General features: G+C 45.9%; 2 protein-coding genes across 3 annotated transcripts; both read right to left on the bottom strand.

Annotated features, from left to right (window-relative positions):
- Window positions 1-30,457: 30,457 nt before the first annotated feature.
- Window positions 30,458-32,122, bottom strand: LOC123180986 (galectin-3). The gene is made up of 2 exons (XM_044593188.1): window positions 31,125-32,122; window positions 30,458-30,834 (listed from the first exon to the last, which is right to left on the bottom strand). Exons 1-2 carry the CDS (start codon window positions 31,471-31,473, stop codon window positions 30,797-30,799), a joined length of 387 nt encoding a protein of 128 aa, XP_044449123.1. The 5' UTR covers window positions 31,474-32,122; the 3' UTR covers window positions 30,458-30,796.
- Window positions 32,123-32,246: 124 nt separating this feature from the next.
- On the bottom strand, window positions 32,247-43,088 carry LOC123180985 (pre-mRNA-processing factor 19). 2 transcript variants are annotated; one of them, XM_044593187.1, is made up of 18 exons: window positions 42,858-43,088; window positions 42,658-42,743; window positions 42,507-42,578; window positions 42,261-42,323; window positions 41,693-41,779; window positions 40,150-40,291; window positions 39,949-40,067; window positions 38,563-38,679; window positions 38,246-38,341; window positions 38,091-38,150; window positions 34,635-34,709; window positions 33,959-34,063; window positions 33,764-33,880; window positions 33,505-33,582; window positions 33,331-33,427; window positions 33,037-33,088; window positions 32,797-32,867; window positions 32,247-32,706 (listed from the first exon to the last, which is right to left on the bottom strand). In XM_044593187.1, exons 1-18 carry the CDS (start codon window positions 42,868-42,870, stop codon window positions 32,573-32,575), a joined length of 1,584 nt encoding a protein of 527 aa, XP_044449122.1. In that variant the 5' UTR covers window positions 42,871-43,088; the 3' UTR covers window positions 32,247-32,572. The 2 variants fall into 2 exon arrangements, with proteins under 2 accessions (XP_044449122.1, XP_044449121.1); XM_044593186.1 differs by having other exon boundaries at window positions 42,658-43,047.
- Between the last annotated feature and the right edge of the window lie 29,001 nt (window positions 43,089-72,089).

Genomic DNA, 72,089 nt, shown 5'->3' with positions numbered 1-72,089 from the left:
ATCCGACGACGAGGAGGAGATATTGGCTGCCGTGTTGGTCCATCACCACCTCAACAGCCAGCGGCCGTTGTTCCGTGGCTTCATTCCGGGCCACCTTCCGGCGTTGAATCGCAACTGAGAGAGCGGGTATTTCCTTCTCTGGAAGGACTACTTTGATACAACAAACCCGTTGTTCAAACATCACAAATTCCGCCGCCGGTTCCGTATGAGTAGACATGTTTTCAACCGTATTAGAGAGGGAGTGGTCGGCTATGATGACTACTTCGAGTGCAAAGAGGATGCCGTCGGCAAGATTAGTTTCTCCTCTTATCAGAAATGCACTGCCGCCATCTGAATGCTTGCATACAGAGTGCCCGGTGATCTCATTGACGAGTACATCCGTATGAGCGAGTCTACATGCCTAGAGTCCTTGTATAAGTTCTGCAAGGTTGTTATTGTTGTGTTTGGCCCTGAGTACTTGAGAGAGCCGACAGCTCAAGATACAGCCCGTTCGTTGGCGATGAATGCCACCAGGGGCTTTCTGGGGATGCTTGGCAGCATAGACTGCATGCACTGGGAGTGGAAGAACTGCCCTTCTGCTTGGCAAGGGCAGTATAAGGGATATGTCAGGGCTTGCACTGTCATACTAGGCGTCTCAAGATCTCTGGATCTGGCACTGTTTCTTTGGCATGGCTGGATCACACAATGATATCAACGTGCTTCAGCGCTCGCCGGTGTTTGCTAGGCTTGCAGAAGGCAACAGCCCACCGGTGAACTTTACTGTCAACGGCCACAACTACGACAAAGGGTACTATCTAGGTGATGGTATCTATCCTCAGTGGACCACTATTGTCAAGACAATACCCAATCCTGTCGGCGAGAAAAGGAAAAGATTTGCCCAAGAGCAAGAGAGTGCTAGAAAGGATGTCGAGCGTGCCTTTGGTGTTTTGCAATCTCGATGGGGCATCGTTCGGTATCCTGCTAATACCTGGAGCACGCAGAAACTATGGAAGGTGATGACTGCTTGTGTGATCATGCACAATATGATCGTAGAAGACGAGAGCCCGGAACGTCTGTACGATCAAGGCTTTCAGTTTCAGGGTGAGAATGTTGTGCCTGAGCATGGAGTAGCGGCAACATTTGAGCAGTTCACTCAATTTCATGAAGACATGCGTGATTGAGAAACTCACGTGCAACTGCAAAATGATTTGGTTGAGCATATGTGGGCTCATGTTGGCAACCAATAAATGTATCTTCTTTTATTCGTTTGTAAAACTATGTGAAACATTTTTATTTGTATTTGGCTTGTAAAACTATACTATTTATTTGGGCGGCCAGACTATTTGTCTTGTTAAACATTTTCATATGACAATATGTTGAATGCAAATCATGTAAAATTGGGCGGCCAGCCGGCCACGCCGGCACATATGGGTCGGCGCGTTGGGCGCGCTGCCGACCCATATCAAAAACAGGGCGGACGTCGGGCGGGCGGCTGACCCAAACGGACAAAAAGCGGACGAAATCGCCGTCCGTTTGGGTCGGCCCATTAGAGTTGCTCTAAGTAGATATTCTTTTCAAAATTCTTCGGATAATTCAATCGACTAGACAGAAATCAAAGTTCTTTGTTTCATCTGTCTTTTTTTTTAAGGATTGTTTCATCTATATTCAAACATAGGGGCTCAGTCTTTCGGAGGTGCTTATAGGGTAGGGTGTGCGTGTATGTGTTCATAGAAGTAAGTGTATGCGCGTGTATATGAGCGTTTGCATTTGTAATGTGTTCAAAAAAACATAGGGGCTCCAAGCTAAATGAAACACCAAAGACCGAAGCATCAAAGCTTGAAGATTGGTGAAACTACATGTCATATACGCAACAAAAAAGAAGAGTATGCGAGTACGGTGTTTCGGTGCCGAGGCTCATCTGCATTTGGTTAGAAAAAATCATAAAAAATACTAAAAAATTAAAAAAATTCCAAAAAAATAAGACGGTAGAAAATTTGATGCGTGAGGCCCGCTCCAAATTTCAAATCATTTGGACATCTGAAAAGCTCTCAGCAAAAAAGATAAATCGGGTCAAAATAGTTCATGAACAGTAAACCTTTTTAGTGACCCCCAATTTGTCCTTTTTTGTCGAGAGCTGCTCAGATATCCAAATCATATGAAAATTGAAGCGGACCTCACGCATCAAATTGTCTACGACACAAAAAAAATTGGAATTTGTTGAATTTTTCTACTAGTTTTTTTTAATTTTTTTATCAGCATGGGTGTAGATGAGCTCGGGTGCAGAAATGGATTTTCGATGCATTAGTCTATATATCTACTAACGACATCTCCAACGGGATCCCTAAAACAGACATGGTATTTGCCGCGGATCGATCTAGATTAGTATCTGGACATGGATACGGGAGCCGGCCATCCAACTATATATCTCATATGTCCACTAATATTAATTTAAATTAGCAGCCTTTCGCCAAATTGTGTATTTGAAGTAGAATGATTAGCACCTTCCGCCAATAAACTTTGGTCTTATTAGACCTTCCGCCAATAAACTTTGGTCCTAGTAGACCTTCCGCCATATTTAGTATCCATTCGTTATTGGCACTTTGGTTTTAGTAGTATTCCGTAAAATTGTGTAGTACAACAATTTTAAATTCCTTTACATTTCTTTATAGAGATTAATTAGTAGCCTTCCGCCATTTGGCACTTTGGTCTTAGTAGCCTTCCGATCAAATTGTGTAGCATGATTAGTAGCCTTTCCATAAAATACATGTTCAAATGGTCACTTGTTAAACAGCCTTCCGTCAAATACACGTGCTGATCATTCTTTTTTGCCAAACAATAACAGCCTTCCGCCAAATCCTGAGTGGACGGAGAGCAGAGGGGTACGTGGTGGTTTTTGAATGGCCAGCGGACGTCCGAACTTCCACAAAGCCTCACTAGTTTGTTTCTGATTTGCGGGAAGACGGGTACAAAACCTTGATGGATGGCAAAATGTATCCAAACAGCTTGGTTTGGACGAATGCGTGCAATTTGAGGGTCCTCTTTGACACTGGCGGAGCTTAGTGCAATCCTGCGGGGGCCACTGCCCCAGGTTTGGGTAAATTAGTGGGAAAAATTCAGTGGTCAACATAGATGAGAAGAAATAGTATGCTTGCCGCCCACCATTGATCCTTGTCAAGCTCCATCGCTGCACCTTGGAGATTTTCCTAATAAAGGAAGGTGATATTCTTAGCCCGTCATGCGTGTTTTGCAAAAAGGTCCTTCCCCTTTTTAGAATCTACCTGGAGTCCTAACAAACGCACCTCTGCCCACAATTTCTCTTGGTTGCACTGTTGCACGAACTATTGGACAGAAAGCTTAAGTTTGGGCCATGCAAAGAGGTGTTTGACTCGCTAATACGTCGCTAGTGTGACAAAGTGGCCTCCTAGAGCGCTAGCATGCGTAGCTTGCAGAATATGCTATTGGGCCAAACTGTTGCCGCCGACTCAGATTCTCCCTTTGGATCACCCCCTGATCCAGAGTATGCCCATATTTGAAGGAAATATGCCCTAGAGGCAATAATGTTGTTATTTTATATTTCCTTATTCATGATAAAGGTTTATTATTCATGCTAGAATTGTATTGATCAGAAACTTAAATACATGTGTGAATACATAAACAAGCACCGTGTCCCTAGTGAGCCTCTACTTGACTAGCTCGTTGATCAAAGATGGTTAAGTTTTCCTAACCATGGACATGAGTTGTCATTTGATAACGGGATCACATCATTAGGAGAATGATGTGATGGACAAAACCCATCCGTTAGCTTAGCATTATGATCGTTCAGTTTTATTGATATTGCTTTCTTCATGTCAAATACATATTCCTTCGACTATGAGATTATGCAACTCCCGGATACGGGAGGAATGCCTTATGTGCTATCAAACGTCACAGCGTAACTGGGTGATTATAAAGATGCTCTACAGGTGTCTCCAAAGGTGTTTGTTGAGTTGGCATAGATCGAGGTTAGGACTTGTCACTCCGAGTATCGGAGAGGTATCTCTGGGCCCTCTCGGTAATACACATCATAAGCTTGCAAGCAAACAACTAAGGAGTTAGTCACGAGGTGATGTATTACGGAACGAGTAAAGAGACTTGCCGGTAACGAGATTGAACTAGGTATGAAGATATCGATGATCGAATCTCGGGCAAGTAACATACCGATGGACAAAGGGAATTACGTATGTTGTCATAACGGTTCGACGGATAAAGATCTTCGTAGAATATGCATCCAGGTTCCGCTAATGGTTATTGACCGGAGAGGTGTCTCGGTCATGTCTACATAGTTCTCGAACCCGTAGGGTCCGCACGCTTAACGTTGGTTGACGATATAATAATATATGAGTTATGTGATTTGGTGACCGAATGATGTTCGGAGTCCCGGATGAGATCACAGACATGACGAGGAGTCTCGAAATAGTCGAGAGGTAAATATTGATATATAGGACGATGGTATTCGGACACAGGAAGTGTTCCGAAGGGTACCGGGTACATATCGGATCAACGGAAGGGGTTCCGGGCACCCCCGGCAAAAGATATGGGCCTTATGGGCCAAGAGGGGAAACGCACCAGCCACAAGGGGCTGGTGCGCCCCCCATATGGGCCGGCCAAGGTGGAGAAGGAAAGGGGAAGGAGGAAAGGAAAGAAAGGGAATAGGATTCCCCCTTCCCCTTCTTTCCTTCCCCCTCCGATATATATGGCAGGGGGCGCGGCTTGGGAGGAGCCCAAGTAGGATTCGGTCCTACTTGGGGCGCCTCCTGGCCTCTCCCCTCTTCCTCCCACCTATATATATGTGGGGGCGCCTAGCACAACCCAGACAATTGTTTAGCCATGTGTGGCGCCCCCCTTCACCGTTTACACCCCCCGATCATATTTTCGTAGTGCTTAGGCGAAGCCCTGCGAGGATCACTTCACCATCACCGTCACCACACCGTCGTGCTGGCGGAACTCGTCTACTACCTCGACGTCTTGCTGGATCAAGAAGGCGAGGGACGTCACCGAGTTGAACGTGTGCAGAACACGGAGGTGTCGTGCGTTCGTTACTTGATCGGTTGAAGTGCGAAGAAGTTCGACTACATCAACCCCGTTGTGAAAGGCTTCCGCTTACGGTCTACGAGGGTACGTAGACACACTCTCCCCCTCATTGCTATGCATCTCCATGGATAGATCATTGCGTGTGCGTAGAATTTTTTTTTGTTTTCCATGCAATGATTCCCAACAATATTTGATTGAGCCCATGACAGAGAGCTCCTCCCACAACTTCGGTGTTGCAGGATCATCATTACAACCCTCCAGTAACTACTCTTGCCATGATGAAATGGCGGCAGAAATTGCCAACACCGGTGATGGGTGTTTTCGCCGAGAGAGAGCATCAGCCGCCACATTCGTGATGCCCCGCTTGTATAGAATTGTATAGACCATGAGCTGCACGAAAGCCTTATGTTGAATTCCCGTACTGAGACGTTGCTCTATCAAGTGCAGCAATGCCCGTCAACCCGGACGCCATTTCTCAACCGCCATAAAGATAGCTATTGTAAGTGCACAACACATGATTCTTCGAGCACAAGGCCTTACTCAGGAACGCCAAAGGGTACCCATGTTGCATTAGAACTGCACCCACCCCATCTTTGCAAGAATTTGTCTCCAACACAAAGGGAAACAAAAAATTGGGTACCGCAAGCACAAGAGCATTGACCATTGTTTTCTTGAGTAGCTGGAAGGCTTTATCCGTCACTGGTGTCCACTAAAAGAGCACACCCTTCTTGAGTAGGTTAGTTAGAGGGTGACTGGTCATCCCATGATAATGGATAAATTTCTGGCAATACCCGGTTAGTCCCAGAAATCCATGGAGCTCCTTTAGAGATGTTGGCACCGACCATGCTTGCACAGCCTCCACCTTTGCAGGATCAGTTGAATCCCTGCCTGATCCAATCGCATGCCCCAGATATGTCAGCCAAGGTTGTGCAAAGGCACACTTGGAAATTTTTGCCACCAACTTATTATCCCGGAGAAGCTGAAGCACAACCTTCAGTTGTTGCAAGTGTTCCTCCAGCGGGGTACTATACACCAATATGACATAAATAAATACCAAAACACCTTTGCTCAATAGAACATCAAAAATTGTGTTCATCGCCCCTTGGAAGGTAGTTGGTCCTCTAGTTAGTCCCATGGGCATCACTAGGAATTCATACAGTCCTCGGTGCGTGCGAAATGCCATCTTGAATTCATCTCCTTCAACACTCAAATCTGGTGGTAACCAAAGAGCATATCCAACTTGGTAAACCATTGAGCAGTCGAGAGTTCGTCGAGCAACTCATCCACTATTGGCATGGGATGTTTGTTTTTTACCATGATTGCATTAAGCAATCGGTAATCCACACAAAAGCGCCAGGTACCATCCTTTTGGCGCATAAACAGAACGGTGAGGAATGGGCTGGAGCTGGGGCAAGTCGTGGCATTGCGAAGCATCTCCCAGATTTGGCGTTGAATTTCGTCCTTCTGATGAGGTGTGTACCGGTAAGGGCGTGCACTGACTTGCTGGGCCCCTGGAACAAGAGGAATGCAATGATTATTTGTGTGCCTCAGAGGAAGAGCTTTAGGCTTCTCGAACATATCGTCAAAGTCAGCTAGCAATGCCTGCACTTCCGGGGGAACGGGGGCAGACCGAATGATTGACTCCTCCGGCGCTATCAATTATGGTTCCAGAAGAGCAGGACCAACTTGCACTCCATGTTGTATTGCCCCTCGCTTCAAAAACCCCTTCAACTTGTGGATAGTTGTTGGTTCACATGGTATCAGGTTGACTTGGATTTTTGTCAATGTGATATGACGACACTGACGCGTGAAGCACATCCACCTCTCGCGCCAGTGCACCCACATGGGACTATGTTCCTCGAGTCAATCAACACCAAAAAAAAAAATCATAACACCCTAGCGTAATCACTTTGACATCATGAGTGATGTTGAATCCCTGTGTCCACCATGCCAATTGTGCCACGCAATGAGAACTATTAATGTTGTGCCACCAACCACCATATATTGCTTTCCTGGCATCTATTGGGTCAGCTCCTCCACAAGCACAACATCAACAAACAACCAAATTGCTCCAGAATAAATCGGGTTGAGTGTGTCATGCTTGTCGATAAGTCTGTGCAGATGCATGGTGCTACAACGCATCGGCACAGCCGCAGCTACTTCCTTGGTCGAAAGCACATTTACTCCCTTGGTGATTTTGGTAATTAATGTCAACATACATATTGTTGGACTAACACCTTTATCTAGTATATTTCAGATAAGTTCAACAGTGGCATGGCAATGACTAGTGAATGTGGACCCCTTCAAAATGCTAAGGGCAAGGATTGGCAAAGCAACAAGACTCTATATTTTTTGGTTAAGTGATCCAAGATCACATTGAGTCCATAGGAAGGCCAATACTATTAAAAGGGAATGAGGTTTTGATCATGACTCAATTGCTCAAGTGCTTAGTGATATTGCTCCAAAACCCTCAGATATTTCTCCACTTACATCCTATTCAAAACCCTAAATATCCATCTCAGTCCCACCGAAACATTCCCATCCGGACCCACCTAGATGATCCCATACACTGCCATATGCCAAACCCTAATACTTCGGTGCAACCGAAATGGATCTCGGTCTCACCGAGATGGCCTGACCAAGTTTCTGTAATGAAGTTGCTGCATTTCAGAATCACCAAGATGAACCGATCGGAATTTCCAAAACAAGGTCTTGCCCTAGCCATCGCACTTCGGTCCCACCGAGTTGGTATGATCGGTCTCACCAAAAAGCCTAACGATCAAGGCTTTTGCACTAGTCGGTCTCACCGAGATTTTCATGTCGGTGTCACCGAGTTGGGTCAAAGACTTGTAACGGTTGGATTTTTCGTGCTGCCTATTTATACCCCTCCACCACCACCTACTCTCCAAGAGAACCATCAGAACGAACCACAACTTCCACTACTCATTTTCTGAGAAGAGAATCACCTACTCATGTGTTGAGATCAAGAGATTCCAATCCAACCATTTGAACCTTGATTTCTAGCCTTCCCCAAGTTGCTTTCCATTCAATCCCCTCTCCTACCAAAGCCAAATCTGTGAGAGAGTGTTTGAGTGTTGGGGAGACTATCATTTGAAGCACAAGAGCAAGGAGTTCATCATCAACAACTCCATCTATTACCTTTTGGAGAGTGGTGTCTCCTAGATTGGTTAGGTCTCACTTGGGAGCCTCCAAGATTATGGAGTTGAACCAAGGAGTTTGTAAGGGCGAGGAGATCGCCTACTTCGTGAAGATCTACCCAAGTGAGGCAAGTCCTTCGTGGGCGTTGGCCATGATGGAATAAGCAAGGTTGCTTCTTTGTGGACCCTTCGTGGACTTGCGCAACCGTTACCCTCCGTGGGTTGAAGTCTCCATCAACCTGGACGTACGATAGCACCACCTATCGGAACCACGCCAAAAATTATCGTGTCTTCATTGCATCTGATCTTCCAACTGCACCCTTTACTTTCCGCACATTGCATGCTTTACTATTTCCGCTGCTCCATCTCTATATGTGCATGTGTAGAAAACCTTGGTGTTATCTTAAGTGGTGCCAAAATTTGTCTAAACTTCAAGAGAACTAAAAACTGCACCTTTGGTTAAGAGTCTATTCACCCCCCCCCCCCCTCTAGACCTATCTTCTTCAATCCTACATTGGTCATAAACATCACCTCTTCACCTGAGCTGGAACCAGTGAGATGTTGCGGATCAAGAGCTTCTTCGAGATGCATCACTTCCGGTAGTTCCTCCATAGGGTGAGTCAGGAATTTATCGGGACATTCATGACCTCGTGCCCATGGGTCACCACATGTGAAACAGATATTCTTGGACTTGCGATATGCATGCAGCGCCTCGAGTTTCTAGCAGCCCTATAAGGGGCCAAGGGCGCTGACAGCCCTGCCCGGCTTGCCCATCGCGCAAGAAAAGCACGGCAAGAAGCAAAGACAATGACACGCGTGTCCGAGTGGCCCGTCGTGCAAGATGCACGACGCACGCATCGCCTGTCGGGACCAAACGACGTCTCCGGCTAGCTCGTTGCGCACGGCGGACCGTCGGACGCCCAAAACCGCCTAATGACGGTGGACCTGAGCGCGCTGGGCAGTCCACCCGTCATGCACCTTCCAACCGGCTCGCCTGGATATGAGTCGTCTGGGCAGATCAGACGGATCACATCGCCCCTGAGAGGCTCCCGAGGCAAGCCACCCGAGGTCCGGTCGTCATCGTTCGAGCAAGCGGGTGAAGCCAGGCGACGTGCGCCACCCAATGACGGGTGGACCGTACGCGCGAAGCGGTCCACCCGTCATGGACAGTCCAGCCAAGTCGCTCGGGTCCGAACCGTCCAAGCAAATCGGACGGCCCGGAGAGGCTCCCGACACAAGCCACCGACCAACGGATGGCCAGAAGCGACTCTCGGACGCGAGGAGCCCAGGAAGACGGGTATAGGAGCGGTGTAATGTGGAATTTTGAAGGACCACTCCACGATTAACACTAGCCGCCGCCGTATCACATGACATATGTGGTAAGCAATCCAAACAATTAAAAAATATTAGCCACCACCCTCGCCATCCAATTCCCGCTCTAGCTTGTCAGGCTAAGGAAGGAGGTTTTCGTCTTTCATTATATGAGCAAGTTTTCTTAGGTTCGATTCGATGTCGTGGCGACGTTGTTCCGACAGTGACGATGATGTTGTATCCAGTAAAATTCCTCCAGCTTCAGTCCCATCTCGGTAACGCTTTGATCCAGCACTGAAGCTTGGGAGTTTGTATCCGTGTCGGCCTTCATGGACTCTGTGTTGGGACTCGTTCGTGGATGTGTCTTCATGGGCATAGACGACGACAGCATTATCTTCTTGGACAACCATTCATTTCGAGTCGTTGCATCTTGCTTGTAAGATCACCAGCAACAATGTTCTAGCGATGGGTACCTATCTGATGCCCCTGCCGATATGCTTGGCACAATTGTCAATTCACAGTCTACGCTGCGGTCTACCGTTGTTGCAATTTAACAAGGTTTGGTTGTGATTTGCCTAATATAAGAGTGTTTAGCTCCTCTTTAAGAAAAAAGGTTCAAGCCTGTCTCAATATGAATTGTTGTGCAAGCATATCTAACCATACAAATTCATATCTAAGTGAAAATTAATTGAGGTCTTTTTTAACTGAACCAGAGTACAAGTCAGGTTACATATAGGAGGGCCACTCCCAACAGAACAGAATACGTGCGCCGAGTCGTGCGCAGATCGTGGGGAGACATGGTGGACCAAGTCTCCTGTCTAACCCCCCCCCCCCCCCGCAGTGTCATCGGCGGGCTCGACGACGTTGAGACTAGCACGAATATCGACGAAGGCTGCTGTTGGTAGTCCCTTGGTGAAGATGTCAGCAAACTGTGCGCTGGTGGGAACATGAAGAACGCGGACATCACCTAAAGCTACCTTTTCTCTAACAAAGTGAATATCTATCTCTATGTGCTTTGTACGACGATGCTGTACAGGATTACAGGACATGTAAACAGCAGAGATATTATCACAGTACACGACATTAGCTTGATGAAGAGGCCGATGCAATTCTTGGAGAAGTTGACGAAGCCACACTGTTTCCGCAACAGCATGTGCAACGGAGCGGTACTCGGCTTCAGCAGATGACCTGGAAACAATGAGTTGTCTCTTTGACGACCATGAAACCAAGTTATCACCCAAGTATACACAATAGCCAGAAGTAGATCAACGAGTGTCTAGGCATCCAGCCCAGTCTGCATCAGACTACGCGGTAAGGGATGTTGGTGCTAAGGGGGAAATGGAAAGACCATGATCGAGAGTACCTTTAAGATAACGCAAGATATGTTTGACATGATTAAAGTGAGCAAGGCAAGGGTCATGCATATACAAACAGGCTTGTTGGACAGCGTATGTGATTTCTAGACGAGTGAGGGTCATGTATTGGAGAGCACCGGTGATGCTACGGTAGAGAGTGGGATCAAAAAATGGGTCACCTTCGGCGGAAAGCTTGGAACCAGGGGCTGTCGGTGTCAAAACCGGCGGATCTCGGGTAGGGGGTCCCGAACTGTGCGTCTAAGGTTGATGGTAACAGGAGACAAGGGACACGATGTTTACCCAGGTTTGGGCCCTCTCTATGGAGGTAATACCCTACTTCGTGCTTGATTGATCTTGATGGATATGAGTATTACAAGAGTTGATCTACCACGAGATCGTAATGGCTAAACCCTAGAAGTCTAACCTGTATGACTATGGTAATGAGTATCTCTTTCCGGACTAAGTCCTCTGGTTTATATAGGCACCCGGAGGATCTAGGGTTACACAAGGTCGGTTATAAAGAAAGGAATCTTTCATATCCGGTCGCCAAGCTTGCCTTCCACGCCAAGGAGAGTCCCATCCGGACACGGGTGCAGTCTTCGGTCTTCGTATCTTCATAGCCCATCAGTCCGGCCCATGGCTAACAAGCCGGACGCCCGAGGACCCCTTAGTCTAGGACTCCCTCAGTAGCCCCTGAACCTGGCTTCAATGACAAAGTATCCGGCACGTAGATCTGTCTTCAGCATTGCAAGGCGGGTTCCTCCTTCCGAACTGTACCCGAAATAGTCTTCGGATGTACCGATGTGTCCGGATCTGTAACACACACACCCCACACAACCGTAGAGAGAATATAATATTTCACGAATCCAATCCGCTGACAACTTTTTGTAACATGACATCATGTCTGTCCGGTCATTATTTCGAACCGTTTTCCGTCTGCCGCTCCACGTTTCGAGACGCAGTTGCCATTGGCACGTCTTGTCAAAGAAGAGATCGTGTCCCTTTATTGCGGGATTCTCATCAATACGGGCGTGGGTAACCCAACCGCGCCGTTTACACAGCCCTTGGGAAGCGAGTTTTAGGGCGAGCGGGGGGCGTTTGACATTCGCGGCCTTTATAAGGGGATAAGGATTCGTCCTCATTCACCCACGCCTTATCCTTCCTCTGCCCATCCCTTCTTGAGCTCCAGCGCCCAAGTTCTAGCTTCCCCCGCCCGAGAAAACACTCCAACCATGTCCGGATCCGGAGCTGGGGGCAAGTGGATGGCCTCCTCCATTAAGAAGAGAGATATCAAGGAGCTTCGAGAGGCCGGATACCTGGCCAAGGAGATCGTTCACCGACTCCCGGCCAAGGGACAGATCGTCCCCACCCCCGAGCCTCATGAGAGGGTGGTGTTCCTCGCGCATTTCGTCCGCGGGCTGGGATTCCCTCTCCACCCGTTTGTCCGCGGACTGATGTTTTACTACGGGCTAGACTTCCATGATCTAGCCCCCAACTTCATCCTCAACATCTCGGCATTTATAGTCGTGTGCGAGGCCTTTCTACGCATCCCACCTCACTTCGGCCTATGGCTGAAGACCTTCAATGTGAAGCCGAAGGTGGTGAGCGGCCAACAAGCAGAGTGCGGAGGTGCCATGGTGGGCAAGATGCCCAATGTCACCTGGCTCGAAGGCTCCTTTGTGGAGACGGTGAAGGGGTGGCAATCGGGGTGGTTCTACATCACCGAGCCGCGCGACACCAACTGGGCGGCGCCCCCCGAATTCCGATCCGGAGTTCCGATGCGGCTCACCTCCTGGCAAGAGAAGGGCCTAACCTGGGGTTCTTCGAACGAGCTGACTGGGCTCCAGACGTGCGTCCAGAACATGATAACCAAGAAGATCAAACTTGTCAACGTGATCCAGGTTATGCTCATTCGCCGGATCCTTCCGTGCCAACGCCGGACTTGCTACTTGTGGGAGTTCGATCCGGCCAAGCACCAGACGCTACTAGAGCTCTTCGGCACAACGCACGAAGACATCTGGAAAGTGCTCTTCAAGGCCGGCGAGACACCACCACCCACGATCGAGGATCACGGGCTTGGCTTAAAGCGCCAGGCGCATTCGGTAAGTTCTTTCATGCTTTCAAGGTATAACCTTTACTGGCATATTTTGAGGAAGGAGTTTAAGCCTTCCTATCAATTTTTAGGCCTGGACCGACATTGCGGGGTGGATTAATTGTCCGGCCCCGCTGCCCGAAGACGAAGAAACCCCACTCCTGACGAAGATGCTGTTTCCGGCGCCTTATGATGTGCCAGAGAAGAAGGCCAAGAAAACGGCCAAAGGGACCAGGAGTGGCCTTTGCCGAAAGGGTGCATCGGACATATCGTCCGAAGACGAGACCGACTCTTCGGCCGCCGAAGACGACGACGAAGAGGAAGAAGAAAGCAAATCCCCCCCTGAGGGGGGAGGAAGAAAAGGGGGGCCTCCACAAATCTGGAGGCGAAGGCGCCCAAGAGAGGGAAGGGCTCCCTTGCGGATAACTCTGCGTGGGATGTCGATAGTAGTCCGGAGCAAATGCCCCGGACCAAGTCTCGGGCCGCCTCGTAAGTAAAAAACCTTATGCACATCCAAATGCCTAGCCTTTCCACTTTGTAATATTAATATATTTAAATTATGCCATTGCAGTCCGGCCCGTGACAGCTCCTCACGATCCTCAACTAGAGGTTTGCTAGATTCAAAGGAGATGGCCAGCGTGTCACCGCCGCCAGCTCACTCTCCCCCGTCCAAGGGTAATGAAGAGTTGGTGTCCCAAAGGACCTTCCCAGGTCAGGGGGAGGTTCCGGAGATCGTCGGGGCGGCGCCCAAGGATGACTCCTCGGCCGCCGGACACATGGGGGAGAAAGCTGTTGGGGAACGTAGTAATTTCAAAAAAAATCCTAAGCACACGCAAGATCATGGTGATGCATAGCAACGAGAGGGGAGAGTGTTGTCCACGTACCCTCGTTGACCGAAAGCGGAAGCGTTAATACAACGCGGTTGATGTAGTCGTACGTCTTCACGATCCGACCGATCAAGTACCGAACGCACGGCACCTCCGAGTTCAGCACACGTTCAGCTCGATGACGTCCCTCGAACTCCGATCCAGCCGAGTGTTGAGGGAGAATTTCGTAAGCACGACGGCATGGTGACGATGATGATGTTCTACCGACGTAGGGCTTCGCCTAAGCACCGCTACGATATTATCGAGGTGTACTATGGTGGAGGGGGGCACCGCACACGGCTAAGAGATCAATGATCAATTGTTGTGTCTATGGGGTGCCCCCCTGCCCCCGTATATAAAGGAGCAAAGGGGGAGAGGTGCGGCCAGCCTTGGGGCGCGCCAGGAGGAGTCCTACTCCCACCGGGAGTAGGACTCCCTCCCTTTTCCTAGTTGGATTAGGACTTGGGAGGGGGGAAAGAGGAGAGGGAGAAGAAGGAAGGGGGGCGCCGCCCCCTTCTACTTGTCCTATTCGGACTAGGGGGGAGGGGCACGCAGCCCAGCCCTAGCCGCCTCTCCTCTCTACCACCTAGGCCCACTAAGGCCCATTATGTTGCCGGGGGGTTCCGGTAACCTCCCGGTACTCCGGTAAAATCCCGATTTCACCCGGAACACTTCCGATATCCAAATATAGGCTTCCAATATATCAATCTTTATGTCTCGACCATTTCGAGACTCCTCGTCATGTCCGTGATCACATCCAGGACTCCGAACAACCTTCGGTACATCAAAACATATAAACTCATAATATAACTGTCATTGAAACGTTAAGCGTGCGGACCCTACGGGTTCGAGAACTATGTAGACATGACTGAGACACGTCTCCGGTCAATAACCAATAGCGGAACCTGGATGCTCATATTGGCTCCCACATATTCTACGAAGATCTTTATCAGTCAGACCGCATAACAACATACGTTGTTCCCTTTGTCATCGGTATGTTACTTGCCCGAGATTCGATCGTCGGTATCTCAATACCTAGTTCAATCTCGTTACCGGCAAGTCTCTTTACTCGTTCCGTAATACATCATCCCGCAACTAGCTCATTAGTTGCAACGCTTGCAAGGCTTATAGTGATGTGCATTACCGAGTGGGCCCAGAGATACCTCTCCGACAATCGGAGTGACAAGTCCTAATCTCGAAATACGCCAACCCAACAAGTACCTTCGGAGACACCTGTAGAGCACCTTTATAATCACCCAGTTACGTTCTGACGTTTGGTAGCACACAAAGTGTTCCTCCGGTAAACGGGAGTTGCATAATCTCATAGTCATAGGAACATGTATAAGTCATAAAGAAAGCAATAGCAACATACTAAACGATCGAGTGCTAAGCTAATGGAATGGGTCAAGTCAACCACATCATTCTCCTAATGATGTGATCCCGTTAATCAAATGGCAACTCATGTCTATTGCTAGGAAACATAACCATCTTTGATCAACGAGCTAGTCAAGTAGAGGCATACTAGTGACACTCTGTTTGTCTATGTATTCACACATGTATCAAGTTTCCGGTTAATACAATTCTAGCATGAATAATAAACATTTATCATGATATAAGGAAATAAATAATAACTTTATTATTGCCTTTAGGGCATATTTCCTCCAGTCTCCCACTTGCACTAGAGTCAATAATCTAGTTCACATCGCCATGTGATTTAACATCAATAGTTCACATCACCATGTGATTAACACCCATAGTTCACATCGTAATGTGACCAACACCCAAAGGGTTTACTAGAGTCAGTAATCTAGTTCACATCGCTATGTGATTAACACCCAAAGAGTACTAAGGTGTGATCATGTTTTGCTTGTGAGATAATTTTAGTCAACGGGTCTGTCACATTTAGATCCGTAAGTATTTTGCAAATTTCTATGTCTACAATGCTCTGCACGGAGCTACTCTAGCTAATTGCTCCCACTTTCAATATGTATCTAGACCGAGACTTAGATTCATCTAGCATCGACGTAACCCTTTACGACGAACCTTTTGTCACTTCCATAATTGAGAAACATATCCTTATACCACTAAGGATAATTTTGACCGTTGTCCAGTGATATACTCCTAGATCACTATTGTACTCCCTTGCCAAAATCAGTGTAGGATATACAATAGATCTGGTACACAGCATGGCATACTTTATAGAACCTATGGCCGAGGCATAGGGAATGACTTTCATTCTTTTTCTATCTTCTGCCGTGGTCGGGCTTTGAGTCTTACTCAATTTCACACCTTGTAACACAGGCAAGAAACTCTTTCTTTGAATGTTCCATTTTGAACCACTTCAAAATCTTGTTAAGGTATGTACTCATTGAAAAAACTTATCAAGCGTCTTGATCTATCTCTATAGATCTTGATGCTCAATATGTAAGCAGCTTCACCGAGGTCCTTCTTTGAAAAACTCCTTTCAAATACTCCTTTATGCTTTGCAGAATAATTCTACATTATTTCCGATCAACAATATGTCATTCACATATACTTATCAGAAATGTTGTAGTGCTCCCACTCACTTTCTTGTAAATACAGGCTTCACCGCAAGTCTGTATAAAACTATATCCTTTGATCAACTTATCAAAGTGTATATTCCAACTCCGAGATGCTTGCACCAGTCCATAGATGGATCGCTGGAGCTTGCATATTTTGTTAGCACCTTTAGGATTGACAAAACCTTCTGGTTGCATCATATACAACTCTTCTTTAATAAATCCATTAAGGAATGCAGTTTTGTTTATCCATTTGCCAGATTTCATAAAATGCGGCAATTGCTAACATGATTCAGACATACTTAAGCATAGATACGAGTGAGAAACTCTCATCGTAGTCAACACCTTAAACTTGTCAAAAACCTTTTGCGACAATTCTAGCTTTGTAGATAGTAACACTACTATCAGCGTCCGTCTTCCTCTTGAAGATCCATTTAATCTCAATGGCTCGCCGATCATTGGGCAAGTCAATCAAAGTCCATACTTTGTTCTCATACATGGATCTCATCTCAGATTTCATGGCCTCAAGCCATTTTGCGGAATCTGGGCTCACCATCGCTTCTTCATAGTTCGTAGGTTCATCATGGTCTAGTATCATAACGTCCAGAACAGGATTGCCGTACCACTCTGGTGCGGATCTTACTCTGGTTGACCTACGAGGTTCAGTAATAACTTGATCTGAAGTTCCATGATCATCATCATTAAATTCCTCACTAATTGGTATAGGCGTCACAGAAACTGGTTTCTGCGATGAACTACTTTCCAATAAGGGAGCTGGTACAATTACCTCATCAAGTTCTACTTTCCTCCCACTCACTTCTTTTGAGTGAAACTCCTTCTCTAGAAAGGATCCATTCTTAGCAACGAATGTCTTGCCTTCGGATCTGTGATAGAAGGTGTACCCAACTGTCTCCTTTGGGTATCCTATGAAGACACATTTCTCCGATTTGGGTTTGAGCTTATCAGGATGAAACTTTTTCACATAAGCATCGCAACCCCAAACTTTAAGGAACGACAACTTTGGTTTCTTGCCAAACCACAGTTCATAAGATGTCGTCTCAACGGATTTAGATGGTACCCTTTTTAATGTGAATGCAGCTATCTCTAATGCACAACCCCAAAACTATAGTGGTAAATCGGTAAGAAACATCATAGATTGCACTATATCCAATAAAGTATGGTTATGACGTTCGGACACACCATTACACTGTGGTGTTCCAGGTGGCGTGAGTAGTGAAACTATTTCACATTGTTTTAACTGAAGGCCAAACTCGTAACTCAAATATTTCACGTCTGCGATCATATCGTAGAAACTTTTATTTTCTTGTTACGATGATTCTCCACTTCACTCTGAAATTCTTTGAACTTTTCAAATGTTTCAGACTTGTGTTTCATCAAGTAGATATACCCATATCTGCTCAAATCATCTATGAAGGTCAGAAAATAACGATACTTGCCGCGAGCCTTAACACTCATCGGACCGCATACATCAGTATGTATTATTTCCAACAAATCTGTTGCTCTCTCCATAGTTCCGGAGAATGGCGTTTTAGTCATCTTGCCCATGAGGCACGGTTCGCAAGCATCAAGTGATTCATAATCAAGTGATTCCAAAATCCCATCAGTATGGAGTTTCTTCATGCGCTTTACACCAATATGACCTAAACGGCAGTGCCACAAATAAGTTGCACTATCATTATTAACTTTGCATCTTTTGGCTTCATTATTATGAATATGTGTATCACTACGATCGAGATCCAACAAACCATTTTATTGGGTGTATGACCATAGAAGGTTTTATTCATGTAAACAGAACAACAATTATTCTCTAATTTAAATGAATAACCGTATTGCAACAAACATGATCAAATCATATTCATGCTCAACGCAAACACCAAATAACACTTATTTAGTTTCAACACTAATCCCGAAAGTATAGGGAGTGTGCGATGATGATCATATCAATCTTGGAACTACTTCCAACACACATCGTCACCTCGCCTTTTACTAGTCTCTGTTTATTCTGCAACTCCCGTTTCGAGTTACTACTCTTAGCAACTGAACCAGTATCAAATGCTGAGGGGTTGCTATAAACACTAGTAAAGTACACATCAATAACATGTATATCCAATATACCTTTGTTCACTTTGCCATCCTTCTTATCCACCAAATACTTGGGGTAGTTCCGCTTCCAGTGACCAGTCCCTTTGCAGTAGAAGCACTTAGTCTCAGGCTTAGGACCAGACTTAGGCTTCTTCACTTGAGCAGCAACTTGCTTGCCGTTCTTCTTGAAGTTCCCCTTCTTCCCTTTGCCCTTTTCTTGAAACTAGTGGTCTCGTCAACCATCAACACTTGATGTTTTTCTTGATTTCTACCTTCGTCGATTTCAGCATCACGAAGAGCTCGGGAATTACTTTCGTCATCCCTTGCATACTATAGTTCATCACGAAGTTCTACTAACTTGGTGATGGTGACTAGAGAATTCTGTCAATCACTATTTTATCTGGAAGATTAACTCCCACTTGATTCAAGCGATTGTAGTACCCAGACAATCTGAGCACATGCTCACTGCTTGAGCTATTCTCCTCCATCTTTTAGCTATAGAACTTGTTGGAGACTTCATATCTCTCAACTCGGGTATTTGCTTGAAATATTAACTTCAACTCCTGGAACATCTCATATGGTCCATGACGTTCAAAACGTCTTTGAAGTCCCGATTCTAAGCCGTTAAGCATGGTGCACTAAACTATCAAGTAGTCATCATATTGAGCTAGCCAAACGTTCATAACATCTGCATCTGGTCCTGCAATAGGTCTGTCACCTAGCGGTGCATCAAGGACATAATTCTTCTGTGCAGCAATGAGGATAATCCTCAGATCACAGATCCAGTCCGCATCTTTGCTACTAACATCTTTCAACATAATTTTTCTCTAGGAACATATCAAAAATAAACACAGGGAAGCAACAACGCGAGCTATTGATCTACAACATAATTTGCAAAATACTATCAGGACTAAGTTCATGATAAATTCAAGTTCAATTAATCATATTACTTAAGAACTCCCACTTAGATAGACATCCCTCTAATCCTCTAAGTGATCACGTGATCCATATCAACTAAACCATGTCCGATCATCACGTGAGATGGAGTAGTTTCAACGGTGAACATCACTATGTTGATCATATCTACTATATGATTCACGCTCGACCTTTCGGTCTCCGTGTTCCGAGGCCATATCTGTTATATGCTAGGCTTGTCAAGTTTAACCTGAGTATTCCGCGTGTGCAATTGTTTTGCACCCGTTGTATTTGAACATAGAGCCTATCACACCCGATCATCACGTGGTGTCTCAGCACGAAGAACTTTCGCAACGGTGCATACTCAGGGAGAACACTTATACTTTGATAATTTAGTGAGGGATCATCTTATAATGCTACCGTCAATCAAAGCAAGATAAGATGCATAAAAGATAAACATCACATGCAATCAATATAAGTGATATGATATGGCCATCATCATCTTGTGCTTGTGATCTCCATCTCCGAAGCACCGTCATGATCCCCATCGTCACCGGCGCGACACCTTGATCTCCATCGTAGCATCGTTGTCGTCTCGCCAACTATTGCTTCTACGACTATCGCTACCGCTTAGTGATAAAGTAAAACAATTACATGGCGATTGCATTGCATACAATAAAGCGACAACCATATGGCTCCTGCCAGTTGCCGATAACTCGGTTACAAAACATGATCATCTCATACAATAAAATTAGCATCATGTCTTGACCATATCACATCACAACATGCCCTGCAAAAACAAGTTAGACGTCCTCTACTTTGTTGTTGCAAGTTTTACGTGGCTGCTACGGGCTTAGCAAGAACCGTTCTTACCTACGCATCAAAACCACAACGATAGTTTGTCAAGTTGGTGCTGTTTTAACCTTCGCAAGGACCGGGCGTAGCCACACTCGGTTCAACTAAAGTTGGAGAAACTGACACCCGCCAGCCACCTCTGTGCAAAGCACGTCGGAAGAACCAGTCTCGCGTAAGCGTACGCGTAATGTCGGTCCGGGCCGCTTCATCCAACAATACCGCCGAACCAAAGTATGACATGCTGGTAAGCAGTATGACTTATATCGCCCACAACTCACTTGTGTTCTACTCGTGCATATGACATCTACGCATAAAACCAGGCTCGGATGCCACTGTTGGGGAACGTAGTAATTTCAAAAAAATTCCTATGCACACGCAAGATCATGGTGATGCATAGCAACGAGAGGGGAGAGTGTTGTCCACGTACCCTCGTAGACCGAAAGCGGAAGCGTTAATACAACGCGATTGATGTAGTCGTACGTCTTCACAATCCGACCGATCAAGTACCGAACGCACGGCACCTCCGAGTTCAGCACACGTTCAGCTCGATGACGTCCCTCGAACTCCGATCCAGCCGAGTGTTGAGGGAGAGTTTCGTCAGCATGACGGCGTGGTGACGATGATGATGTTCTACCGACGCAGGGCTTCGCCTAAGCACCGCTACGATATTATCGAGGTGTGATATGGTGGAGGGGGGCACCGCACACGGCTAAGAGATCAATGATCAATTGTTGTGTCTATGGGGTGCCCCCCTGCCCCCGTATATAAAGGAGCAAAGGGGGGAGGTGCGGCCAGCCTTGGGGCGCGCCAGGAGGAGTCCTACTCCCACCGGGAGTAGGACTCCCCCCTTTTCCTAGTTGGATTAGGACTTGGGAGGGGGGAAAGAGGAGAGGGAGAAGAAGGAAGGGGGGCGCCGCCCCCTTCTCCTTGTCCTATTCAGACTAGGGGGGAGGGGCGCGCAGCCCAGCCCTAGCCGCCTCTCCTCTCTACCACCTAGGCCCACTAAGGCCCATTATGTTGCCGGGGGGTTCCGGTAACCTCCCGGTACTCCGGTAAAATCCCGATTTCACCCGGAACACTTCCGATATCCAAATATAGGCTTCAAATATATCAATCTTTATGTCTCGACCATTTCGAGACTCCTCGTCATGTCTATGATCACATCCGGGACTCCGAACAACCTTCGGTACATCAAAACATATAAACTCATAATATAACTGTCATCGAAACGTTAAGCGTGCGGACCCTACGGGTTCGAGAACTATGTAGACATGACTGAGACACGTCTCCGGTCAATAATCAATAGCGGATCCTGGATGCTCATATTGGCTCCCACATATTCTACGAAGATCTTTATCGGTCAGACCGCATAACAACATACGTTGTTCCTTTTGTCATCGGTATGTGACTTGCCCGAGATTCGATCGTCGGTATCTTAATACCTAGTTCAATCTCGTTACCGGCAAGTCTCTTTACTCGTTCCGTAATACATCATCCCGCAACTAGCTCATTAGTTGCAATGCTTGCAAGGCTTATAGTGATGTGCATTACCGAGTGGGCCCAGAGATACCTCTCCGACAATCGGAGTGACAAATCCTAATCTCGAAATACGCCAACCCAACAAGTACCTTCGGAGACACCTGTAGAGCACCTTTATAATCACCCAGTTACGTTGTGACGTTTGGTAGCACACAAAGTGTTCCTCCGGTAAACGGGAGTTGCATAATCTCAAAGTCATAGGAACATGTATAAGTCATGAAGAAAGCAATAGCAACATACTAAACGATCGAGTGCTAAGCTAACGGAATGGGTCAAGTCAATCACATCATTCTCCTAATGATGTGATCCCGTTAATCAAATGACAACTCATGTCTATGGCTAGGAAACATAACCATCTTTGATCAACGAGCTAGTCAAGTAGAGGCATACTAGTGACACTCTGTTTGTCTATGTATTCACACATGTATCAATTTTCCGGTTAATACAATTCTAGCATGAATAATAAACATTTATCATGATATAAGGAAATAAATAATAACTTTATTATTGCCTCTAGGGCATATTTCCTTCAAAAGCCCCCATGGGGACTGGTGATGGGGGCCAAGTTCCATTCGACCCCCAGCCCGATACCATTCCGGAGACCTACACGGCTCCGGAGTCTAGCGGACGGCCTTCCCCGAAAGGAGGAGGTGTGCCTGTTCCGCCGGTGACCTCTGTCCAACCGGAGGCACCGGATAATTTGCTGGAAGCGCTGCAAGGCGCTTCCGTTGTGGATGAACACCGTGTCCTTATGGGTACGGTGATCGAGAAGGTTCGGTCCGCCAAAAGCGGACTGACCGAAGCCTGGGCTAGCCTTTTAACGGGCTTTGAGGTAAGTAATGTAATTGTAAAAGGAATATCACAGTGTAGACAGTAGCCCCTGATGCTCTGTTCGGCGTTCGGAAGGAAAAAGCCGAGTAGAGGATCAAAATGATTTTCGCAGGAGTCTAACATAAGATGTCTATGTGAATAAGCAGGCATCGCTGTTGGCTGCTGCCGCTCATACTGCGGAAGTCTTCGGCCTGAAGCAGAGCCTGGAGCGGGTCGAAGAAGAGCTCGGCCTCACGAAGAAGTAGCTGGAGGATAGCCAAGGTATGCAGTAACCTGCCCGTATATTTAGGAAGGATGAATGTTTCGTGCTGACTAAAGTGTCATGAACTTTATTAGGGGCCACGACCGAGGTGGCGGCCCTCAAGAAGGCGTTAGCCGAGGCTGAGGACAAAGCGGCCAAGGAGCGCGCCGCGCGCCAGAAGCACGAGGCTCGGGTCAGCGAGGTCCAGCAAGAGCTCCAGGACGTTGTCAAGAAGTACGAGTCCTTGGAGCGTGATTCTAAGACGCAAGCATCCAAACTTGTGAAGGCCCGCCAGAGCACACAAGAGGCTCGAGCCGAGGCCCAGAGCGCCCGTCAGGAAATCCAGGCGGCCAAGAAGATCGTGGCGGGTAAGGCTTTCATTATGCAAAGCAAGTCTGTGAAGGAAACATTCCTTTTACTTACCCGAATTTGGAGCTCTCCAGCCTTTGCCCGCGTCAAGATGCACTGGGCGAAGATGAATGCCAAGAAGCTGATGACCGAGGGACCGCCTGAAGGCAAGGAGCACCATCGACCCGAGCTATATTTTGATAGTGTCCTGGAGGGATCCCGCCTTGTGGCGGAGCAATGTGCAAAGGATGTTATATTCCCATGAAAACATTCATGTTATCCTGTCCTGTAATATGAAACAAGGTCGTTATGTAATATAATGCTTGTGACTCTTAAAATTTTACCTCCTGTGCGGCCGTTTATGAGATCTGAGGGTTAACCAGTCGTCGGCTTCTGCCCCCACGTAGATACTACGGGGGTGTTCGGGATAAATCTAAACACTCTTTGCTCCACCTTCTGGTCCTTAAAGGAGTTGTTTAGCGCAACGAACAAGGCAATCAAACTATACAGCTTTTATCGCCCTCACTTAGCCATAGGAGTTTGACAATGAGAATTTTGGCGAAGCCCCTGGTATTCGGAAGGCCGAACCAGGGGCGCTATACACGCCTGATCGGATAGAAACCGATTCCTCGCGTAAAGCGGAAAAAATCTCTAAGGATTTGAAACCTCTCGAACAGCTGACCAGCTCTCGCCGCATCATGACAGTCAGTTTTCGGCTTTCTCTACTGAGGTGCTCGTCAGGAAGAACCGGGACACAATCGCAGTAGTTCTCCCTTTACTACCCTAGCCGATATAGCGGAACGTAAGGTAGTAAGCACAGGAGCCGGGCAACCCAACTATTGACCAAAGACATGATTCGGAGCCGATGCATATAATGCTATAAGTTTAGGGTGCCGAAGTATACTATAAAAAGTGTTCGGACTTTATTGCCGTGTTGCGGGGCGTGATGAAGCCCCTAGAGAAGTAGTACGTACCAGAGTGTATGGGGCGATTAGTAATAAATACAAAGGCAAGGAAAAAATCAAGTAATAAGCTGACACTGCCGATTAATTTCCCTTGTGGTTTGATTAATACGTCGAGGCGTACTTCTGCAAGTAATGCATTGAGTGAGTAAGGCTATTTAACATGCCATGACCAAGAGCGAGCTGCGTGCGGGTATGTAAAATAGGTATAGCGATCGTTAGCAGAGACCACCTAAGCCCTCCCTTGTACGTCAAAGCTTCTTGCTTCCTTGGTGTATTTCATCCTTTGACAGGGCCAGTAATCCGGCCGTCGAAGAAGGCTTATGTAAAATAAAATCTGAAAAAGGAAAAAAGGAAATGGTGGAAGTATACTTGTGTCCGGGATCGGTCGAGCCGAACTATGGATCACAAACTAGTTGTGCCTCCGTCGATGCCCATGGAATTTCGAGTGCGTAATTATGTATGCGTGGTACGGATGCCACTACTTGATCGGGGCTGGGACGGAGGCCGAATTGCTAATCGAGCTCTTGACGAGCTGAGATGTCCTGTTGCAGCATAGTCCGGACTCTTTTAACGGTGTCCAGGGGCTCGGCAGCCAGATTACGGTTCTGCTTGAAAAGGTCGCGTTGTACTTCTGCTGCTAGGGCAGCGGTGTGCTCCTCTGTATGGAAGGAGCGTTCCGTGTTTCCGTTGACCGTTATAACGCCGCGTGGACCGGGCATCTTGGGCTTAAGATAAGCATAGTGAGGTACCGCATTGAATCGAGCAAATGTGGTTCGTCCAAGCAGTGCGTGATAGCCGTTGCGAAAGGGGACGATATCAAAGATTAATTCCTCGCTTCGGAAGTTGTCCGGAGATCCGAAGACTACCTCTAGTGTGACTGAGCCCGTACAGCGGGCCTCTACACCTGGTATGACTCCTTTAAAGGTAGTCCTTGTGGGCTTCATCCGTGATGGGTTAATGCCCATTTTGCGCACTATATCATGATTGGGTCCAGGACTAGTGCGGCTGATCCGCCATGCCAGATACTGGTTGGATGATCCCGACGATCAAAAGTGATCGGGCGCGATGACCATGGGTTGAATTTTGGGGCGACTGGCTCTATCGCATAAACGTCCCTTAGTGCGCGCTTGCGCTCCCTTTTGGGGATATGTGTAGCGTATATCATGTTCACCATTTTGACCTGAGAGGGAAACTTCTTCTATCCCCCTGTGCTTGTCTGCCGGGGTTCCTCGTCATCGTCCTTGCTCTGCGATCCCTTTTCCTTGGTCTCGGCATTTAACTTGCCGGCTTGCTTAAAAACCCAGCAATCTCTGTTGGTATGGTTGGCTGGTTTGTCTGGGGTGCCATGGATTTGGCACGGACGGTCGAGTATGCGGTCCAAGCCGGATGGTCCCTGATTGTTCCTTATATACGGCTTTTTCCGCTGACCGGAGTTGGAGCCGCTGACTCCGGCGTTGGCAGCAGTGTCATCGGTGTTGTCGCCGTTGCTTCGGCGTTTGTGTGTGCTGCGTCGGAGCTTGCTGTTGCTATTTTTGGCCTCGGAGGGGCTTGCCTCGTTGGCCGTATTTTTACTACAAGCCAGCCAGCTGTCCTCACCCGCACAAAAGTAGGTCATGAGGGCTGTGAGGGCGGCCATAGATTTCGGCTTTTCTTCGCCGAGGTGGCGGGCGAGCCATTCATCGCGGATGCTATGTTTAAAGACCGCTAGGGCTTCTGCATCCGGACAGTCGATGATCTGGTTCTTTTTAGTTAGGAACCTAGTCCAAAATTTCCTGGCCGACTCTCCGGGCTGTTGAACTATGTGACTTAAGTCATCGGCGTCCGGCGGCCGGACATATGTACCTTGGAAGTTGTCGAGAAAGGCTTCTTCCAAGTCCTCCCAGTTGCCGATGGAATTTTCAGGCAGGCTGTTTAACCAGTGCCGAGCTAGCCCTTTGAGTTTTAGTGGGAGGTATTTGATAGCATGGAGGTCATCTCCACGGGCCATATGAATGTGTAGACTGAAATCCTCGATCCATGCCGCGGGATCGGTTGTTCCGTCGTATGATTCAATATTGACGGGTTTGAACCCTTCGGGGAATTCATGGTCCATTACTTCATCAGTGAAGCAAAGAGGGTGTGCGGCGCCTCTATATCGAGCCGCGTCGCGACGAAGCTCCAATGGAGTCCGTCTATGGTTATCGGCTCGAGCGTGACTAGGTTTGTCACGTCCGAATAGGTAGCCGTCGTCGCATGTCAAGGCGCGTCCTCGCAATCCGTAGATCGATCTTGTATGTTCTGCTCTTCTGTCCAGGTCTTGACGGAGGTCATATGTATAGCCCCGAGCTGTCTTATCCCTGCCTTTACGGCGGGGTGGGACAGTCTAGTTTTCGGCTCGGGTTGCCGTTTTATCCCGATCGCGCGGTGGCCGACCAGCAGTATTGCGTGATGCTGGTGCAGGGTTTGGCGCCTCATCGTCGAATTGAGGTAGTAATCTGCGCTTCGGGTAACTTTTGGCTGGGCATTTAAGGCCGTATTCCTCGGCTGTCAGGACATCGGTCCATCTGTCATTGAGCAGGTCTTGATCAGCTTGAAGCTGCTGCTGCTTCTTTTTTAGGCTCCTCGCAGTGGCTAATAGCTGAAGCTTAAAGCGTTCCTGCTCCAGAGGCTCCTCGGGCACGATGAAGTCTTCGTTGCCGAGGCTCACCTCCTCCTCGGAGGGCGGACGGTAACTACCGTCCTCCGAGTCTTCCTCTATGGCCTGTTCGTCAGGGCTGACATGCCCTGATTCCCGATTGTCCTGTTCGGCAGTTTGTTCATCGGGTTCTTCTGTGTCTTCGGCACCATCCGGAGTGTTGTCGTCTCCTGTGCCGGTGTTGTTGTCCCTGCTGCGGCGGGATTTAGAGCGGCGCTGCTGACGCCGGCGCTTTGGTTGTGTTTTAGGAGGGTCCTCCTTTGCTGGGTTTTCTTTGTCATCGCCGCTATTATTTTTCGGCGTATCCACCATGTATACGTGATATGAGGAGGTGGCCGTCCATCGTCCAGTGAACGGCGGGTTTTGGGCATCCTCGTCTCCGGCATCATCGTCCATACCGTCGATGTCTTCGGAGACATAGTCCAGCGTGTCGGTTAAGTCTTCGACAGTGGTTATGAAGTGGGAGGTGGGTGGGAAGCAAAGTTCTCCCCCATCATCGGCCTCCAGTTTGAACCAGACATAATTCGGCTACGAGTCCCCCGCCAGGGACAAATTCTTTAATGAGTTTAGCACATCGCCAAAGGGCGAGTGTTGGAAGATGTCTGCGGCGCCGAATTCGAAGATCGATAAACAATCAAGTTCGGCGTCCGCGGGCTCATATGGTTCGGAACTTATGACCGGAGACGAGTCCGGAGTTCCGGTAACGCAGATGTCCCCTGAATTTAGGTCCATGTGTGGCTCCAACGCCGCGGGATCCGTGGCCTCTGTGGCGGGGTTGAGCTTCCCGTCCTTGGATGGCGCAGTATGCTCCGGACCTAAGGCTGGAGCAGTTACAGGAGCTATCTCCTGAAAGCGGTCCGACGACAGATTTAGGTCATGTTCGTCGAAGTGACCGGGAGTGGTCGCCGCGGTCTCAAATCCGGCGAAGATCAAGTCTCCACGGATGTCCGCGACGTAGTTCAAGCTCCCAAATCTGACCTGATGGCCAGGGGCGTAGCTATCGATCTGCTCCAGATGGCCAAGCGAGTTAGCTCGCAGTGCGAAGCCGCCGAACACGAAGATCTGTCCGGGAAGGAAGGTTCCTCCTTGGACAGAGTCATTGTTGACGATTAAAGGGGCCATCGAAACCTTTTCGGGGACGGCACAGTGGAACTCTCAATGAAAGCACCAATGTCGGTGTCAAAACCGGCGGATCTCGGGTAGGGGGTCCCGAACTGTTCGTCTAAGGTCGATGGTAACAGGAGACAAGGGACACGATGTTTACCCAGGTTCGGGCCCTCTCTATGGAGGTAATACCCTACTTCCTGCTTGATTGATCTTGATGGATATGAGTATTACAAGAGTTGATCTACCACGAGCTCGTAATGGCTAAACCCTAGAAGTCTGACATGTATGACTATGGTAATGAGTATCTCTTTCCGGACTAAGTCCTCCGGTTTATATAGGCACCGGGAGGATCTAGGGTTGCACTAGGTCGGTTATAAAGAAAGGAATCTTTCATATCCAGTCGCCAAGCTTGCCTTCCACGCCTAGGAGAGTCCCATCCGGACACGGGTGCAGTCTTCGGTCTTCGTATCTTCACAACCCATCAGTCCGGCTCATGGCTAACAGGCCGGACGCCCGAGGACCCCTTAGTCCAGGACTCCCTCAGGGGCAGCGGGTGTGGAGGAAGGATGGCATTCGGACATACCAGCTTTAGGGAGGAGATCGAGGACATACTGACGTTGAGAGAGAAAAAGGCCGGAAGAGGATCGGGTCACGGCAATCCCAAGAAAATGGTGGAGAGAACCGAGGTCAGTCATGCAAAACTCATGACGGAGAGAGTGAATAATGTGGTTAAGAAAAGAGTTAGAAGAGGTGGTGAGCACAATATCATTGACATAGAGAAGTAGGTAGGCAGTTTGAGATTGGGAGTGGAGTATGAAGAGAGAAGAGTCCGAACGAGAGGGAAGGAAACCTAGAGTTTGAATAAAAGTGGCAAAGCGATGAAACCAAGCACGGAGCGCCTGTTTTAGACCGTACAGCGATTTGTTCAAACGGCAAACGTGATCAGGGAATGAGGGGTTAACGAAGCCAAGTGGTTGTCGACAAAAGCCAGTGTCGTTGAGAGAGCCGTGAAGGAAAGCGTTCTTGACATCTAACTGGTGAATAGGCCAGGAAGAAGAGATGGCAAGGCTGAGGACAACGCGAATCGTGCTTGGTTTAACCACGGGAGAGAACGTTTCATCGTAGTCAATGCCGGCTTGCTGAGAATCACCACGACAAACCCACCTAGCTTATAACGAGATAATGAGCCGTCAGAGTTAAACTTATGATGAAAGACCCATTTGCCGGAGACAACATTAGCACCATAGGGACGAGGAACAAGGGACCAGGTGTCGTTGAGAAGTAGAGCATCATACTCTTCCTTCATGGCGTGAAGCCAATTGGGGTCGAGAAGCGCGGCTTTATAAGAAGAGGGGATTGGAGATAGTGGCGTGGATGAGGTGGTGAGGTTTAGGCGTTGAACTGGAAGACCGAAACCAGCCTTGATACGCGTGCGCATGGTGTGGTCGTTTGTAGGAATGGGAACAGGGACAGCTGTTTTAGGCAATGGGCGCGGTGGTGGAGAAGTTGAAGAGCCAGAACTATGATCCGGCGGCGTGTGTGGAGAGGCAGCGGATGATGCATGCATGGGAGTGGAAGATGCATGATGCGGGGTTGGTGGTGTAGTGGCGGGCCCCGGAGAAGCTGCGGATGTGGCATGCAGTGGTGTGGACGGTGTAGTGGCGGGCCCCGGAGAAGCGGCGTCGGGATTGGCTGCAGGGGAATCGGGAAAGGAGGCGTGGGGTTCGGTGCAATGATTAGGAGAAAGAGAGGATGCGGATCCCGGAGAAGATGTGCACACGAGGGAATCTGGCACGGCTGTGCTGGTTGGCTGGGACAAGATTACGTGAACAGGGCCATGCAGGCCATGCACGTCGATCGGAGGGGAGCTGTGGCTGGTGTTTTTGGTGACAGAGAGTGGAGCGGAAAAATCTGGCGGGGAGTGGGAGGCGAAAGGGAAGACTGCTTCATCAAAAGTAACGTGGCGGGAGATGAGGACTCGACCGGTTTGCAAGTCAAGATAACGATAGCCTTTGTGTGATTCCGAGTGGCCAAGGAAGACACAAGACAAAGATCGAGGGGAAAGTTTGTGAGGTGTTGTGGCGCTGAGGTTTGGGAATCAAAGACAGCCAAAGGTGCGTAGGCTATCATAGGGGGGTGATGCAAGGAAGAGAGATTCGTAGGGAGAAAATTTTGGGCATTTGGTAGTGGGACGAATGCTGAGTAGATAGGTTGCGTGTCAGAGTGCTTCGACCCAAAATTTGGGTGGCATGGATGCTTGGATGAGGAGAGCACGGAGAATGTCATTAATGGTACGAAGCGAGCGCTCGGCTTTCCCGTTTTGCGAGGATGTGTAGGGGCAAGAGAAGCGTGGAAGAATGCCATGGTGCAGAAAGAACTCGCGATTGCGAGTGTTGTCAAATTCGCGTCCGTTATCACATTGTAAGAAGCGGATGGGAAGAGAGAAGTGAGTTTAGACGTAATTCTGAAAATTAACGAAAAGGCTATGAACTTCAGATTTGTTGCGAATAGGAAAGGTCCATATATAGTGAGAGTAGTCATCCACAAGTACAAGGTAGAAACAGTATTGGAGAGGTCCATAGGTCACAATGCAACAACTCAAAAGGAAAAGTACTACTACTGATAGATGTGCCAAAGGGCAGGTGAACATGTTTGCCCATTTGACATGCTGAACACAGAACGCTGTCATGAGAATCTCGATCATGTGGAAGCTGGAATTCTTGAAGGAGCTTGGACGTGGTACTGATGTTGGGATGACTGAAGCGACGATGCCAGAGGGACACGGAAGCATGCATGGCGTGAGGTGTCGAAGAAGGTACGTCGCTGATGGTGTAGAGATCGCCGGAGCTATTGTACCGAGCTATCACCGCCTTGCTGTGGAGGTCCTTCACAGACAGACCAAACGGATCAAACTCCACAGAAACATGGTTATCGATTATAAAACGGCGAACAGAAATCAATTTTTTTATGAGAGCAGGGGCTACCAGAACCTCGTGAAGGAGAAGTGGTGATCTAGAAGAGGGAAGAGTGGCAGAACCAACGCAAGACACGGGTACAATAGAGCCATCACCAATGGTGATGGATGGAAATAGAATAGATGGATGGAGAGAAGAAAGCGTACGACTAGATGCAAACATATGCGTAGATGCACCAGAATCAAACATCCATTCTGTACCTGTGTCCTGAGTGGTAAGCGAGTTCAGAGCCGCAATGAGAGCAGCTTGATCCCAGGTTGGTGGAGCTGAAGTCGAAGTAGAGGCAGCAGGGTGGTACGTCGATGAAGAAGGTTGCGCCGAGGGACCGCCCACCTCCCAGCTCAGAACTGGAGGAGCGCCATAGGGGTACATGGACGACGCTGTTGGTGCTGGAGTATACTGGTACACGGGCGCGTAGGCGGTGTAGGCGTGCGGCGGCGGCCGGGACCCGAGAAGGCCAGGGGCGCCGACAGAGGGGCGCATGCCGGGCGCCCAGACTCCACTGTAGGCGGGCGGCGCACCGTACGGTGAGGGTGCAGCCCAGTCCATGGATCAGTGGGGGGACGCCATGTGGAAGAAATCGGCGAGGAAGACGTCGCAGGCGGCAGAGGTGCGGAAGATGCCGCGGGCGCCGACGGTGGAGGCGCAGAGGAAGACGAGCCCTGCTTCGGTGGACGGTAAACTGGGTTCTTACCCTTGTAGTTGGGGCTGGGGCACCATCCTGGCGGCGGTTGTGCGGCGGGCGGCGCCGGCGAAGGGGCCACCGGTGGTGGAGCGGAGCGCGGCGTGGTGTGGAAGAGGCGCGGGGCTCCAGTCTTGCGGGCCTGAGTCTGCTCCTCGAGCTGCAGCATCGAACGAGCCTCGGACAGGGTCGGCAGAGGGCGGAGGAGCGGAATCAGGGAGCCACCCATGAGTACGTGAAGAAGGGCACGATCAGCAACCGTTTCTATGAGTTCACGGAGTTCGTCGCCGATGGCCTTGATCTGCTGGCAAAAGACACCGACAGGGCGATCACCCTAGGTGACCGTGCGCAGCTCTGTGTTCAGGGCGGAGATGCGAGCGTCCCGATTACATACAGGAGGGCCACGCCCAACAGAACAGAATACGTGCGCCCAGTCGTGCGCAGATCGTGGGTAGACATGGTGGACCAAGTCTCCTGTCTAACACTAAGCCAGCTTTTTTAGAGAAATAATGTTCATCAAAGTGTCAGGTTTGATTAGTCAAAGTTAATGGTGCCACATGAAATAAAAGGTTAGCGCATACTTAGCTCTTGTAAAAGATTACTACGACGAAAGCCAATCGGTCAGTAAAGTTCTGTGAAATTCAGGCACAAGAAACATCTTTTAGTAGAAAGTGCATAATGCATGTTCTTTAAAATCTCATTAATTCATCAAATAACGGCCTCGGGTAAAAGAAACTTGCATGCCCGTGGCTCGAGCCCTTTGAGATTGTATTCCTCTTCAAAACAAATTATATCCTCATTAGAAAATTAGTGAAGCCTACAATACAATAATGTCTTTACATCGGCGGACGCCCACGCCATTGCTCCCTGAGGACCCTGCTTTTCCTCATACGCAACCCATCCATTCACTGCCAAAAGAGAGCACAGGGAGCATCAAACAAGTAAAACCAGGTACACTGCATTTCCTCACTCGGCCGATGGTTTTGCATCATCATCCATTTGATCATCTCCAGGAGGCCCAAATATCCTCAGGTTACGGTCCATAGAGCCGACGGCGATATATTTGGCATCAGTGCCAAACTTCGCAGAGGTCACTTTCCCTGTGAAGACACAATTCACAAGAATGAAGTTACTTCACCTCAACTCTACATGCATGCCCAACTTAATCAGGGCCAGGAAGGAGTGCAAACCTGTTCCTGACAAATCTGGCAAGGTCTTGATAAGATTCCATTCCGTCTTGACGTTGGCTACTTGGTAAACCCTGCAAAAGACAGATTGGAAATTGTAAATATTTAGTTTTACATTGTAACACACAACTGAAAGAAGGATGGATGTTTTTTTTTGCAAGGAAGTCGATATATCATGTCTAGACCTATCAATAGATTCCCCTCCATAAGCAATGCCAAAATGCCAGGAAATCAAGAGCATACCTTATATCTGAACCAGCAACAGCAAGATAGGTACCGCTAAAATCAAATTCCACTGCAGAACAGAAGAGAAGGCATCAAGGCAACATAGAAATAGAATTGAACCGATAGCCATAAACTAAAAACATGCCTATCACAATCCAAGATAACTATGTAAATAACATGTCAACATGGAATTGTGATGAATCTAAGGAGTGACATACTAGCTGTAGCCATGCATATAGCAGTATTCACAACTTATATGCTCTAAAGTATACTACTGTATGGAGTACAGAAGTGACGTACAAAGTTCCTTACCAGAATTTGTCGGCGTATCCGAATCATATGGCGAGAAAGTCCTAAAATTTCTCAATTTCCTTAGATCCCAAAGCTTGACACCATCAAGAGCAGCAGTCTGCAAGGGGGTGGTGAAAATATCAGAATAACAATGACATCAACACTGTGCACATTGTTTTATGGTAACAAGCATACCGCCAGGAAGTAACCATTTTCAGAGAAGGACATAGCAGTGACAGGTCCAGCATGCCCCTCAAACTTTGCAACATTGGACTACAGACAAAAAGAATGTTCATTAGGAAATACTACCTCCGTCCCAAAATATAAGACGTTTTTGCAGTTCAAATTTGAACTGCAAAAACATTTTATATTTTGGGACGGGGGCAGTATATTTCAAGCACCGACATATGCATGACCATCTGAAATCATTCCTGAAAACAATTGCAATACCAACCTGAGTTTTCACATCCCAAATTTTGACAACAGCTTCAGTAGTTCCTGTTCCAAGGATAAGACCATCTGGGTGGAAAGACGCAGATGTATATCCCTCTTGTCCTGAAGCCTCGCCAACCTAATGAAAAATATTTTAGCATTGAATACACATGTATGCAAGTGCACACAATGATGATTGTAGTCTACGTGAGTGGACCTGTGAGAGGCAAGACCCAGTTGAAATATCATAGAAGCACCAAGTATTATCCTTGGCCGCGGTCACAAAGTACTTCTGAGTCGCATGCACAGTAACAGCTTCGACCTGAGATTTTTTTAAAATAAATAAAGAAAGGATGAGCTAAAAAACATATTTTGTTCACCATCAGGGACATTTTAAAAATATGAGTCCAAAATGATAAGAACAAAAGAAAATATTGTTAACAATGACCCGCAAAAAGGGGCATTTTACATGTGACAGCAGAAAATGAATTGACTGTAATAGACTAACAGGTCAACAGCTAATGGTGCAATGAGCAAGAAAACTTGAAGAAAGGTATCTCATGTGTGAATTATTGTTTCAAGCATAGTGTGGCTACTGCCATCACAAAACATGTCACTGTAGAACTTTTGTCTCTTTTTTTATTGTCCATTGTTCCTCAACATGAGAAATAAATCAAAACAGAAAAATAGACCTTTGCTACTAGTATCAATTTTTCTAAATGTTATTGAATATGACACCAAGAATATAATATCAAAAAATGGAATGATGAATATGAATGTAATAAGAGTATCAGCAATCCTTAAACCATAATTCTGAAGACAGGAAATTATAAACTCAAGCATGTGTGATCTGCTTAGCAAAAGCAAGATCCACCTGAAGAGTAAACACTAACCTCAGCGGTATGATCTTTCAAAGTATGGATGCAACTATAGTTTCCCTCCTCACCCCCTTGCCAAATCCGAACAGTCTGCAGCATTTGCAAAAAGGTCAGCAATAACTTAAACTACCAAAATTGATATGCTCGTATAATTCAAACCCTCGGGCTCGTGCTAGAGGGCTCAAAAGAGTGATCAGGTTCTGTGTTTCTTATGAGTGCAACAAATGCAAAGCAGTCCATTTATATAGCAGGGCTGCAGGAGTAACATCAGCAGGTTCATAAAGACCATAGCAACTTTTCAACTTGCTATCTACAAGCGAGCATGTATGAAATATTACACGACTTAGTAGTTTACTGACCAGCATAAGCAGGCAGCAACACCTATATGTTAACAGAAGGTTTCTGGCATGAGCTAAAGCATTATATAAATTATTTCTAGATAGATGACCTCTCAAATCATGATTACAAGTATGGCACTAGTGCAATTGATCTCACCAGGTAGAAGGTGGTCGAGTTAGCGCGGCAATAGGGTTTTTACATATTTGAACGAGTCAGTTTAGATGGGTGTTGGTTGGGTCCAAATAGATGACTAAAAACTGCCTAGCTGTTTTGGATTGAGAGCCATGCCCAGCAGTCAGGTATGAAGTCAGTTCAGTTGGCCTAAATCAAAGCCTAACCGATCCAAACCCTAGCCGCCGCCCGCCGCTTCCGCCCCGCGCGCCGCCTCCGGGGCGGTCGGTCTCCATGACCGTCGCTGGGGGCCGCGCCGCCCGTACCTAGGGTTCGTCCGCCGGTCGTGTTGATCGGCTGCCCTAGAGTCTTTTTCCCGATTTTTTATCCGGGTTTTTCTCTCTCACGCCGGTCATCTTGATCGGCGTTTCTTTTTGGTTTTCCGATCTAAGATCGGTTTGCGTCGCCCGCCGCCGTTCGTCATCTACAACGCGTCTCTACTCCGACCTCGACAACAACGCCCGCCTTCACCCGGATCTGTTGCCGGCGCCCTCGAACGCACCGATACTTCAAGAAACTAGCGAATCGGTATCGGATACCGTATCCGATACCGATACTCCTCCGATACGCCCCCGATACGTATCCAAGGAGTATCCATTAATAAACGGTTTAAAACAATTCAGATACTTGAAGGATACTTTTTTAGTTTGTTTTGGATACGGCCCAGCCCATCTAAGAGACCACTCAGACCACTCAACCCAGCTTAGAGGCAGACAGCAACCCTAGTACCCCAATGCCCCCTTCCTTTCCCTCCCAGTTTTCTTTCCTCCCTCCCGAGCTCACACCAGGCGGCGGCTGGTGGCTGCGTACCTAGCAGCTACTCACCCAGGGCGGGCGGCAGCGGCGTCTAGCCAGCGACGAGCTGCTACTCCTCACCAACGCCTCTTCTCCTTTTTCCTGCCCAGCCAAGCTCATCCTCTCTTCTTTCTCCTCTGATCTGTGAAGATCTCATTTTTCTCATCTCCTCCAGATGGCTCCTCCTGCTGAACCTCCTACTGTACCTACAAATCTAAGGGCACCATTGTGGAGCCATGTTCAAATCATAGAGAAATCACCTGGAGGGGGCAACACTAAATGGAAATGTGACTACTGTGGTCATGAAGCTTTGAGTAGCTACTCTAGAGTTTCTGCTCATTTGCTAAAGACAGGGAACCATGGAATCCATGCATGTAAAAAGGCCACGGTTGACATTCTGAATCCCTTTTTTTTTAAATAGTAAAACGTATCCGTATTGGCACTTTTTCAAAATGACGAATTTACGTATCCGTATTGGCCCGATACTGATACCCGTATCCGTATATGTGCATTCGAGCCGGCGCCCCAGGTTCACGTGTGCAACGCGTGCTGTTGCGGTGGCCGGTTGCGCCGTCATTGACTGGCACGTCGTCCCACATGTGGGCATGGTGTAGCCGGCCGCTCGCGGCTGCTCATCAGGCCACGTCGATCTACACCGGTTGTGAATCATGCAACCTGTGCAAGTCTTGCTACTTGCATGTGGGCTGCATCACGTGCGGGTATGCTTGGGTGCATGCATGCATCCGTGCACAAGGCCGGTTCCCGTCGGCTGCACCACTGCCTGCATCCCTGCGCGTCTCGTCGTTCGTCCGCGCCTTCTTGACCTTGCTTGTTGTGTTTTCGCTTTAATCAGCCATCTGCGCGCAGCTTCGCAAGTCTATGAAGATCATCATCGGGTATGAGCGTCTTCACCGATCGAGCAATGGGCTGCCGCTGTGTCGCCTCATAAGGCCGCAGCGTCATCGCCCCGTGGTACTCCTGCGACTGCATCAACCCGTGTGCTACCGCTGCGTCGCCCCTTCGGGCCGTAGTGCGCGGCCCGCGGTCAACTGCCGCCTCGAGGCCGTCCGCTTCAGGCAGTCTCCGTGGCTGCACCGACCCTCGCGCTGCCGCTGCGTCACCCTGGCGGGCCGTAGCGAGCATGGCACGCGGTTCTTGCCGTCGCCCCGTGGTTCTCTCCGCGCCTGCACCGACCCGCGCGTTGCCGCTGCGTCGCCCCTTCGGGCCGTAGTGCCGCGGCCCGCGGTCCATCACCGCCCCGAGGCCGTCCGCTCAGGCCGTCCCAGTGGCTGCACCGACCCTCGCGCTGCCACTTCGTCACCCCATCGGGCCGTAGTGAGCATGGCACGCGGTCCCTGCAACCGCCCTGAGGTCTTCCCCGCCGTCGCCCCGACCCACGCGCGGCCGCTGTGTCGCCCCTTCGGGCCGTAGCGTCGCGGCTCGCGGTCCACTTCGCCGTCCCCGCGCGTCGACTTCTACATGGTATGCGTCGCGCCGTCTCCTAGGCGCGGGAACGCCACCGTCCGCGCCAATCTTCGTCACGCTGTCGGGTTCTTCCTCGCCTACTTCAAGCACCGTCGCCGCGCTTCTGACCTAGCCACCGCCGCCTCCTCAGGCCGCCGCCGCCGCTCTTCTTCCCGGTCCACGGCGACTACCTTGACACCGGCTACCCCGACTCGACATCGACCACGGCGTTCTTAGCACAGCTACCTCGACCACGGGTACACCACCCACGCTCTCGGCTACATCGACAAACGACACAAAGGGCTACCGCCTTGCTTGAGCAACCTCATCGGTTTCCAGCTCAGTCTTAGATTGAGTTGGATCATTCTTGCAGTTTATATCAGAACATGAACATGTAGAACTATGAATTTACTGGCACTGGAACTAGAAACCTGGTGGTATTGGCAAATTTTTACCTACTTTGTTACCTCTGAACATGAGCAAACACAAGGTGCAAATAAGCAATCCATGCTGGTCAGGATAGATATTAAAAAGCAAAAAGGAAGGCCATTGTCTATCTCATACACAGATTAAATGTGTCCAAGCATTTAACTGCCACAAGCCCCATAATTACAACATGACAGAGTCGAGAAGCCAATAAAATCAGCATCTGATTGTTTTAACCATATTTGTGAGTAATTAGAGCATCAGAAAGTGGCATACCTTATCTGCTGATCCAGTTACCACGAGCTCATCCCGTGGAACAAATTTCAAAGTGGTTATCTGCCATCAGAAAGTTCACATGTTACAATTTAACTCCGACAAATATATTAAAAATAGTAAATTAAGGATGCATCAGAAGCACTTGGGGGAAAGACCTTCTTGGAGTGACCAGCAAGTGTACACAGGATTTGACCAGATGTCCTATCAAATAGCACTGCATTCGTATCAATACCCCCAGTTGCAACTATGTCCTGTTAATCCAGATTAAGAATCCAGTAAATGAATAACTCGATCACTTTGACATCAAAGTAAATGAACAAATCGACATTTGTGAAGTCCTGCTCAACATAATGCATCATATTGCCCGACACAAGTAAATGTATTAATATGATGGTGTGTACTTCAATTAATGTGTGACCTTATATACAGTTTAACCCAACACGATGAACACATAGCCAAATCATAATCTAACCTTTGACGGATGGATATCCATAGACAAAATGCCCGGCTTGTTTGTCTTGTGGAGTGGATGACTAGAGATCTGAGTATATCTCTCCAGTTCATCAATTGATGCCAAACTTGGTGGTACCTGAGAGAAGACAGATAGGATTGTTGACTCATTTCACCAACAAAGTCGTAACTATTTTTACAAAAGTGCATTCATACAAGATAAGGGAACATATTATGTGCAAATCCACATCTTTTGGAAAATACCAAGCCACACCAATCAATTGCATTTCAACAGGCAGATCTTCCACACACACCCTCACCCTTTCTTAAAAGAACCCCCAGTCTCCTCTATTCCTCACTTCCCTGCCCTCTCTCTCTCTCTCTCTCTCTCTCTCTCTCACACACACACACACACTTTTTCTCCTCCTCCATCTTCCTCTCACAATCAGGCTGTCTGATGTTGATGCCAACATCCTCCTCAAATCATCCTGAATCAGAATCACTATCACTACCGGATGTGGATGCCAACACCCTTCTCTGAAGGTCCTCCGCCACAAGGTGGCCCTGGCACACTTCTCCCCTCAATTCGGCGGGGGGCTCCTCTACCCAGTGCCACCTCCTTGTGACTGACACCTACATGTGCACTCCTAAGGCGGCTTTGCTCCCCGCCGGAGCCAATGCTGCCACAGCACCTCCGTTTATCTAATATTCTCTTACGTTTTATCTGGAAGCTTTGTTTGGATCCAAATGACGAAATAATGATCTTGATTACCAATTAGTTTCCTGATTCGTTGTGTCTGAAGCAAGTAACTTTGCTGTTTCAGATCCAAAATGTTCCACAATTCTTCACATTCAAACTGGGGCACAAAAAATCCCTTTGTTCAGAACGAACTTTTGTGGCCAGAGGGAATGAGCAATACAAAGGTTTCCATATTAGAAATGATGAAAAATATGCCAAGACGAGGTGTCAGATCTCAATAGCGCGTATGTGCTCTTCCTGTTCATCATATCCAAACCCTAGAACAAAATCAGATGCATAGTTCGGGATAGCTTATATGCCAAGTATGCCATGGAGTTCCGACTTTCTTTTGGGGAGGGGGGCGGGGGGGGGGGCAAATAGAACGTTTTGCTGTTTTCCATGAAAACTTGAAAGGTGTCTGTAATTTTATCAACCTTGAGTGGGGGGGCATGGCTTCGCCACTGATCTTAAGGGCAGGAATGAAATTCAGATTTTCAATTTTAGGTCCCTTTTCACCTGTTACACTCCCGATAAGATAAAGCTACTCCCTGCATAATGCTAACACCGAACAAGCTAACTCTTTAGAGAGGTAATTGTTTTGAAAACAACCAACACACAATATACAGTTGTAAACTTATTTCTGTTGTGGCTATGCAGTGGGCTGCGTACCTGTCGTTTCTTACGCTGGGCAGAAAGCATGGTATTACACTCTGTTAGTTCATCGATCATGACAGGATTGATACCAGGGCGTATCTTCTTCCCATCAGGGCCAATTTCATCCTCCATTGCTGTATCCAACAAAGCTAAACTATGAGAAATTAAAAAATATATACCTAAGGATATACTTGCACAGCTTCAAGCAGTAGGAACCTCTTTTTCCATTGGAAACAACAGCTGCAGGTGCAACTCCTGCCATCGAAGCGGGAATCTGTCTCTCAGCTAGAGCCAAAAGTGCTCTAGACTCATCTCTTTCCTTCTTTAATCTGGCTATAACACGGCAGGCAGCATCATGCTGGAAGGGGCAAAAACAAACTAGTAAACAGAGAGCGGATGGGTAATGTTCTTTCATGCAAGACTATAACTGCGTTTGAACAAGTAACTATGAACATACAAGTCTGCTAGATTAAATCAAGCATTGAAAAAAATAGCTTGGCTTAATAAAGTTTGTGTAGATCAAACTTGACAACCCAGACAACCTCAATACACAGTTTCACAAATTTATGCTAAAAATAACTAGAATGGCTTTACACAATATACTGAATACATGCCATTCCACCTTCCAATTTCCGTTCCTAAATAGTGCCATTCTACAATTCGAGATTTATTTGCACCGTTTTTTATTTGCATACCTCTCCTTTCGGCTGTCAACAGTTCATTTATTAATCCAAACTAGAGGAACATACATTATCCCAAGAGCAATAAATGGAGTAATGAGGGGCTGGGCGAGGCTAATATGGTACTATATGTACACTTTATTATTATCCAAATCCTAGAATAAAATCTATTTAGGGATGGGTGGAGTATGAATGTTTTAATATTTATTCAAGTTAAGAAAACATAAATTGAAGAGTGCAGATCAATTTGACTACTGGTGCACAGGAGAAGAGAGGGTACAATGGTTAGAGCAGACAGATCCCAAGGTCATATTACAGTACAGATAATCATGATGACTAGTTGACTAAAGAGAGGGCAAAATTTGGTAATAACTGGTTACTTGTGAAGTTAAGACAGGTCAGCACATAAAGGCCAATAACATTTGACCACTTCGTCATATAAGATATTCAGATGTGCTAGTGCTACCCACATAAGCGGTCAACCATTTCTACCCACATAAGCACAACTACAAGCATAAAAGACCAGCTGTAAATAATTGTTAGCTTGTTTTCAGTTCTAAGAATGCAAAATACAACTTCATTTGAAGGCCCAGAACAAAACAAACTCATCGCATCAAAACTTTCAAAATAATTGAGTCTACATCAGTAATTAAAGCATTGGTTTGAAAAAACACCCTCTAAAATCATGTTCAGTTTGTGCATAACTCAAGTTAAGCTACAATTCCAGTATGAACAATTCTGAGACACGATTATATAATAAGAGCGAAGAAAGCAGGGCTCCAACAATGAATGATTCAACATTCTAGTGCATCTATCACCAGCCAATTGTAAAACGAGTGGAGTCACTCAAATGTTGAAAAACAATCCACAGCAGCCTAACTACGGACCTATAGGAAGCTCAGATTCTTCCAGCGGGACCTCGGCCCGCGAAAATTGATGGTCCATTTGCTATGAATTAACACAGACTGAGATTTCTAAGAAGAAAATAATTGCGTCCTTACTATTTGACTTGCACGGAAATTTCCTTAATATTTTTTGCGTGAATTGAGAAGAAATAATTGCATTGGTCAAACAAAGACCTGGTATAACGCATGACTAAGTTCTTGTCTTGCTGTGTGAAGCTGCTGCTCCAAAGCAAAATTAGAAAGCATAAGAGCATCCCACTCCTGCAAAATCAGAGAAAAACTAGTTCATGAGAGTATGGCAGGGGTCAGGGAAATAGTACCATAGTGCAGACTTCACCATCAAGGGAAATGTTATCAACAGAATTTAAGGATTATTATTCATATATTTCAGCAGTTATTAAATGTGATCATTCTGACTCTAGGACAAATATGAAAACGTAAAAAAAGGGTGGATCAACAAATATATAGCAGAGTTCCTGATTCCACATTAATATAACTGACAAGCAGGCAATTTTTCTAGCTTTAGCTTAGTGTAAGTTACATCTCTGTAGATGCTAAAGAATACACTTAAACAGCTCCACAGTGTTGCAGCTTGCAGGAAGCCCGGAACTGTTTATCGTTGACATTAGAAGCACACTACGAATTTACTGTGAGTGTTTGACCTATAATTATAACACGCTATAGTAAACTAACAAGACAACAATGATTATCAACAGTTTTAGATATTCAGAATTCCACTTACGTTTTGAAAGATTCCAAGGAGTCCGGGAATGCTTGCAGCCTGCAGAGGCCTGGGCCTCACGACCTGTGAATAATAGAGCTCATCAGTGGTTTTTTCAAAGATTGAATCCCCGAATATTTGAGGGGTGATGTGTCAAGTTACTTTTAGCTAATTAGTTTAGTGCCGCCACATAGGAGGATATGGCATAGGATAATCTACGGAAGCATGCAATTTCGAAAATTTATTAGCATTCCAGAGAGGCCTCACCTTGTTGGTCTTCACCAGCACGATGTCGTCCATGGAGAGTTCCTCCTTCGTAACTGGACACTTTCCATGGTCCTGGGCCACAGCAACCCACACAATCTTAGCGCAAACAGGATAAAGAAATACCAGGCGAGATCTAAGACGTACTACCGACCTCAATGTAGCGCTCGATGAGCCGCCGCTCAAAGAGGAGCCCCGACCTCTTTGATACCACCGGCTCATCCGGCACCTCGCCGGAGACTTCAGGCCCAAACGTAGAGGCCACGGAAGACGAATTAGCGCACGGGGAGACGGATCGGGTAGCTAGGGTTTTGAAGAAAATAAAGGATGGGGGGCTGAGGCAAAGGAGCTTACTTGCACAGATCATGGTGGCCGCGGCGAAGGTAGAGCCGGGAACAGCACGACGACGCGGGACCTCTCAGGTCGCAATCTCGCTGGCGGTGGCAGTGGCGGCGCGCCGGCGACAGGTGGACGAGGCGGCGGGGAACGAAGGTTGTAGCCGCTAGGGTTTTAATTCGAGTGGAGTGGGAAATTTTGTCTTCTCGGCGGGGAGGGAAATTACATGAGGAGGCTCGGCCTTCACGAAATCTTCATCCATGCCCTTGGACATGGGGGATTTCTTTGCTGTCGTTACTGGGCTTTCTTCGGATGGCCCAGGCCCAGCAAAACCCAAGAAAAGGTCTATTTTGAAACGACGCAAGAAGCTTTCGAATTCACTTAAATTACGAAAGTTGCCTCAAAAAAAAAACTTAAATTACGAAAGTGTCCCAAAAAAAACTTAAATTACGAAAAAATGTATAGAACCTTCCCTCTCTTTAGGTTTTAGCTTCTCCCGGGGCGATCTGCCGCCGCCTTGATCAATCCCTTGTGCATGAAGGGAGCTAGGGTTCGTCACAACGCCCGATCAGATCTATGTTGGGTTAGGGTTCCAGATATGGCATCGGGTGATTCGCCGACGGCAAGCGCTCCTGGCGCGAGCCCTGCTGGTGAACTAGAGAAGATGATGACGGAGCTCGGCCTCCGCGAGGAAGACCTGGATGATGTGGCCTCTGATGAGAAGGAGGCACCACCAGAATCAGCAAGGTGGATGGCCGTAGTGCGAGTTCATATGGACAAGCCTTACAGCCAGTTTTGGTTCTTCAAGAACATGCGGGCGGCTCGGGATCTAGCACATGACTGCAAGTTCCGCCCCCTGCAAGACAAGTTATACACCGTGCAAATCTTTTGTCTTGGTGATTGGGAATGGGTGATGCAAGATGGCCCCAGGAACTTTCGAGGGAATGCGATCATCCTCACGCCCTATGATGGAATCCCTCAATCCTCCATGGTGCTCTAGACATGTTGAACATATGGGCGCAGATCCATGACGTTCCAGAAAAGTATGCTCATCTTGTCGAAGCTCTATCAGGAAAGGTGAGAGAGGTGCTCTTTGCTGAAACCCAATCGCAGGACTTTGTTGGCAATTTCTACCGAGTTTGTATTAAATAAATGTCTTCAAGCCGCTCAAGAATGCAGTTTCAATGATCCGAGACACAAAATGCCAGATCTATCGGGTGAAGTATGAAAGACTCACCGACTAGTGTGTTGTATGTGGGCATCTTGGCCATGTTTTTAAGGACCATGGTGATGGCATTCACCCACTATCAGCTCTGCCCTTCAAGGATCTTTGAGTTGAATGGACAATGTGTGTTGGTGCCAGACCCGATGGTGGCCGAGGACGTCGAGGAGGAAGAAGGGGAGGATGAGGCGGCCGAACTGGCACCAGAAGCGGAAAACCAAGGATCATACTCATAGGACCCAATGAGCACTGATCCAGACTTAGAGATGGTCGATGCTGACATGAGCAAAAAATGGACGCCCGAGCAAGTTGCAACAGCGTCTCTGTTGGAAATATGCCCTCGAGGCAATAATATCATATTATTATATTTCCATATTCATAATTAAGAGTTTATATTCTATGTTATACCCATATGATCCTGGAGTATGTGTTTCATTGGAAAACTCATATGCACGTGTGGAATGATAAACGTAAAATAAGATTCCTAGTCTTGCCTCTAAGACTGACTCAAGTGTTGTTGATGATCATGTTTTTCGAATCTTAGAATATCGTTAAGTGTAACGATGGTCCTAAAACAACATCGAGAGTATGACGCTAGAAGAATGGTCATACTGAATCGGCCCAAACTTGGTTGTTATACTTTGAGATAATATCGTCTGAAGTCAATTGTTATAACATGGAGTGTTAACATGTGTTTTGTTCCTTAGACCATGAGAGTATTGTAGTCATCTCTTACCGTACGATGAACTTTGGGTTGCTCAAATGTCATTTGTAACATGGCCATCATACCACAACTTATAGGTTCATCAAAAAATTTAACAAGGGACTAGATAGCTCGAGAGTGGAATTTGCTCCTCCGAGATGGAGAGATATTCTTGTTGGGAAACGTTGTAGAAAATAAAACAAATTTGATCTACGATCAACCAGGAACAATATGAAGATGCATATAGGGTTTGGATCAATGATCATTATAGACTCCGGAGTGTAGCGAAAGTAGACAAGTCGGTGTAGATCGTACTTGGAGTCCCTCGAACCGTTGATGACGATCCCGCGAACCTCCCTTGAACGATCTCTTGAATGGAAGACCGAAAACACGGCATCTCTACTTGGTTGCAAGTGTACGGTCTTCACGATCCGGCAACGCTTTGCCATCTAGAGCTAAGCATTGCCATCCCATTTTATATGTTCAAGTACAAAAAACATTATATTCTTAAAATGGAGAAACTTGGTATTGCAAAAAATCGCTTCGTTGTGGCATGGTTTTGCATAAACCATAAAAACACATAAAGGGGGGCGAAAGTTTTGTCGACTTGGGGTGTGGTTTTTCCTGGGGGGAAACCAATTGTGGCCCTATATGTTCAAGTAGTTGGAAGAAAAACTTGGGAACGATCTGCCACCATCGAATAATATATGAAACAATTCATAAATAAACAAAAACATCTAACTGGTGTGCCATTACTTGCACACATAAAATCTTCCACTACTAACACACTATGGAAATTGTTTCTGCCACACGAAACTAATAAAATGCCATCTTACATAAAATCTGCAATCATAAAAATGATTACATGAAAAAATGTCATGAAGAAAACATGATTAAAATGCCATCCAGTAGAAACATATATATGCCATGTGAGAATAGCTAAAAATGGCAACTACAATAGCTATGAAAGTGCCACACAAGTGAAAGTGAAAAACTGTCAGCTACATGCAAGATGGCTAACTATAATTCCAAAATGACATTTGCAGATGCCAACTGAGAACAACTAAAAAAATGCCAGGTCCTGGGTTCGACTCCCGGTGGGAGCGGATTTAAACAGGTTTGGGCAAAAAAAACTGGAATAAAAGGACTGTGGGGCTGTTGCTCTACAGTAAATAGTCAAAAAAAACTAAAAAATGCCAACTACAACAACTATAAGAGTGCCATGCAAGTAAAGGTGAAAAATTGCCACCTACTTATAAGATGACTAACTATAGTTCAAAAATAACGTTTGTAGATGTCGCATGGGCCATCAGCATCAACGCATCCAACAACTCTGCATGACAAAACAATAAAAATTGTGATGATCAAATGTTGCTGGGAAAAACTAGCAATGCCTGCTCTAAGGGATCATTGATGCCACAACGTTCCCCGCCTGGAATATCCATAGAATCATCATCGCTATTGTTCAAATCCTCTCTGGCATATTGCAAAATCGAAAACATGTGAACAACAACAACAACAAAAGGACCCATCATGTAGGTGGACACAAAAAGCGCAAGTTTAAATAGATATGATAAACACACATGTCGACAATACCCCACCATAAAAAGAACCAACCTCAAAACAAAAACATGGCATTTCCCCCCTGAAATGATGGATATGGTTGACTAAAGGGGGGTGAATAGGCAACTACCAATTTTTTAACTTTTCTTAACAAATCAGGGTTAGAAACAAATAGGTTGTCTAATAAGAAACTAGGTGGGCAATCTATATGATGCTAACAACACAAGCCACACGAGCAAGCAAATGATATAACACAAGTAAAGCTTGCACAAAGTAAAGGGATAACCACAATTGGAGACGGTGAAGACGAGGATGTGTTGCTGAAGTTCCTTCCTTTGAGAGGAAGTACGTCTCTGTTGGAGCGGTGTGGAGGCACAATGCTCTACAGTCTGTCGCTTTTGACCGCTCGGCCACTCTCCCCTTCCCGGGGATACGCCCTCCTCAAACAAAGGGTTCCTGAATAAGAAGGATGGCGGCCTTCGATCGGAAAAGAATCAATAGAAGGAGAATCGGACGATATCTTTCTCGAAACAAACAAAAAGGAAAAGAAAGAGAAAAGCTGCTTCGACTACGGGAACCACAAGGAAAACGGAACGAAAGCGCTCCCCAAGAAGCCACTAGGGCTACTATATTCTCCTCCCATTCTCACACAATGCGAGATGCCGTGATTCCACTAGTGGTGCCCTTGAAGGCGGCGACCGAATCTTTACAAACAAGGTTGGGACAATCTCCACAACTTAATTGGAGGCTCCCAACAACACCACGAAGCTTCACCACAATGGAATGTGGCTCCGAGGTGACCTCAACCGTCTAGGGTGCTCAAACACCCAAGAGTAACAAGATCCGCAAGGGATTAGTGGGGGAATCAAATTTCTCTTGGTGAAAGTGTAGATCTAGGCCTTCTCAACCAATCCCTAAAGAATCAACAAGTTTGATTGGCTACGGAGAGAGATCGGGTGGAAATGAGCTTGAGAGCAACAATGGAGCTTGGGAGAGGAAGAGGTAGTCAACTAGAAGAAAGATGACTCCTTTATATAGTGGGAGAAGGGATCCCATCGTTATGCTCCCACACTCTCCGTGCATAAGCGGTAATACCGCTCGGATGAGCGGTACTTCCGCTGACACAGAACTTCCGGCCACAAGGTTCAGTCTGAACAAGTCAGGGGGACGTAGTGCCCCCGGAGCGGTACTACCGTTCCCATCAGCTGTACTACCGTGTGGTGTTGAACTACAGCCGTAACCCGTGGTAGTAGGGGAGGGCAGGGCGGTAGAACCGCCCGGGGCTGTACTGCAGTAGGAAACTGTCGCTCTACTACCGCTTGTGGAACAGACCAATCCAGGACAGCAAAGTTAAGCGGTACTCTCCGCGGCACAAGCCAGCAGTAGTTCCACCTGAGCGGTACTACTGTGGCGTGGCGCGGTACTTTCGCCTATCTGTAGAGGGTTTAGTAAACCCGCCGTAGTAGGGTGGTGGTTATGCCTGATGTCTACTACGCAACCTTCTTCTTGTAGACGTTGCTGGGCCTCCAAGTGCAGAGGTTTGTAGGACAGCAGCAAATTTCCCTCAAGTGGATGACCTAAGGTTTATCAATCCGTGGGAGGTGTAGGATGAAGATGGTCTCTCTCAAGCAACCCTGCAACCAAATAACAAAGAGTCTCTTGTGTCCCCAACACACCCAATACAATGGTAAATTGTATAGGTGCACTAGTTCGGCGAAGAGATAGTGATACAAGTGCAATATGGATGGTAGATATAGGTTTTTATAAATTGAAAATATAAAAATAGCAAGGTAACTGTTGATAAAAGTGAGCGAAAACGGTATTGCAATGCGTTGAAACAAGGCCTAGGGTTCATACTTTCACTAGTGCAAGTTCTCTCAACAATAATAACATAACTGGATCATATAACTATCCCTCAACATGCAACAAAGAGTCACTCCAAAGTCACTAATAGCGGAGAACAAACGAAGAGATTATTGTAGGGTACGAAACCACCTCAAAGTTATCCTTTCTAATCGATCTATTCAAGAGTCCGTAGTAAAATAACACGAAGCTATTCTTTTCGTTCGATCTATCATAGAGTTCATACTAGAATAACACCTTAAGATACAAATCAACCAAAACCCTAATGTCACCTAGATACTCCAATGTCACCTCAAGTATCTGTGGGTATGATTATACGATATGCATCACACAATCTCAGATTCATCTATTCAAACCAACACAAAGTACTTCAAAGAGTGCCCCAAAGTTCCTACCGGAGAGTCGAGACGAAAACGTGTGCCAACCCCTATGCATAGGTTCATGGGCGGAACCCGCAAGTTGATCACCAAAACATACATCAAGTGAATCACGTGATATCCCATTGTCACCACAGATAAGCACGGCAAGACATACATCAAGTGTTCTCAAATCCTTAAAGACTCAATCCGATAAGATATCTTCAAAGGGAAAACTCAATCCATTACAAGAGAGTAGAGGGGGAGAAACATCATAAGATCCAACTATAATAGCAAAGCTCGCGATCCATCAAGATCGTATCACCTCAAGAACACGAGAGAGAGAGAGATCAAACACATAGCTACTGGTACATACCCTCAGCCCCAAGGGTGAACTACTCCCTCCTCATCATGGAGATCACCGGGATGATGAAGATGGCCACCGGTGAGGGTTCCCCCCTCCGGCAGGGTGCCGGAACAGGGTCCCGATTGGTTTTTGGTGGCTACAGAGGCTTGCGGCGGCGGAACTCCCGATCTATTCTGTTTCCCGATGTTTTTAGGGTATATGGATATATATAGGCGAAAGAAGTCGGTAAGGGGAGCCACGAGGGTGGAGGGCGCGCCCCCCTGCCTCGTGCCTTCCTCGTTGCTTCCCTTACGTACACTTCAAGTCTTCTGGATTGCTTCCATTCCAAAAATAACTCTCCCGAAGGTTTCATTCCGTTTGGACTCTGTTTGATATTCCTTTTCTTCGAAACACTGAAACAAGGGAAAAAACAGGAACTGGCACTCGGCTCTGGGTTAATAAGTTAGTCCCAAAAATAATATAAAAGTGCATAGTAAAGCCCATTAAACATCCAAGATGGATAATATAATAGCATGAATACTTCATAAATTATAGATACGTTGGAGACGTATCAACATCCCCAAGCTTAATTCCTGCTTGTCCTCGAGTAGGTAAATGATAAAAGAAAGAATTTATGAAGTGTGAATGCTAGCAGGTGCATAAGTTTGATCAATGATAATTTCAATCACCTTTTCTAGCAACATTATATGTCATAACAGTAGCTCAACTCATAGAACTTTGCATGATCAAGTAACAAACTATTCACATGTTAAAGTATAGATCATAAACTTTCTTGAAAACTAACAAACCGTGTTATTAGTCATCAAACAATTACAATTCATCTTATTTTCAGGAAGAGTCTATGTCAGAGCTTTGATTTCGCAAACTTCACATACTCAACTATCATTTAGTCTTCCATGATTGCTACCACTCAAAGCATATTTTTAGAACAAATAGTATTAATCGAACACAGAGAAAGATAGGGGATTAATGTTTTGCCTCCCAACCTTTTACCTCAAGGGTAATGTCAACAATAATAATTCATGATCAAATATATTTGAATGGCCATATATGCTTAGATCTTTCCATCACATGATGCTTGCCAACTAAAGAGTAGGTTGGAATGAGAAGGAATACTATTGACTCTTGCATAAAAGTAAAAGATAGGCCCTTCGCAGCGGGAAGCAGGGATTTGCAGAGGTGCCAGAGCTCGAAGCAAAAACAGAGATGAAAATAATTTTGAGAGGTATGCTTTCATTGTCAACATAACGACCAAGAGTTCCCAATATCTTCCATACTACGTACATTATAGGCGGTTCCCACGCAGAAAGGTAAAGTTTTTACTCCCCCTCCACCAACATTCACACTCCACAGCTTGTCCGAAATAACGGGTGGCGTCCAACTATCAACATTCCTGGGGGAGTTTTGTTTAAATTATTTATGAATTTGTTTTTGATCTTTTGATCATAGGACTAGGCATCCCAGTTACCAACCATTTTCTCGTGAATAATGAGCGGAGTCCACTCATCGTGAGAATAACCCACCTAGCATGGAAGATACTGACAGCCCCTAGTCGCTACATGAGCGATTCGGGCATACAAAACAGATTATTATTTGAAGGTTTAGAGTTTGGCACATGCAAATTTACTTGGAACGGCAGGTAAATACCGTATATAGGTAGATATGGTGGACACTCATGGAAGAAACCTGGTTCAAGGAATTTGGATGCACAAGCAGTATTCCTGCTTAGTACAAATATTTTGGCTAGCAAAGGATTCTAAATAGCAAGCACCACATGTTAGAGGATCCATAACAATATAACTTCTATACAAATATACCCAAGCATAACTCATTATGTTGTCTTCCTTGTCCAACTTCAACTAATTTGCTCAGGTTTGAAAATAATTAATGGGGCTCACAATCATAGAAGATGTCCAAGATAGTATATTTATATGTGAAATCTCTCTTCCTTCAATATTCTTTCATGAATTGTTCAAGTGACCAATACAATGTTTGCTAACCTTCAAAAATTTACCACCTCTACTTCTTATATGTGAAGGCATTACTCCCCATGGGAAAGGCATATGAAACATATATAATTTCAGATTTATGACATTCAAATCATTCAACCATTTACTCATAGGATATAAGTGAAGCACACGAGTAAATGACAAACTACTCCAAAAAGATATAAGTGAAGATCAATGAGTAGTTAAATAATTATGTAGCTATGTGAAGACTCTCTCTCATTTAAGAATTTCAGATCTTGGGATATTATTCAAACAGCAAGCAAAACAAAATAAAACGACATTTCAAGGATAGCACTCATCATGTGAAGAAGCAAAAACTTAGGCTCAACCGATACTAACCGATAATTGTTGAAGAAGAAAGGTGGGATGCCTACCGGGGCATCCCCAAGCTTAGATGCTTGAGACTTCTTGAAATATTATCTTGGGGTGCCTTGGGCATCCCCAAGCTTGAGCTTTTGTGTCTCCTTAATTCCTCTCATATCACGGTTTCCTAAATCTCGAAAGCTTCATCCACACCAAACTCAACAAGAACTCGTGAGATAAGTTAGTATAAACCAATGCAAAAACCTTATCATTTTCTATTGTAACAAATCACTAAAATTATTATTCAACATTGCACACTAAATGCCTCTGCATATTTAATACTCCTATCCTCAAATAGAATCAATAAACAAGCAAACATATGCAAACAATGCAAACATAACAGCAATCTGCCAAAACAGTACAGTCTGTAAAGAATGCAAGATTCATCATACTTCCCTAACTCCAAACATTATGAAATTCTACCACAGTGTAGAAAATTTATCAGAGCTTATTATGCAAAAAGTTTCAACATTTTATCATATTCTGGCTTTTCTAGGGAATTTTTGCAACAACGATAAACTTTCTGTTTTGAAACAGCAACATGTATACTTGCAAAATAAGCATGGTAAAGGCTATCCTTGACATTTTTATTGAAAATAGAGATGCAAAACATTATTCTAAATAACATCAAGCAAATACTAACAAAATAAAATGATGCTCCAAGCAAAACACATATCATGTGGCGAATAAAAATATAGCCCCAAGTAAAGTTACCGACGAACAAAGACGAAAGAGGGGATGCCATCCGGGGCATCCCCAAACTTAGGCTCTTGGTTGTCCTTGAAAATTACCTTGGGGTGCCTTGGGCATCCCCAAGCTTAGGCTCTTGCCACTCCTTAATCCATAGTCCATCGAATCTTTACCCAAAACTTAAAAACTTCACTACACAAAACTCAACAGAAAACTCATAAGCTTCGTTAGTATAAGAAAATAAATCACCACTTAGGTACTGTTGTGAACTTATTCTAAATTCATATTGGTGTAATATCTACTGTATTCCAACTTCTCTATGGTTCATACCCTCCGATACTACTCATAGATTCATCAAAATAAGCAAACAACACATAGAAAACAAAATCTGTCAAAAACAGAACAGTCTGTAGTAATCTGTATCAAACGCAAACTTCTGGAACTGAGAAAAATCTACCAAAATAGGACGACCTAGATAATTTGATTATTGATCTACTTCAATTGGAATCAGTATTTTATCACTTTCTGGTGATTTTTAACAATTTTTTTTGTGAGCAGAAAGTTTCTGTCTTTTTCAGCAAGATCAGATAATTATCATCCAAGAAGATCCTATAGGTCTTACTTGGCACAAACACTAATTAAAACATAAAACCACATCTAACCAGAGGCTAGATGATTTATTTATTACTAAACAGGAGCAAAAAGCAAGGAACAAAAAAAAATTGGGTTGTCTCCCAACAAGCGCTAACGTTTAACGCCCCTAGCTAGGCATGATGATTTCAACGATGCTCACATAAACGATGAGAATTGAAACATAAAGAGAGCATCATGAAGAATATGACTAGCACATTTAAGTCTAACCCACTTCCTATGCATAGGGATTTTGTGAGCAAACAACTTATGGGAACAATAATCAACTAGCATAGGAAGGCAAAACAAGCATAACTTTAAAACTTTAAGCACATAGAGAGGAAACTTGATATTATTGCAATTCCTACAAGCATATGTTCCTCCCTCATAATAATTTTCAGTAGCATCATGAATGAATTCAACAATATAACCATCACATAAAGCATTCTTTTCATGATCTACAAGCATAGAAAATTTAGGACTCTCCACATAAGCAAAATTCTTCTCATGAATAGTAGTGGGAGCAAACTCAACGAAATAACTATCATGTGAAGCATAATCCAATTGAAAATTAAAATCATGATGACAAGTTTCATGGTTATCTTTATTCTTTATAGCATACGTGTCATCACAATAATCATCATAAATAGGAGGCATGCTTTCATCATAATAAATTTGCTCAGCAAAACTTGGGGGACTAAACATATCATCCTCATCAAACATAGCATCCCCAAGCTTGCGCCTTTGCATATCATTAGCATCAAGGGCATTCGAAGAATTCATACTAACAACGTTGAAATCATGCTCATCGTTCACATATTTTATGCCAAGCATTCTATGTAATTCTTCTTCTAGTACTTGAGCACAATTTTCCGTCCCATCATTTTCACGAAAGACATTAAAAAGATGAAGCATATGAGGCAACCTTAATTCCATTTTTTGGTAGTTTTCTTTTATAGACTAAACTAGTGATAAAACAAGAAACTAAAAGATTCGATTGCAAGATCTAAAGATATACCTTCAAGCACTCACCTCCCCGGCAACGGCGCCAGAAAAGAGCTTAGTTGACGGGGTGTGAGTGCCGCTTACCTAGCCTCCCCGACAACGGCGCCAGAAAAGAGCTTGATGTCTACTACGCAACCTTCTTCTTGTAGACGTTGTTGGGCCTCCAAGTGCAGAGGTTTGTAGGACAGCAGCAAATTTCCCTCAAGTGGATGACCTAAGGTTTATCAATCCATGGGAGGCGTAGGATGAAGATGGTCTCTCTCAAGCAACCCTGCAACCAAATAACAAAGAGTCTCTTGTGTCCCCAACACACCCAATACAATGGTAAATTGTATAGGTGCACTAGTTCGGCGAAGAGATGGTGATACAAGTGCAATATGGATGGTAGATATAGGTTTTTATAGACTGAAAATATAAAAACAGCAAGGTAACTATTGATAAAAGTGAGCGAAACCAGTATTGCAATGCGTTGAAACAAGGCCTATGGTTCATACTTTCACTAGTGCAAGTTCTCTCAACAATAATAACATAACTGGATCATATAACTATCCCTCAACATGCAACAAAGAGTCACTCCAAAGTCACTAATAGCGGAGAACAAACGAAGAGATTATTGTAGGGTACGAAACCATCTCAAAGTTATCCTTTCTAATCGATCTATTCAAGAGTCCGTAGTAAAATAACACGAAGCTATTCTTTCCGTTCGATCTATCATAGAGTTCATACTAGAATAACACCTTAAGATACAAATCAACCAAAACCCTAATGTCACCTAGATACTCCAATGTCACCTCAAGTATCCGTGGGTATGATTATACGATATGCATCACACAATCTCAGATTATCTATTCAAACCAACACAAAGTACTTCAAAGAGTGCCCCAAAGTTTCTACCGGAGAGTCAAGACGAAAACGTGTGCCAACCCCTATGCATAGGTTCATGGGCGGAACCCGCAAGTTGATCACCAAAACATACATCAAGTGAATCACGTGATATCCCATTGTCACCACCGATAAGCACGGCAAGACATACATCAAGTGTTCTCAAATCCTTAAAGACTCAATCCGATAAGATATCTTCAAAGGGAAAACTCAATCCATTACAAGAGAGTAGAGGGGGAGAAACATCATAAGATCCAACTATAATAGCAAAGCTCGCGATCCATCAAGATCGTATCACCTCAAGAACACGAGAGAGAGAGAGAGAGATCAAACACATAGCTACTGGTACATACCCTCAGCCCCGAGGGTGAACTACTCCCTCCTTGTCCTGGAGATCGCCGGGATGATGAAGATGGCCACCGGTGAGGGTTCCCCCCCTCCGGCAGGGTGCCGGAACAGGGTCCCGATTGGTTTTTGGTGGCTACAGAGGCTTGCGGCGGCGGAACTCCCGATCTATTCTGTTCCCCGATGTTTTTAGGGTATATGGATATATATAGGCAAAAGAAGTCGGTAAGGGGAGCCACGAGGGGCCCATGAGGGTGGAGGGCGCGCCCCCTGCCTCGTGCCTTCCTCGTTGCTTCCCTTACGTACACTCCAAGTCTTCTGGATTGCTTCTGTTCCAAAAATAACTCTCCCGAAGGTTTCATTCCGTTTGGACTCTGTTTGATATTCCTTTTCTTCGAAACACTGAAACAAGGGAAAAACAGGAACTGGCACTGGGCTCTGGGTTAATAAGTTAGTCCCAAAAATAATAGTAAAGCCCATTAAACATCCAAAGTAAAGCCCATAGTAAAGCTCACGCCACATGACGTGGGAGATGTCCAAAGTAGAATTCTTGCCCTGCTCCTTGATGCACATCAAGAGAAGATCCACCAAGCAGGAGTGCACCATGTCCGAATTCCCAATGCGAGGGAAGAGAGTGTTGCGAAAGACCCTGTGCATAATATCCAGAAACGGAATGAGCTACGTGCGAGTCCCCTTGAGAGTCTTCACCGTCCTGGAGTAGCGAATAAGCTTTGACTTGTGCGTGACCGGCCCTTCCCTACGAGGCTGAAGACCTACCGGGTTGTCTTCTCCTTCATCAGCAATGCCCAAGCAATCCATGAACTCCTTCCAACCAACCCTAAATCTTCTCCCACTGTTCATCCATGACATAGATCTCTCCTCATTGGCATGAAAGTGAACCGTGGCATAGAATTGAGCCACAATCTCCGCATCATAGTCCTTGTTGTAGGTGATGAAGGGAATGCGTCCCCATTGATGGCAAAGAGCAAGAGACTCTCCAAAATATGTCAGATCCTTCTCCATACGAGAGACATCAATAGACTTGACGTTCACAAACAAGTTCTTCTTGGCCTTCAAAATGTCCAGGTAGATCAACGATTGCTCCTTGGTCCAGAAGGGACGCCCAACAAGAGCCTCATCTTGAGTACGGCGATACGGATTGCAAATGCGGAACTCCTCAAACTCCTTGGTAGTCATCTCATCAGGAGGGGTGTACTTCTCCTTCTCCTTCTGCTTGCTTGCAGATGTCTTCACATTCTGCCTGGGAGGACCACTGAAACTTGCAGGAGTGCCATCTGCGGTACAGTAGCGCTTGGAACCGGGACGATCGGGGTTCTTGCGACGGGCTTGATGAGCGGAGATACCACCACTTGGAACCCACAAACACGGGACGAGGGAAAAGCAGGTGTAAAGCCATTGCATAAGACAAGGGACACAAAATGAGGATACAAGTAAGTGCAAAAACTTTGAAGTTCCAGGTCACTGCGGTAGTACCGTGTCCAACCGCGGTAGTACTACCGAAGGGTAAGCGGTAGTTCCGCTAGACACGAGCGGTAGTATCGCTACAAGCGGTAGTACCGGCCACGCCCAAGCGGTAGTACCGCACACCCGATGGGAAAACTTCCGCGGAGGGGATCCGGTAGTACCGGTGACGTAGACAAGCAAAATCTTGGCAAAGACTACTATACTCCTATCTAGCAGTCATCCCTCATCCTACTCATGCCTAGATTTAGCCAAAAATCTAAGAATACCACATGCATTGCCCTAGACCCAAGATCAAAAAGTAGAACTATAGGAGAGGAAAACGAGGACAATACCAGTATCCATGGCAAGAGGAGAAGGTGGGGATCGATCCCATCGGTCGGAAACGGAGAAGACGACACGGATTCGGAGAGCCGGAGCCGGCCGCCAGAGCAGTTTTGGGTCGCCTGAGAGAGAGAAGTCGGGGAAGAAGAAGTGAATGGGTATGGGGGAGTTAGAACTCCACGTGCCCAGCACTTAACCCCCACACGAGTCCTCGAAGCGGTAGTACCGCTGGGGTCAGTGTTTCCTGCTACTTGTGATATCGAGTTGGTTTTTTCCTTCAAGCGTAAAGGGTGATGCAGCACAACAACAGTAAGTTTTCCCTCAGTTATGAAACCAAGGTACTGTACTATGTAAGCAGTACCTTCATACAAATAACAAAAACTCGCAACCCAACGCGTAAGAGGGGTTGTCAATCCCTCCTCGGTATTGAGCTAGATTAAATTGTATAAGATTGGATAAATAGATCTAACAAAAACACAAAAATAAAATAAGTAAAGAAAAAGTGCAACAAGGTATTTTTGGATTAATAGATCTGAAAACAATATGATAGGAAATAGACCCGGGGGCTTAGATTTCACTAGAGGCTTCTCTCAAGAAAATAGCATACGGTGGGTAAACAAATTACTGTTGAGCAATTGATAAAAGAGCAAATAATTATGCCGATATCCAAGGCAATGATCATGTATATAGGCATCACATCCAAGATTAGTAGACCGACTCCTGCCTGCATCTACTACTATTACTCCACACATCGACCACTATCCAGCATGCACCTAGTGTATTAAGTTCATTGAGAAATGAAGTAATGCAATAAGAACGATGACATGATGTAGACAAGATCTATTCATGTAGGAATAGACCCCATCTTTTTATCCTTAATGGCAACGATACATGCGTGCCTCGCTACCCCTTCTGTCACTGGGTGAGGACACCACAAGGTCGAACCAATCACAAGGCACCTCTTCCCATTGCAAAAAAATCAATCTAGCTGGCCAAACCAAACCAAAGTTTCGAAGAAGAAATACGAGGCTATAATAATCATGCATAAGAGAGTTCAACAAAGACTCAAATAACATTCATAGATAGAACTGATCATAAACTCGCAATTCATCGGATCCCAACAAACACACCGCAAAAAAAAGTTACATCAAATAGATCTCCAAGAACATTGAGGAGAACATTGTATTGAGAACCAAAAAGAGAGAAGAAGCCATCTAGCTACTACATACGCAGGGTCGGCCCTGTGTTTCAGGAGGCCCTAGGCGAACTCGACGACATGGGCCCCTACATCCTAAGACCATATATATGTGTGTGTGTGTGTGTGTGTGTTTTCGTAGTACATAAAAAAATATAACTTCATTTGCATAATATTAAAAGTAAACTTTCAACCACACATGTTTAGTTTAAAATTTGACTACAATAATTGTTGGACAATGCAAAATAAAACTGACATGACATGCTTACCTCAAATAGGAAACAAATTTATTTGCTCCTCTGTACTTGCACCATCTTCACCTACCTTAACATCTGAATTTTCATGCTCGGGATTAGTTCCTTGCCTACGTTCTTCACTGACATCAAAAATACTTGAAGATGTAAAATACTTTGTCAAAGAACCCTTCAGTGGTTGAATTTTTAGATCTATTTTTTTCTTTCTTTTTCTTTTTCTTTTTTCAGCACCCGACAAATGCTTTTTAGGCAACATGGCATGCTAATGTCCTAATATTACGAAGCAAAGAGTAGACAACAAATTAGAAATTTATAGGTCGGATGATCGGAACCCTAGACATGTACACAGAATGACAAAAAATTAGGATGGTTGAATACATACTATGAAAGATTGAATTAGAAAACTATACATAAATTTTTTGATACTTCATGGGATGAATCATGGATGAATAGTTTAATATACGTACTAAAGAAACTACTAAAATTGGGGTATGGATGAATGGATCAGGAACATCCGAACATGGATATTGGGTATGTACATGTGTTCGCATACATATGTATTGCCGTATTGCTGGAAGGCCGAGTTGCCGGACTATTGCGTGCCGCGGCGGCAACGAGCGGCTGAGGCACCGAGCGAGGAACGACGGAGCGATGGGCAGATGAGACGACGAAGACGAACCGACGAGCGATGAATAGGAAAAGCCAAATATTCAGATTGATTTGTTTCACACGTACGCATCGTGCGGCCGTGACTTGCGTGCGCGATGCTTCGCTACGCATTACCAGGCGATCTGATGGGCCGAGCCCATCTTGTTTTCTTCCTCTCATAATTTTTCCCTTGTCTATTTTTTGTTGGGCTATACTATATGTGTGTACTACATTATGGGCCCCCTCCGGCCTGGGCCCTGGGCCGTCGCCCCTCTGGCCATACCCCAAGGCCGGCCCTGTGCATACGAACCCGTAGGTCCGTGGTAAACTACTCATGCATCATCGGAGGGGCAAGGGTGTTGATGAAGAACCCCTCCGTGATTGTTGACCCCTCCGGCAAGGTGCCGGAAAAGGTCTCTAGATTGGATCTCGTGGTTCTGGAACTTGCGGCGGTGGAAACTCTGATCTCTTTGCTCTCCTAGGGTTTTGGGGATTTTAGAGTATTTATAGAGCTGATAGGCGGTGGAGAGGGGGCCTGTGGGCCCCATTACCCACCAGGGCGCGCTAGGGGCCTCTAGCGCGCCTTGGTGCCTTGTGGGGCCCACGGACCTCCCCTTGGGCACTTCCTTGGCTCCCAAGTTGTCTTCTGTCAGAAAAATCACCAAAAAGTTTCATGGCATTTGGACTTCGTTTGGTACTGATATTCTGCGAAGTAAAAAACAGTAACTCACACCGGGCACTATGTCAATAGGTTAGTCCCAAAAAATGATATAAAGTTGCTATCAAATGAATATAAAACATCCAAGATTGATAATATAACAGCATGGAACAATAAAAAAATTATAGATACGTTGGAGACGTATTAGTCAGCAGTAGTACCGTGCCCCACAACGGTAGTACCGCCTCAGTGCGTTGACAGGAGGTCAACACACTGCACTCGACGTAGTACCGCCGGCAAGTGCGGTAGTACTGCCCAAAGCAGTAGTACCATTCCTGCCAGCGGTAGTACCGCCTGCTACCAAAAGAACTGCCCATGATCAAGAAGAGAATAAGGACTTATGGAACATATGAGAGGTTGAGGCACGGAAAGGCTTAGGTTGCAAACACAAAAACACAACAAAAGGGAAGGAGTACTCCAAGGTCAGAAACAACAAAAAGGAGAGCACACATGGAGTAATCCAACAACCGAAAGCCAAAGAAATGAAAGCACACCTCAAACCAAAGGGAGCCAAACCTCTCAAAGAGAGAGGGCGGTGACCGAGGTCATCTATGTTTGAGTCAATAGGTATGGCACCGCAAAGATTTTAACCTTGGGCCCATGACCAAAAGTCATCTTTGAAGCACAAGTACCATAAAAATGGCTAATGTGGAAGATTTGATCAATTTATCCATAATGGGGGGGGAGTTCATTAAGAGAACAACACTCCCCCTATGTTCATGCCTACATCTAGAACAAGATAATATGATGAATGCGGTGGGGTGTGCCTATATTCAAGCCACGTTGCTTGAATCAATGATATTTAGCTCATTCCTTAACTCGCAAAATCTTGCTTCATCCCAGGACTTGCTGAAAATGTCCGCTGGTTGCTCTTGAGTGTTGATGTAGATAATGCCAATCTCCCCACGCTTGATATGACCCCGAATGAAATGACGACGAATCTCAATATGCTTCGTCTTGCTATGTTTCACCGGATTGTAGGAGATCTTGATAGCACTTTCATTGTTACATAGAAGAGGCACTTTGTCACACGTGACACCATAATCCTTTAAAGTTTGCCTCATCCATATAAATTGTGCACAACAACTCGCAGCGGCTAAATACTCGGTCTTGGTGGACGAGAGAGACACACAATTTTGCTTCTTCGAAGACCAACTTACCAAAGAGCAACCAAGAAATTGGCACCCTCCAAAAGTTGACTTCCTGTCCACAACATCTCCCGCCCAATCCGAGTCCAAATAACCCATGAGATCAAAGCTTGCTCCTTTGGGGTACCATAGGCCAAAGTTTGGGGTATGAGCCAAATATCGAAAGATTCACTTGACCGCCACATAGCGACTTTCCTTAGGTGAGGCTTGGAACCTTGCACACATTCTCACACTCAACATAATATCCGGTCTAGATGCACAAAGGTAAAGCAAGGATCCAATCATGGAGCGATATACCTTTTGATCCACCGCTTTACCATTGGGATCAATGTCAAGCTTGCATTTGGTAGGCATAGGAAACTTGACCGGCTTGACATCATCTAGCTTGAATCTCTTGAGCATGTCTTGGGTATATTTGGCTTGATTAATGAAGGTTCCTTATCTTCTTTGCTTGACTTCGAACCCAAGAAATAACTTCAACTCTCCCATCATAGACATCTCGAACTTCTCGGTCATTAGTGTGACAAACTCATCATTGAAAGATTTGTTAGGAGAACCAAACATGATATCATCAAGATATAGTTGGCATATGAACAAATCCCCTTCGACCCTCTTAGTCCCAATTTCAAAACCGCGATCTTGCAACAACTCAGTAAGGTGCTCATACCACGCACGTGGGGCTCGTTTAAGGCCATAGAGTGCCTTGTTGAGTTTGTATACATGATTGGGGAGCTTGGGATGCTCGAATCCCGGGGGTTGTTTGACATATACCAACTCATTCAAAGGACCATTAAGAAATGCACTCTTCACATCCATTTGTTACAATTTGAAATCATGATGAGATGCATATGCAAGCAACATGCGAATAGATTCAAGACGAGCGACGGGGGCAAAGGTTTCACCGTAGTCGATACCCTCGACTTGGGAGTAGCCCTGTGCCACCAATCTTGCCTTGTTTCGAACAACCACACGCTCGCATCCTGCTTGTTCTTGAAGATCCACTTGGTCCAGATGACATTGTGGTCCTCTGTTGGCCTTGGCACTAATTCCCAAAATTGGTTGCGCTCGAAGTTGTTGAGTTCATCATGCACGGCTTCAAGCCAATCCACATCATCGAGCGCCTCATGTACCTTTTGGGGTTCAACACACGAAACAAACATGTGATGCTCACAAAAAATTGACAATTGTCTACGAGTAGTTACCCCCTTTTTCAAGCTTCCTAGCACGTTCTCCAAGACATGTTGTTGATGCTTGATCTTGGAAGCCACCTTGGCATCACATCGCTCCAAAAGTTCCTCAATAGGAATTTGAGGAGCATCAACTTGATCACTTTGAGCACCGTCTTGAGCTTGCTCTTGATCTTGAGCATCCTCTTGATCTTGAGCTGCTCGGGGTCATGAACTTGATCTTGGGCATCACTTGGTGAACCACCATCATCATGAGGTTGATCTTGCATTTGATCTTGTTCACTTGGTTGAGGGCCTTCACTTTGTTCTTAGGAAGCGTGTGGCTCTAGCGTCGGTGATGGCTCCACTTGAGCAGAGCATTGTCCTTCTCCTTCGGCCACAAGGGGTTCCTCGATGGGGAGTATTTGACCAATCCCCATTCTTCTTATGGCTTGGGGAGGAATTTCATCACCTACATCACAAAGACCACTTTGCTCCACTTGGGAGCCATTATTTTCCTCAAACTCCACGTTACACGTCTCCTCGATGAGTCCGGTGGACTTGTTGAGGACACAGTAAGCATGAGAATTTGTAGCATAACCAACATATATGCCCTCTTGAGCTCTAGGTTCAAACTTAGACAAACAAACACCTTTCTTGAGAATGAAACACTTACAACCGAACACCTGAAATGTTGGGGAACGTAGCATGCAATTTCAAAAAAAATTCCTACGATCACGCAAGATCTATCTAGGAGATGCCTAGCAACGAGAGGGGGAGAGTGTGTCCACGTACCCTCGTAGACCGAAAGCGGAAGCGTTATGTTAACGCGGTTGATGTAGTCGAACGTCTTCACGATCCAACCGATCCAAGTACCGAACGTATGGCACCTCCGTGTTCTGCACACGTTCAGCTCGATGACGTCCCTCGAGCTCTTGATCTAGTAGAGGGTCGAGGGAGTTTTCATACAGCATGAGGCGTGGTGACGGTGATGTGATCCGCGCAGGGCTTCGCCTAAGCACTACGGCGCTATGACCGGAGGAGTAAACTATGGAGGGGGGCATCGCACACGGCTAAGAGATTTCTTGGTGTGTCTTTGGGGTGCCCCCTGCCCACGTATATAAAGGAAGGGGGAGAGAGGCCGGCGGCCAGGAGGGGCGTGCCATGGGGGGGGTCCTACTTGGACTCCTAGTCCAAGTAGGATTCCAACCTTTTCCTTTCTCCACCGGAGGGAATAGGAAGGAGAGAGAGAGGGAAAGGGAAGGGGGGCGCCGCCCCCTCCTTGTCCTATTCGGACTCCCTATGAGGGGGGCGCGCGGCCACCCCCCGCGGGCTTCCCTCTCTCTCCCTTAGGCCCATGTTGGCCCAACACTTCCCCGGGGGGTTCTAGTAACCCCTCGGTACTCCGAAAAAATACCCGAATCACTCGGATCCATTCCGATGTCCAAATATAACCTTCCAATATATGAATCTTTACCTCTCGACCATTTTGAGACTCCTCGTCATGTCCTTGATCTCATCCGGGACTCCGAACAAACTTCGGTCACCAAAACACATAACTCATAATACAAATCGTCATCGAACGTTAAGCGTGCGGACCCTACGGGTTCGAGAACTATGTAAACATGACCGAGACACGTCTCCGGTCAATAACCAATAGCGGAACCTGGATGCTCATATTGGCTCCTACATATTCTACGAAGATCTTTATCAGTCAAACCGCATAACAACATACGTTATTCCCTTTGTCATCGGTATGTTACTTGCCCGAGATTCGATCGTCGGTATCATCATACCTAGTTCAATCTCGTTACCGGCAAGTCTCTTTACTCGTTCTATAATGCATCATCCCGCAACTATCTCATTAGTTACATTGTTTGCAAGGCTTATATTGATGTGCATTACCGAGAGGGCCCAGAGATACCTCTCCGATACTCGGAGTGACAAATCCTAATCTCGATATATGCCAACTCAACAAACACCTTCGGAGACACCTGTAGAGCATCTTTATAATCACCCAGTTACGTTGTGATGTTTGATAGCACGCAAGGTGTTCCTCTGGTATTCGGGAGTTGCATAATCTCATAGTCAGAGTAATATGTATAAGTCATGAAGAAAGCAATAGCAATAAAACTAAAATGATCATAATGCTAAGCTAACGGATGGGTCTTGTCCATCACATCATTTTCTAATGATGTGATCCCGTTCATCAAATGACAACACATGTCTATGGTCAGCAAACATAACCATCTTTGATTAACGAGCTAGTCAAGTAGAGGCATACTAGGGACACTCTGTTTCTCTATGTATTCACACATGTACTAAGTTTTTGGTTAACACAATTATATCATGAATAATAAACATTTTTCATGATATAAGGAAATATAAATAATAACTTTATTATTGCCTCTAGGGCATATTTCCTTCAGTCTCCCACTTGCACTAGAGTCAATAATCTAGATTACATAGTAATGATTCTAACACCCATGGAGTCTTGGTGCTGATCATGTTTTGCTCATGGAAGAGGCTTAGTCAATGGGTCTGCAACATTTAGATCCGTATGTATTTTGCAAATCTCTATGTCTCCCTCCTTGACTTGATCGCAGATGGAATTGAAGCATCTCTTGATGTGTTGGGTTCTCTTGTGAAATCTGGATTCCTTCGCCAAGGCAATGTTGGGGAATGTAGTATTTCAAAAAAATTGCCTACGATCACGCAAGATCTATCTAGGAGAAGCATAACAACGAGTGGGGAGAGTGTGTCTACGTACCCTCATAGACCGAAAGCGGAAGCGTTTAGTAACGCGGTTGATGTAGTCGAATGTCTTCGCGATCCAACCGATCCAAGTACCGAACGTACGACACCTCCGCGATCAGCACACCTTCAGCTCGGTGATGTCCCTCGAACTCTTGATCCAGTTGAGGCCGAGGGAGAGTTCCGTCAGCACGATGGCGTGGTGACGGTGATGATGAAGTTACCGGCACAGGGCTTCGCCTAAGCACTACGACGATATGACCGAGGTGTGTAACTGTGGAGGGGGGCACCGCACACGGCTAAAAGATCAACTTGTGTGTCTATGGGGTGCCCCCTGCCTCCGTATATAAAGGAGGGAGAGGGAGAGGCAGCCGTCCCTAGGGAGCGCGCCATGGTGTGGAGTCCTACTAGGACTCCCTAGTCATAGTAGGATTCCACCTCCCACACGGAGTAGGAAAGGGGGAAGGGAGAAGGAGAAAGAAGGGGGGCCCTTCTCCTAGTCCTAATCGGCCTCCTGCCCAAGGGGGGTGCACCAGCCCCTTGTGGGCTGGTGTGCTTCCCTCTTATGGTCCATAAGGCCCATAACTTCTCCCGAGGGGGGTGGGGTTCCGGTAACCTCCCGGTACTCCGGAAAAATGCCCGAACCACTCAGAACCATTCCGATGTCCAAATGCAACCTTCCAATATATGAATCTTTACCTCCCGACCATTTCGAGACTCCTCTTCATGTCCGTGATCTCATCCGGGACTCCGAACAAGCTTCGGTCATCAAATCACATAACTCATAATACAAAACATCATCGAACGTTAAGCGTGCGGACCCTACGGGTTCGAGAACTATGTAGACATGATCGAGACACATCTCCGGTCAATAACCAATAGTGGAACCTGGATGCTCGTATTGGCTCCTACATATTCTACGAAGATCTTTATCGGTCAAACCGCATAACAACATACGTTGTTCCCTTTGTCACTGGTATGTTACTTGCCCGAGATTCGATCGTCGGTATCATCATACCTAGTTCAATCTCGTTACTGGCAAGTCTCTTTACTCATTCCGTAATGCATCATCCCGCAACTAACTCATTAGTCACATTGCTTGCAAGGCTTATAGTGATGTGCATTACTAAGAGGGCCCAGAGATACCTCTCTGATACACGGAGTGACAAATCCTAATCTTGATTTATGCCAACCCAACAAACACCTTTGGAGACACCTGTAGAGCATCTTTATAATCACCCAATTACGTTGTGATGTTTGATAGCACACTAAGTGTTCTTCCGGTATTCGAGAGTTGCATAATCTCATAGTCAGAGGAACATGTATAAGTCATGAAGAAAGCAATAGCAATAAAACTTAACGATCATTATGCTAAGCTAACGGATGGGTCTTGTCCGTCACATCATTTTCTAATGATGTGACCCCGTTCATCAAATGACAATACATGTCTATGGCTAGGAAACTTAGCCATCTTTGATTAACGAGCTAGTCAAGTAGAGGCATACTAGGGACACTCTGTTTCTCTATGTATTCACACATGTACTAAGTTTCTAGTTAATACAATTCTAGCATGAATAATAAACATTTATCATGATATAAGGAAATTTAAACAACAACTTTATTATTGCCTCTAGGGCATATTTCCTTCAGTCTCCCACTTGCACTAGAGTCAATAATCTAGTTCACATCGCCATGTGATTTAACACCAATAGTTCACATCGCCATGTGACCAACACTCAAAGGGTTTACTAGAGTCAATAATCTAGTTCACATCGCCATGTGATTTAACACCAATAGTTCACATCGCCATGTGACCAACACTCAAAGGGTTTACTAGAGTCAATAAGCTTGTTCACATCGCTATGTGATTAACACCCAAGAGTAATAAGGCGTGATCATGTTTTGCCTGTGAGAGAAATTTAGTCAACGGGCCTGCTATATTCAGAGCCGTATGTATTTGCAAATTTTCTATGTCTACAATGCTCTGCACGGAGCTACTCTAGCTAATTGCTCCCACTTTCAATATGTATCTAGATCAAGACTCGGAGTCATCCGGATCGGTGTCAAAGCTTGCATCGCTAACTCTTTACGACGAACTCTTTATCACCTCCATAGGCGAGAAATATTTCCTTAGTCCTCTAAGGATAATTTTGCCCGCTGTCCAGTGATCTACTCCTAGATCACTATTGTACTCCCTTGCCAAACTCATGGTGAGGTACACAATAGTTCTGGTACACAGCATAGCATACTTTATAGAACCTATGACTGAGGCACAGGGAATGACTTTTCATTCTCTTTCTATTTTCTACCGTGGTCGGGTTTTGAGTCTTTACTCAACTTTTACACTTGCAACACAGGCAAGAACTCCTTCTTTGACTGTTCCATTTTGAACTACTTCAAAATCTTGTCAAGGTATGTACTCATTGAAAAAACTTATCAAGCATCCTGATCTATCTCTATAGATCTTGATGCCCAATATATAAGCAGCTTCACCAAGGTCTTTCATTGAAAATTCTTATTCAAGTATCCTTTTATGCTATCCAGAAATTATGTATTATTTCCAATCAACAATATGTCATCCACATATACTTATCAGAAATGCTACAGAGCTCCCACTCACTTTCTTGTAAATACAGGTTTCTCCAAAAGTCTATATAAAACCATATGCTTTGATCACACTATCAAAGCGTATATTACAACTCCGAGAGGCTTGCACCAGTCCATAAATGGATCGCTGGAGCTTGCACACTCTGTTAGCACCTTTAGGATCGACAAAACCTTCTGGTTGCATCATATACAACTCTTCTTTAAGATATCCATTAAGGAATGCAGTTTTGACATCCATTTGCCAAATTTCATAATCATAAAATGCGGCAATTGCTAACATGATTCGGACAGACTTAAGCATCGCTACGGGTGAGAAGGTCTCATCATAGTCAACTCCTTGAACTTGTCGAAAACCTTTCGCAACAAGTCGAGCTTTGTAGACAGTAACATTACCGTCAGCGTCAGTCTTCTTCTTAAAGATCCATTTATTCTCTATGGCTTGCCGATCATCGGGCAAGTCAACCAAAGTCCACACTTTGTTCTCATACATGGATCCCATCTCAGATTTCATGGCCTCAAGCCATTTCGCGAAATCTGGGCTCATCATCGCTTCCTCATAGTTCGTAGGTTCGTCATGGTCTAGTAACATGACCTCCAGAACAGGATTACCGTACCACTCTAATGCGGATCATACTCTGGTTAACCTACGAGGTTCGGTAGTAACTTGATCTGAAGTTTCATGATCATCATCATTAGCTTCCTCACTAATTGGTGTAGGAATCACTGCAACTTATTTCTGTGATGAACTACTTTCCAATAAGGGAGCAGGTACAATTACCTCATCAAGTTCTACTTTCCTCCCACTCACTTCTTTTGAGAGAAATTCCTTCTCTAGAAAGGATACATTCTTAGCAACGAATATCTTGCCTTCGGATCTGTGATAGAAGGTGTACCCAACAGTCTCCTTCGGGTATCCTATGTAGACGCATTTCTCCGATTTGGGTTCGAGCTTATCAGGTTGAAGCTTTTTCACATAAGCATCGCAGCCCCAAACTTTAAGAAACGACAGCTTAGGTTTCTTGCCAAACCACAGTTCACATGGTGTTGTCTCAACGGATTTAGATGGAGCCCTATTTAATGTGAATGCAGCCGTCTCTAAAGAATAACCCCAAAATGGTAGCGGTAAATCGGTAAGAGACATCATAGATCGCACCATATCTAATAAAGTATGGTTACGATGTTCGGACACACCATTATGCTGTGGTGTTCCAGGTGGCGTGAGTTGCGAAACCATACCACATTGTTTCAAATGAAGACCAAACTCATAACTCAAATATTCTCCTCCACGATCAGATTGTAGAAACTTTATTTTCTTGTTACAATGATTTTCCACTTCACTCTGTAATTCTTTGAACTTTTCAGATGTTTCAGACTTATGTGTCATTAAGTAGATATACCCATATCTGCTCAAATCATCTGTAAAGGTTAGAAAATAACGATACCCGCCGCGAGCCTCAACACTCATCGGACCGCATACATTAGTATGTATTATCTCCAACAAGTCAGTTGCTCGCTCCATTGTTCCGGAGAACGGAGTCTTAGTCATCTTGCCCATGAGGCATGGTTCACAAGCATCAAGTGATTCATAATCAAGTGATTGCAAAAGCCCATTAGCATGGAGTTTCTTCATGCGCTTTACACCAATATGACCTAAATGGCAGTGCCACAAATAAGTTGCACTATCATTATTAACTTTGCATCTTTTGGCTTCAATATTATGAATATGTGTATCACTACGATCGAGATTCAACAAAAATAGACCATTCATCAAGGGTGCATGACCACAAAAGATATTACTCATATAAATAGAACAACCATTATTCTTCAATTTAAATGAATAACCGTCTTGCATTAAACAAGATCCACATATAATGTTCATGCTCAACGCTGGCACCAAATAACAATTATTTAGGTCTAAAACTAATCCCGACGGTAGATGTAGAGGTAACGTGCCGACGACGATCACATCAACTTTGGAACCATTTCCCACGCGCATCGTCACCTCGTCCTTAGCCAATCTTCGTTTAATCTGTAGCCCCTGTTTTGAGTTGCAAATATGAGCAACCGAACTAGTATCAAATACCCAGGCGCTACTACGAGCATTAGTAAGGTACACATCAATAACATGTATATCAAATATACCTTTCACTTTGCCATCCTTCTTATCCGCCAAATACTTGGGGCAGTTCCGCTTCCAGTGACCAGTCCCTTTGAAGTAGAAGCACTCAGTTTCAGGCTTAGGTCTAGACTTGGGCTTCTTCCCTTGAGCAACAACTTGCTTGCTGTTCTTCTTGAAGTTCCCCTTTTTCCCTTTGCCCTTTTTCTTGAAACTAGTGGTCTTGTTAAGCATCAACACTTGATGCTCCTTCTTGATTTCTACCTCCGCAGCCTTTAGCATCGCGAAGAGCACGGGAATTGTCTTTTCCATCCCTTGCATATTATAGTTCAACACGAAGCCTTTATAGCTTGGTGGTAGTGATTGAAGAACTCTGTTAATGACACTATCACCAGGAAGATTAACTCCCAGCTGAGTCAAGTGGTTATGGTACCCAAACATTCTGAGTATGTGTTCACTAACAGAACTATTCTCCTCCATCTTACAACTATAGAACTTGTTGGAGACTTCATATCTCTCAACTCAGGCATTTGCTCGAAATATTAACTTCAACTCCTGGAACATCTCATATGCTCCATGACGATCAAAACGTCTTTGAAGTCCCGATTCTAAGCCGTAAAGCATGGCACACTGAACTATCGTGTAGTCATCAGCTTTGCTCGGCCAGACATTCATAACATCTGGAGTTGCTCCTGCAGCGGGTCTTGCACCTAGTGATGCTTCCAGGACGTAATTCTTCTGTGCAGCAATGAGGATAATCCTCAAGTTACGGACCCAGTCCGTGTAGTTGCTACCATCATCTTTCAACTTAGCTTTTTCTAGGAACGCATTAAAATTCAAGGGAATGATAGCACGGGCCATTGATCTATAACAACATAGTGCAAAAACTATCAGGTTCTAAGTTCATGATAAATTAAAGTTCAATTAATCATATTACTTAAGAACTCCCACTTAGATAGACATCCCTCTAGTCATCTAAATGATCACGTGATCCATATCAACTAAACCATGTCCGATCATCACGTGAGATGGAGTAGTTTTCAATGGTGAACATCACTATGTTGATCATATCTACTATATGATTCACGTTCGACCTTTCGGTCTCAGTGTTCTGAGGCCATATCTGCATATGCTAGGCTCGTCAATTTTAACCCGAGTATTCTGCACGTGTAAAACTGGCTTGCACCCGTTGTATGTGAACGTAGAGCTTATCACACCCGATCATCACGTGGTGTCTCGACACGACGAACTGTAGCAACAGTGCATACTCAGGGAGAACACTTGTACCTTGAAATTTAGTGAGGGATCATCTTATGATGCTACCGCCGTACTAGGCAAAATAAGATGCATAAAAGATAAACATCACATGCAATCAAAATATGTGACATGATATGGCCATCATCATCTTGTGCCTTTGATCTCCATCTCCAAAGCACCGTCATGATCTCCATCATCACCGGCTTGACACCTTGATCTCCATCGTAGCGTCGTTGTCGTCTCGCCAACTATTGCTTCTACGACTATCGCTACCGCTTAGTGATAAAGTAAAGCAATTACATGGCGATTGCATTTCATACAATAAAGCGACAACCATAAGGCTCCTACCAGTTGCCGATAACTGTTACAAAACATGATCATCTCATACAACAATTTATATCTCATCACGTCTTGACCATATCACATCACAACATGCCCTGCAAAAACAAGTTAGACGTCCTCTACTTTGTTGTTGCAAGTTTTACGTGGCTGCTACGGGCTTCTAGCAAGAACCATTCTTACCTACGCATCAAAACCACAACGATTTTTTGTCAAGTGTGCTGTTTTAACCTTCAACAAGGACCAGCCGTAGTCAAACTTGATTCAACTAAAGTTGGGGAAACAGACACCCGCCGGCCACCTGTGTGCGAAGCACATCGGTAGAACCGGTCTCATGAACACGGTCATGTAATGTCGGTCCGGGCCGCTTCATCCAACAATACCGCCGAATCAAAGTAAGACGTTGGTGGTAAGCAGTATGACTATTATCGCCCACAACTCTTTGTGTTCAACGCATAGACCTGGCTCGGATGCCACTGTTGGGGAACGTAGCATGCAATTTCAAAAAAAAAACCTACGATCATGCAAGATCTATCTAGGAGATGCATAGCAACGAGAGGGGAAGAGTGTGTCCATGTACCCTCTTAGACCGAAAGCGGAAGCGTTATGTTAACGCGGTTGATGTAGTCTAACATCTTCACGATCCAACCGATCCAAGTACTGAACGTACGACACCTCCGTGTTCTGCACACGTTCAGCTCGATGACGTCCCTAGAGCTCTTGATCCAGTAGAGGGTTGAGGGAGAGTTCCGACAGCACGACGACGTGGTGACGGCGATGGTGATGTGATCCACGCAGGGCTTCGCCTAAGCACTACGACGCTATGACCGAAGGAGTAAACTGTGGAGGGGGGGCACCGCACACGGCTAAGAGATTTCTTGGTGTGTCATTGGGGTGCCCCCTGCCCACGTATATAAAGAAGGGGGGAGAGAGGCCGGCAGCCAGGAGGGGCGCGCCATGGGGGGAGTCCTACTTGGACTCCTAGTCCAAGTAGGATTCGCCCCCCGTTTTCCTTTCTCCACTGGAGGGAATAGGAAGGAGAGGGAGAGGGAAAGGGAAGGGGGCGCTACCCCCTCCTCCTTGTCCTATTCGGACTCCCTAGGAGGGGGCGCGCGGCCACCCCCCGCGGGCTTCCCTCTCTCTCCCTTAGGCCCATGTTGGCCCAACACTTCCCCGGGGGGTTCCGGTAACCCCTCCGTACTTCGGAAAAATACCCGAATCACTCGGATCCATTCCGATGTCCG

This window comes from Triticum aestivum, chromosome 1D (genome assembly GCF_018294505.1).
Source record: "Triticum aestivum cultivar Chinese Spring chromosome 1D, IWGSC CS RefSeq v2.1, whole genome shotgun sequence".
Classification (NCBI taxonomy): domain Eukaryota; kingdom Viridiplantae; phylum Streptophyta; class Magnoliopsida; order Poales; family Poaceae; genus Triticum; species Triticum aestivum.
Note: the sequence above shows the minus strand (reverse complement) of the source record. Positions and strands in the feature narration are given on the sequence as shown.

Excerpts from the sequence above, each read along its gene's own strand:
- LOC123180986 (XM_044593188.1), bottom strand. The coding sequence starts at position 31,473 with ATGGACTGGGCTGCACCCTCACCGTACGGTGCGCCGCCCGCCTACAGT. Across the intron at positions 30,835-31,124 it reads GCTTACCACTCAGGACACAG|GACCTCCACAGCAAGGCGGT; the intron begins GTACAGAATGGA and ends CTGTCTGTGAAG.
- LOC123180985 (XM_044593186.1), bottom strand. The coding sequence starts at position 42,870 with ATGATCTGTGCAAGTAAGCTCCTTTGCCTCAGCCCCCCATCCTTTATT. Across the intron at positions 41,780-42,260 it reads TCCTTGGAATCTTTCAAAAC|GAGTGGGATGCTCTTATGCT; the intron begins GTAAGTGGAATT and ends CTGATTTTGCAG. Across the intron at positions 33,881-33,958 it reads CTGGGTCTTGCCTCTCACAG|GTTGGCGAGGCTTCAGGACA; the intron begins GTCCACTCACGT and ends ATTTTTCATTAG.